General features: G+C 34.7%; 2 protein-coding genes across 8 annotated transcripts in view; both read left to right on the forward strand.

Annotated features, from left to right (window-relative positions):
* Positions 1 to 882, forward strand: part of LOC123554420 (uncharacterized) — a 5044-nt gene extending 4162 nt beyond the window's left edge. The window contains exon 5 of the mRNA XM_045344553.2: positions 1 to 882. This exon is cut by the window's left edge and continues 367 nt beyond it. The gene's annotated coding sequence lies outside the window, so the exon portion shown is untranslated.
* A 14462-nt stretch (positions 883 to 15344) lies between these two features.
* On the forward strand, positions 15345 to 39610 carry LOC123554421 (uncharacterized). 7 transcript variants are annotated; one of them, XR_008371687.1, is made up of 12 exons: positions 15673 to 15687; positions 15994 to 16084; positions 17358 to 17426; positions 18478 to 18669; positions 19483 to 19691; positions 20234 to 24327; positions 25503 to 25593; positions 32165 to 32264; positions 34795 to 34863; positions 35165 to 35356; positions 37687 to 37895; positions 38351 to 39610. XR_008371687.1 is itself a non-coding variant. In XM_045344557.2 (6 exons), exons 2-5 carry the CDS (start codon positions 32210 to 32212, stop codon positions 37893 to 37895), a joined length of 525 nt encoding a protein of 174 aa, XP_045200492.1. In that variant the 5' UTR covers positions 24308 to 24327; positions 32165 to 32209; the 3' UTR covers positions 38351 to 39610. The 7 variants fall into 7 exon arrangements, 5 of the variants coding, with proteins under 5 accessions (XP_045200492.1, XP_045200490.1, XP_045200489.1 ...); XR_008371686.1 differs by having other exon boundaries at positions 15345 to 16084; XM_045344557.2 differs by lacking the exons at positions 15673 to 15687; positions 15994 to 16084; positions 17358 to 17426; ... (1 more) ...; positions 19483 to 19691; positions 25503 to 25593 and having other exon boundaries at positions 24308 to 24327.
* The last annotated feature ends 12001 nt before the right edge of the window (positions 39611 to 51611 follow it).

The following is a 51611-nucleotide window of genomic DNA, read 5'->3' on the forward strand; positions in this document are numbered from 1 at the left end:
AATGTTTTAAATGCTGGAGGGTATAACTGTAATTAGTAATACGTATTTTGATGTATCTAAACCGGAACAAAATGTTATTTTACGGGGTTCTCAAACTTTGATATCGGAAACGACATTAGTGATCGTAACTGAACTAGATTATTGTAATCTGCTGCTGTATTTACATTTTACATGCCTTTTGATATCGGGACCGCTTTAATTACATGAGATTATAGCTGTAGATAGCCATTGTATACCGAAACTGCCATATATTGTTGATATTGTCATAGAATATAGCTACAGGTATGCATTTTGATAATAATATCAAAAACGCATTGAAATCTCGTTGTGCATGAGGTTGTAGTTGTAGATACGCATTTTGAAGACATAACCGTCACAAGTTGTCGAAAATTGCAGTTTATTTCAACGTCAATGATGAATTATAAAAATAAGGAAACAATAAATGATATATTTCTGACACAAGTACAATCTTGACAAATTTGAGCATATTTTGACACTTTGAGAGACTGTGTCTATCCAGAAAGTTGAAACGTAGAAGGTGAAATTATTTTACAATTTTTGAAATTGTACTTTATGATTAACATTATTTGTTATGAAATGCGCAATAAAGTATTGTCACTTATATATAAAACAAATATATTGTTACAGTTAAAATATGGAGTTACCGGTTATTTTTATATTTATATTCTGACCAGTTAAACATTTGCCAAGAGACAAAAGCCCTTGTTTCTGGTCCAAAAATAATTTGCCAGTGTATAATGAATAAAATTCAAATCGCATGAAAAGTATTTACTTTATCGGCATACATTAATGCTTCTAGAACTGATAGCATCCGCTGAGGCTGTTAGGTGTGTCCCTTTTTGACTTGGCAATGCATTATAAGCCATATTATATATTATAGTAAATATATGCCAAAACAAAAAGTATTTTAGGTTTTAGGGTGGCCAACCCACGTGAATACCATATACACGTAGAAAATTACATTTTGCCTATATTTTCTTATTACTGGATGGATTTTTCGGATGATAAAAGTCCCCCCATCCTCATCTAAAGCTGGTAAGTCGCCATATGACATACATTAATGTCGTAATGATATTAAACCTAACTAAAACGTAAAGATTTAGATTCTAGTTGAAAATATCAATAGAAATATAGACAAAAATTATTTAATGTTTATGAAATAATATTTGTTTTTCTTTTTCAAATTCATTACTTTCATATAAAGTAACAAGAGCAGCGAAAATCTTATTTATTTTAAGCTAAAGTCACACATTCGGATATGTCCGTGCGTTGAGGTACGGTGCGGATGGGATTGGTCGGTGGTAGGGCGGACACGGATAAGTGCGGAGCAGTACGTCTTAGTATGGAAAAAATGGTGAGAAACGGGGAACAAAAAAATACAGGGTGCGAATAAGTACGAACAGGTACGGCGTACTACGTTGAGCTACGTTTTACTGCGCCATGGCAACTTGCTCAGCGCGTGGACAGGTCTGCGGTGAACTACGTTGAACTACGCTTAAGTACGGGCAGCTTCGGATAACTACGTTCAGCTACGAATCAATAGGTACGTTTCAATACGGATAACCACGTTTTAGTACGTTTAACTACGGATAAATAAGTTTCAACAAAGTTGGACTAAAGTCACGCTCAAATGGCTACGGATCGCTCAAATTTTTTTGCATGTTCAAAAGTTGGAGATGAAACTTGCAAGTTTGGGATAAGTCTTGAATTCGTTTTCCAAGCGTTGGTATGGATTGATACGGATTACTACTTTGAGGTACGGCTCAGGAACGGATCGATACGGATTACTACGTAGCTATCCGTGCCGTATGTGTGATTGGGATATTACCGAAATAAACTAAATTGACCTTTGACCTTTTGTTGTGGTCTTACATGACTTTTTCAAGGCAAGAGCCTCCTCTCCTCTACGTCATTTTTGCAATTTGTCATAAGGTAAGCATTGGAAATGGATGTGAATCATTAACAAAGAATGGCATCATATGTCACTTCTAGTGGCGGACTATTTGGAGTCAAGACTGATTTGCACTATCTCAAAAAATGGTTATGTCAAACTTTGAATTGTAGATACTATACAAAAGTGATATAAATGATATGACAGTTTTGTAGAAAACATAATTTAACATAAAATTTGCAAGAAACGAAACATACTTTCTAATAACTTTCGCGTCCTTGTTGTACATACAATGTTGTTAAGATGCTAACACTTTTGACACATATTGAAATAATAAATGCTAACTCAACATAATCAGTTCTTCAAGAAGGGTTTGGATTATCCTAACTACATAAAAGTAACAGCTGATGATTTCAAACAATGCAGTTGAAACCAGACAGCACACAAGACAACTGTGGCAAAGCCACATCTCATCCGCATTCGTAATTGCGACAATTGACTTTATTTTGATGTCCTCATTTTATGTATATTATTATGCAAATGGCGGGTGGGTTGAGTTGTTATTTTGATGAATGAATGGAAAACACAATACCGTTTGACTCAAAGAGTATACAATATATATATATATATATATATATATATATATATATATATATATATATATATATATATATATATATATATATATATATATATATATATATATATATATATGAAGCAACCTAAAAGAAATTAAAGTAAATTCAAGATCATTTCAAGTTTTGAGTTTACTGTTTTTCCTTCTAACATGCCGTTGTATATCATAAACTTAAGATTTAGAAGTATTTCATCAAAATACAGAAATATACGATAAACAAATTACATCTGTACAAGCAATCTATCTGTACATTACATGTTCTACAGTACTGCCCCGTACGATGGATACCTAAAATATTCTCAAAAAGTTGCCCGCCTTTGAAAATGAATGCCATTTGTAAAGAAATAAAAATAACCAATTGCTGAAAAGTATATTCCATCTAGGTATATGGAGTTTCAGCTCTTGGACAATATTGCTGTCAGAATAATTTGTATATTTAATATATTGATAACGTAACACATAAGCACAGATAGTGCTTGACTCCCTTTTCATGTTGTCATTGCTATAATTATTGTTGAATTGCTGTAGTTAATAGAATTTGGGTCATTTGTCGCTGATTTGGGTTCATTATATAGATAGCTGGATCCCAGCATCACACAATATGTCATATACAAAAATTAAAGGGAACCAGATATTTGATAGAGCAGGTACTCGTTGTAAGACACAATGTATAAATTTGGACCAATCAGAAACAAGTTCTAAAAATAGCACGTCTGCTGGGGTATAAATAGGTAGATGAATGATAGAGAGCTCATTCGGTATCCAGCGGTTGAAGAAGACACATCGAGGATCAACAAAAATTTTATCCCATACCTTGATAAGGAGACTATTGCAGTAACCCTGTCAGGGCGGATAAATTATTAAAAAGAGATTTTGAATTTATAGACTAACGAAGAGTTGCAGAATTCAATAAGGTTTCGAGCTATAGGGCCTGCGCATAGGAGTTTTACCTTAAGGGAAGTTGAATGCTATAGACGATAGCATATATGGCTGAGCAATGGGGAAGCTGAAAACAGAGACCAGATTTGTAATCTACTGAATAGTAGGAGAGTTCCAGCTTATAGACGTTTCGGCATTATTGGCGAAGTACAGCCCAAGGCATCGGGATAATACCATATGAGTTGAATGCTATATATGATAGCATATAGGCGCTGAGCATCCGGGAGTCGGGGCAATCTATAGATTTTTGAGGGGACAGAGGCCGGCATCTATGCGATAGGACTCCGTATGTTGTTGATTAAAAGACATTGTCTGACGGGAACCTTTTCCAACAAAAAGACCAGTCAAGTATAGAGTCTCCACCCAATAGGATTTGAGCTAATCATTTTTAATTGAAGATTGTTTTTGAAACATTTAGTGATTTGCCTGATCCCTGAAATATTCTAGCTCAAATAAAGAAATTTCATTTACGAACTATGGGGATCACGAATAAAACCAATTTAAGGCAAGGTAGCCAGAGGAAAATTCTTATTTATTAATATTTGGCTCACCACTCTACGTTTTAAAAAAAGGCATTCTACATTTTGTTCACTAGTCTAAGACAATCCCCTTAGCGATTGGACCCAAACCATTGTTAAAGGGATACTAAAGGCGTAGGCACTTCCCTGGGTCAATAACCAGTATCCCTGACAATTTTGGGCTCGTCCGGATCTTATCCAAGGGGGTACAGAGACTAGTGGTTTTTACGTTCTGTTGGTGTCCCAAAAGGCGCTGTGACTGAAGGTAGCCTAGCTACATAAATTTTAGTTGGGTTTTAAATTAGTTCCAAATCCTAAAGCTTAAAGATGAACTACGAAAAATGGGTTGAGATGGTGAACGTAGGGGGTCTCTCAGGTTCAGAGCTCATAGGGTTTGTAATAGGAAAGAAAAAGAGCAACTGAACGTGAGGAAGGATCTGGGGGCTGAGACGAGATAAGAAAGGCGGCATCATGATGATGAACAACGAGTTTGAGGCTCAAGAAGCCGAGAAGAAACGATTGTTCGAGCTTGAACAGGCTGGAAGAAAAGGTTATTTGAGATCGAACGCTTGAAAGAAGAACGAGCTTTGAAAGAGGAAGAAAGATTTTAAAAGGGAGGAAGAACGTGTTTTGAAGCACAGGAGTTGGAGATGCTTAAAATAAAGGCTGATGCTGGAGCTCTGGGAGATGAGAAAGGTGCTGAGCACCATAATAGTAAGACACTGGGGCCCGGGAACTCCGAAGTTCGAGAAAGTAAAGATGATATGGATGCATACCTCGAGCGATTTGAACGGTTTGCAAAAAGCCAGGAGGGAAGGAAGAGACAGGGGCTGTAAGCCTCAGCTCATTATTTACAGGAAAAAGGGCCCTGGACGTATATACAAGCATGCCCCAACCAAGCCAATGACTATCCTGCATTGAAGAAAGCCGTACTGAAGCGTTATCAGTTAAACAGAGGAAGTTTTAGATTGAAGTTCGGGGAAGCAAGCCAGAGCGTGGTGAAACTGTTTTTCAGTTTATGGCAGGCTGGACAGGTATTTTAGTCGGGCCAGAGAGGCAGAAGTTGACAATACATTGAAATGCTGAAAGACCTTATGATCAGAGAACAGTTCATCCAAACTTGTTCCACAACCTTGCTTTGTTCTTAAAGGAAAGAGTTGCAAAATCGAGAGCTGAGATCACACAGTTGGCAGAACAAACATTGAAGCACATGGTGGTACTAAAACCTCAAAACCGGGTTATGAAAAATAATTCCTCATCCGATAGGCCACCACAACGTCAAAGTATGACACCTTCACTCAGCCCCAACAAAGAGAAAGGCCAGCTTTAAAAAGCCTGTATGTTTGTATGCCACAAGGAAGGTCATATAGCTAGAGAATGCAGAGACCTATCCAAAGAAAAATAAGCGGTGCTGTTTAGCTATAGGGGATCCTATGAGGAAAGACAGAGAAATAGGCCCAGGGAACGCAAGATTCTAAAACCTATAGATTGGAGAAAGGAAAGGGCCAAGCGCAGAAAACAGACAGTATGAAGACAGAAAGTGTCAGCTTTAAAGCATAGCTGTGTCATTAGATGACCAAAAGGTAAAAGACAACATAGAAATGGATTGCTTAAGTAGGAAAATGGACACTCTGTTTCGGTCATAGCAAGCACCTGTACCATTGTTCAAAAACCCGGGTGAAAGAAACTTGTGTTGAAGACAGGATATATAGGGAAAAGAAGTTCAAATTTTGAGAGATCCCAGGTTGTGAGTTGGCAGCTGTTAGAAAGATTTTGTATCAGAGAATCAAATGTTAGATAAGAAGTATCTATGGTTGCAATTGATGGACGAACAAGGATAGTTCCTTCAGCAAAGATACAATTTGACACACCATAATTATACAGGAGAAGTGAAGTCAGGGTTTTTGACAATTTTGATCGCGATTAGTATTGGAATATCAAAGGGCTTCTGATAGACCAGACATTAACTGGAGTAGTAGGGATGGAAAACATCTTCATCAAAAAAATATTGTTGCCAGCTGTGGTAACGAGAGCACAGGCTGAGAAAGAAAAACAGTCAAAAAAACCCTTTTGAAAGGTCATAGAACCTAAACAGGATAACTTGATGTCGAGCAATTAAAAAAACCTCAGAAGGAAGACAATACCCTAGGAAAACTGTGGACATATGCCTCGCAAAAAAAAAAATAAAGACAAAGAGGGGGTTTACATTTATGTACGAAGTCAAGAAGGATGTATTGTATAAACCTTCGAAGAAAAGAGAGGCTGTATTATCAAAGAGATAAAAGCAATTGTAGTTCCAACTCAATTCAGAAAAGGGTTATGTCTTTAGCTCATGAATCAACAGTTGGAGGACACCTATCAATAAGAAAGACAGTTGATAGGATACAAACAATTTTTTACTGCCTGGTTAACTAGTGATGTCACAAGGTTTTGTGGGTCGTGTGATATATGTCAGAAAATGATCCCAAAAGGGAAAAAGTTAGAAAGGTTTTCCATTGGGAGATATGCCAATAATGGAGACACCATTTCATCGGGTGCCCTGTGGATTTAATAGACCTATTGCTCCTATTTCAGAAAAGGAAATCGTTAAATTCTTACAGTGGTCGACTATGCCACAAGATATCCTGAGGCAGTTGCATTACCTAGGATTGAACAGAACGGGTGGCTGAAGCTTTGTTAGATATAATTTTCCCGAGTAGATTTCCATCCGAAATCTTAATTTACAGAGGAAGTCAGTTTTACCTCACAGCGATGGAAGAAGTTTGTAGGCTGATCAGCCTGAAACAATTGTTCACAACTCCGTATAACCCAAAGCGCAATGGTTTTTGGCGTAGAATGTAATTTTTAAAAATATTGTTAAAAAGATGTGTCAAGAAAAACCAAAAACTGGGAAGATATTTGTCAGCTGTACTGTTGCATATCGAGAGGTTCCACCAGCAAGTACAGGATTCTCACCATTTGAACTTCTCCTTTTGGCAGGACAGTTTAGAGGACCTATCAAGTACTTAAGAACTTTGGACTGAAGCTGAAACCCAAAACACGAAACACATATGGAAAGTATTAACTTAAAGAATAGGCTGGAGGGAAAATGTAAGATAGCTAGAGAAAGTCTTCATTCAGCACAAGAAAAGTACAAACACCATACGACAGAGTGCCAGAAACAAAAATTATAAAGGTCGGGGTAAAGTGTTGTTGCTTTTACCAACTACCACAATAAGTTGATGCTTTAGTGGAAAGGACCTTATGAAGTATTGATGTGGTCAACAAAAAGGATTTTAAAGTAAAAGTCGGTGACAAGATAGGGGTTTACCCCTATCAATTTTACCCCAAAAAGTACGAAGAAGACAAGATATTTTGCAGGAAGTGTCGCCGTGACGAGGCCGATGTTAGCACAGAGACTGGGGTAGTTGATTGACGAAAACTTGCTTTACCTTGTCAAATAGGAGGGTCAAAACATATGAAAATGTACAATTAATCCTCATTTGTCTGAAATCAAATTACTGAAATTAAGTCGCTTATAAAACAAATCAAGACATTTTTACAGAAAGTCCTGGAACGACGAATCTTGCAAACAAAGTCGAACCAAAAACCCCAGAACCGTTAAAGTCAAACAATAACCCATAACCATACGCGAAACGTAAATGAGGTTAACCAAGAGGTTCAACACAAAGTTAAACGCTGGAATTATTGAACCTGCCACCTCTGCATACAACTCCCCTATCGTTATGGTGAAAAAGAAAGATAATACAAACAGATTTTGTATTGATTTTAGCGTTGAATTCTATAACTAAATTTGACGGAGCCTAGGGAAAATGAAATGAAGATATCGGTCAAACTCATGGGAATAAAAATTCTTCACAAATTAACCTCAGCAAAGGTTACTGGCAGATTCCGTCGAAAGCAATCTAGGCACTTGACAGCCTTCACAAATCTTTAGGGAAGTTTCCAGTTTCCGAAAAATGCCATTTTGGTATAAATTCGGTGCTACATTTAATAAAATGATGCGAAAATTATTGACAGGATCAAACATGCTGACAATTATGTGGACGGTATTTTAGTTTACACCAAAACGCGGGACACAGCTGTCTCAATTTAAAAAAATATTTTAAGAAGGGTTAGAGATGCAAAGCTTCATTTAAAACCATCAAAGTGTCTCATAGATATGATAATGTTTCATTCACTGGGCATAACGTCGGAAATGATCAGCTGGAGATGGAAGATGATAAATTAGAGCGTATAAAGAATGCAAGAACCTAAGACTAAGAGACAAGTGCGGAGTTTCCTTGGCCTAACTGGTTATTATAGAAAAATTTTTAGCATCATACTCCGAAGTTGCAGCACCACGGGCCGACTTAATCAAAAAGGGAAACCTAATACTGAGTATGGAAGAACAACATGCCAAAGCTTTTTCATACTTTGAAAACCTTGCTTACACAAGCACCTATTTAACGGTTACCCAACTTTTCATGACCTTTTATATTCAGTGGATGCTTCAGATACTGGGGTTGAGCAGCACTTTTTTCAGAGGTATAAGATGGACAATTTCCCATAGCATATCCAGTAAAAAATTGCTCCAAAAGAGAGAGGAATATTCGGTAATTGAAAGGGAATGTTTGTCAATTTTTGTGTTTAAAAATTTCAGAAGTATTTGAAAGGGAGGAGTTCATCCTACAGACTGATCATGCCCCATTGAGTTACATACAAAATGTAAAGTAGAAAGCTCAAGAATTATGAGATGGGCATGTTTTTGCAGTGTTTTCAGATTCAAGATAGAATCTATCAAAGGAACAGAAAATGTATGGCTGAATTATTTAAGCAAACAATAAAGGGTTATATACGTTAGGTGTAACAATCTTTAAAAAAAATCAATCAAGAAATAGTAAAAAGAAAAAGAGATTTGGTTTACAAATTATTCTTCATGTTTATGAAAAACTGAAAATATTTTCTTGAAAAGGGGGCTATTTGTCAGAATAATTTGTATATTAATATTTGAAAAACGTAACACATAAACACCGATAGTGCTTGACTCCCTTTCATTTGTCATTGCTATAATTAAATTGTTTGAATGTGTGTTAATAAATTTGGGTCATTGTCCGCTGATTTGGGTTCATTATAAGTAGCTGGATCCCAGCATCCACAATATGTCATATACAAAAATTAAAGGGAACGCGATATTTGATAGAGCAGGTACTCGTGTAAGACACAAAGTATAATTTTTGGGCCAATCAGAAACAAGTTCTAAAAGTAGCACTCTGCTGGGGATAAAAGTAGATGAATGATAGAGCTCATCGGGATCCAGCGGTTGAAGAAGACACATCGAGGATTCAACTAATAATTTATCCCAGTACCTTGATAAGGAGACTTATTGCAGTAACCCTGTCAGGGCGATAAATTATTAAAAAAAAGACTTTGGAAGTTTATAAGACTAACGAAGAGTTGCAGAATTTTTAATAAGTTTTGAGCTATAGGGCCAGCGCATAGGGGTTTAAACCCTTAAGGGTAGTTGAATGCTATAACGATAGCATATATAGGCTGGCATCGGGAAGCTGAACAGGAACCCAGAGTTTGGTAATCTACTGAATAGTAGGAGAGTTCCAGCTTATAGACGGTTCGGCATTATTGGCGAAGTACAGCCAAGGGATCGGGGATAATACCTATATGGTAAGTTGAATGCTATATATGATAGCATATAGCGCTGAGCATCCAGGATCAGGGCAATCTATAAGTTTGAGAGGACAGGCCGAGCATCTATGCGATAGGGCCCCGTATGTTGTTGATTCAAAGACATGTCTGACGGAACTCCAACCCAAAAACCATAAGTAAGAGTCTCCAGCCTATAGGATTTGAAAGCTAAAATTTTTAATTGAAGATTGTTAGTTTGAAACATTTAGTGATTTGCCTGATCCCCCGAAATTGTCTAGCTCATAATAAGAAATCATTTACGATCATTGGTGCACGAATCATTTAGGCAAGGTAAGCCAAGGAAAAATTCTATTCTGAGATATTTGGTCTCACCAGCCTACGTTTTTAACAAAGGACATTCACATTCGTTTGTCACTAGTCCCAAGACATAGTCACCTTAGCGATTGGACCCAAACCATTGTTCAAGATACTAAAGGCGTAGGCACTTCCCTGGGTCATATAACCAGTATCCTGACAATTGCAAATATAACAAAACAAAGATACATAGCAGTTCTTTGAAATTGGTGAGATTTTAAAGGCGCTGTGGCCACTTTATGCAGTGCTTTACTGGAATTCAAGGTATATATCAATAAACTAACGATTGTTTTGCAGAGTTATATACATGCTTTAAATGCTGTTCAATTTTCATGAGAAAAAAAACCTTTCTTTCTATGATTTGGTGTTGTTTTGATTTTTTCTCACAAATGTAAGTGATTCGAGGTGCTGTAAGTAACAGATTTTTTGTTTTATGGAGGCTTCATGTTTTCGTAGAAGAAAACTATGATATGCCATTACAACAGTGATAAATGTAATCGCACTTTATTGTTTCATACCCGTTTTCTTTACCCTTTAGCCTGCTTGGGGCAAGTGATTTTGCCTTTGCGACCAGTGTAGACCAAGATCAGCCTGCACCGCCGTGCAGGCTAATCGTGGTGTGCACTGTTCGCCATTCAGTCAATAACGTTTTGGTGTGCGCAGTTAATGGTACTGTCCAAATTGAAAGATGGACAAGTTCATTATAGAAATTTAGTAGGGTAAGGGTTAATACGTTATATGGGTGCATGAATTATGTGCTATACACACAGTTGATGTTGATTCGCCATGAACTGGTGTTATTGCATGGGGTTAAAGGTGAAGATATTTTGTTATCAAACCGCCCTGAACTATCGCTTTGGCATTACATCATAGCTGTAGATATACATATTTTGATGTCATATTGCCATAAAATATCGTTACTGCTGAATATATTTAACCCAATTAAACTCAAAGAAAATGCGTTAATACAGTAAATCAAAATTATATGTGGTGATAAATGAATATATTCACAATTTTTAGAATTGCTCTTTTGAAAATTAAAAGGTTACGAACTAAGTATAATTTTGAAATGTGTATTGATTTATACACTGAGCAAACACAAGACGTAATATTTCACAACTGGCGTAGCAGAAAGAAAACATGTTATTTATGTCATATCTTTTACTTTTAACCAAATTTTACTCATTTGGGCCTGTAACAATGAATAATGCATATAAAACTGATACTTTAACTGCGAAATTACTTAAGTGTATCACTGTAATATTTCAATAATCCAGTGCAGAACTTTTGACACTTCAGGATATATGAACGTTTTAACCTATCCGTTATAATTTGGTGGGGCTTTTTCGCATTATAAGTGATAATATTTATTATGTAAACATAGTGTTTGTTTTTGCTTTTGTTACTCTTTCTTCTTTTTTTGTTGTTGTTGTTTTTGTTTGGTTAGGTTAGGTTTAAAGCCACTGCGATGAAACATATAGCGACTTTTCTAGCCTTTGTAAGAGAGAGAAGACTCAATGTAGCCATCCGGACATTATTCCATCACAGACGGACACTTGCTGGGTAGAACCACTGACCGTCCGTAAACTATGTGCATGGCTTCTATACATGTGTTCATCTACACCAAAGACATGGTTTCGACGAGGAGCATGTGATTTGATGCTGGCGACATTAACCACCCGGTCACAGAGACCCCTAATACAGTGTTGACACGTTTACACTTCGCAGATATATTAGCGTGTTTTAAAGACAAAATTTTGACGACTTGTCATTTTTTAATAAAATATGTTATACAAATAAAGTTTATATCAGTAATTTTTTTATAATCAGAACAGAACAGAAATTTATGTTTACTCTAAGGCCACCGGCCCATGCAAACATATTTACAAAACAACAAAATACAAAGCATATGCACATTCATATAAAAAGTAACAGAAACTGACATATATCATATAGAAAAAATATATTAAAGTTTTAGCAACTACACATAAGACTTTTGTTATCAGAAGTCTAATATATTGCATATGTATAAGAAAGTAGCAATGGACCTAAACAAAGTTTCATTTTTTGTTGACATCAGGATATTAAATTTGTTTTGTGATAGACTACAGTAACTGTAGTACTTTTTATGTAAATACATCATTATTAATTCCGAGTAAAATTCTTAACAAGTAAAAAGTGGAACTCGACTTGTATAATATTCTTATTACATTTTCTACACAATATATTTTCTCTTCCTATTTTCCTATGTCGACCAGTTTCAATCTCAAGATCGTGAGAACCTATTCTGAAATTTGTGTACACAAACCTAAATTTTCTGATGTCTAATATATCTAAATACTCTTCATATGAAAACTTTCCGCTTAGCTTAGCTCAGTAAGTAAGAGTGTTGGTCTACGGATCGCAGGGTCGTGAGTTCGATCCTCGGGCGCGGCGTATGTTCTCCGTGACTATTTGATAAACGACAGTGTGTCTAAAATTATTAATCCCCCACCTCTGATTCGTGTGGGGAAGTTGGCAGTTACTTGCGGAGAACAGGTTTGTACTGGTACAGAATCCAGGGACTCTGGTTACTAATAGGTTAATTGCCCGCCGTTACATGGCTGAAATACTGTTGAAAACGGCGTTAAAGCCAAAACAAACAAAACAAAAAAAAAAACATTCTTTAAACATCACATAAAACAACAGTTTTGTATTTGAACTAACTGTTACACGCCATTCTTGAAGGTTATTATCTTTTAATCTATTTACAAATGTTAATAAAACGTGTGTTTTTTTAATCAATTGATTGGTTTCCCCAAACATATTCAAAACCGTGTCTTTGCAGATTTATCTCTTTCAGAACATACCCAGTTATTGTAGCTACTTATATCATCATTATACATCATTAGATAACACATCTTAACTAATCTTTAAGATTTTTAATCAATATTTTATACATCGTTCACATTATTCTATATACAAAGGATATCTGCCACAATCACCAGGTACAGCAGCATTAGATGAATGTCGTCTAGAGCACATAAAACGTTTGCAGGCATAATACTGTACACGCTCATATTCTTCAAATTTATTGATACCCCAACTTTATAGCTCGACTATTCGAAGAATAATCTAGCTATTCTACTCACCCTGGCGTCGGCGTCGGCGTCACACTTTGGTTAAGTTTTTGCATGCAAGTATATACAGCCATCAATTAAAGGCATATAGCTTTGAAACTTATTTTTTCTTTTTCTAGGTCAATTACCAACCTCTCTGTGTCAAGTCCCATAACTCTGACATGTATTTTCAGCAAATTATGCCCCCTTTTGGACTTAGAATATTTTGGTTAAAGTTTTACATGCAAGTTACTATCTCCAAAACTAATGCAGATATTGATTTGAAACTTCACGTGTGTCTTCGGGGTGATAAAACTAGTTGATTGGAGCAAGTCCCATAACTGTGACCTTCATTTTGGCCAAATTATGCCCCCTTTTGGATTTAGAAAATTCTGGTTAAAGTTTTGCGTGCAAGTACATACAGCTATTTCTAAAAGGCATATAGATTTGAAACTTATTTTTTCTTTTTCTAGATCAATTATCAACCTCACTGGGTCAAGTCCCATAACTTTGACATGTATTTTGAGCAAATTATGCCCGCTTTAGAACTTAGAAAATTCTGGTTAAAGTTTTACATGCAAGTTACTAGCTCCAAAACTAATGCAGATATTGAATTGAAACTTCACATGTGTCTTCGGGGTTATAAAACTTGTTGATAGCAGCAAGTCCCATGGTTTTGACCTTCATTTTGGCCAAATTATGCCCCCTTTTGGACTTAGCAAATTCTGGTTAAAGTTTTGCGTGCAAGTACATACAGCTATAACTAAAAGGCATATAGATTTGAAACTTATTTTTTCTTTTTCTAGATCAATTACTAACCTCACTGGATCAAGTCCCATAACTCTGACATGTATTTTTAGCAAATTATTCCCCTTTTTGGACATAGAAAATCCTGGTTAAAGTTTTGCGTGCAAGTACATACAGCTATTACTAAAAGGCATATAGATTTGAAACTTTTTTTTTCTTTTTCTAGATCAATTACCAACCTCACTGGGTCAAGTCCCATAACTCTGGCATGTATTTTGGGCAAATTATGCCCCCTTTTGGACTTTGAAAATTCTGGTTAAAGTTTTACATGCGAGTTTCTATCTCCAAAACTAATGCAGATATTGAATTGAAACTTCACATGTGCCTTCGGGGTTATAAAACTAGTTGATAGCAGCAAGTCCCATAACTGATATACATTTTGGTCAAATTATGTCCCCTTTTGAACTTAAAACTCTTTTGATATTTAAACTTTTTGGGTAATATTTTCCTGCTTCTGGGACAATATTTCGAATAGTCGAGCTTGGCTGTCTTACGGACAGCTCTTGTTTTACATAAAGTAATTGAGGGCATATCTTAGTGTCAAACAGTTTATAGAATATTGTTTTCTTTAACTGTCCACAATCATATAAAGACTTTAATATTGATATAAGAACTCTATTTCATTTAATACATAATTCATGTACCATACTGCTCATAGAAAGTTGTCTTGTAAATGTTAAGCCAACATAACTAAAAGCAATTACAACCTCAAGAATTTGTTTTTATACATACATTTTCATTTTTAACAAGTGCACCACCATTTTTAAAAACAACATTTTTTTTGTTTTCATTGACTTTAGTTTATATGTGTCACAGAAATTAGATAAAATATTCAATTGCTTTTGCAAACCAGTAACAGTATCAGATAGTAGGGCAATATCATGTGGAAACTTCAATGATAAAAGCTGTAACTCAGATGGATGTAACTGAACTCCTCGTACATCACTTGCATTTAAGACGTGCTGTAATTCATCTATATAAAAAGTATAAAAAGAAAAGAGAATCGGACTAGCCAAACATCCTGAGTTAATAAGTTAATTGTGTCTGTAGAGCTACATTCATAATTCAACGTCATACAGTAACAGTAGATTGTTTAAAAACATTCCGTTTTTTTTTTTTCAGTGGCTGCACACATTCATATTTTAGATTTAATGCATAGTATCTTAATACACACAAACCTGTTAATTATATATGTATTGACATAAACTACACGTAATAAGTGTTCATGTTTGCAGATATAAAATTTGGGTCTCATTTACCTTAAATCTAATCATATCTTAAAGATAAATTCAAGAAAAAAACGCATTCCTGTGTGGACGAAGCAAACGTTTAAATAGAAAAACATTCTTAAATTGGACAGCTGATAAGATTAAGAAATGTTTCAAAGTGTTTGTAATTGATACTCATATCGGAATAGGTGCACAATTCCATTCAGTGCAGGTCTTTTTGCCGAAAACAGAACAAATGTCTACCGTCAGTAACCAACTGTGTGGCGGAAAGTCAAGTATTAAAGATGACAATGCACAGGGGTACAATTATACGATAATAATTATTAACAGTCAATCCGGTTACAAGACTATCTTATCGAGATGTTGAAATTGTCCTTCTTCATCTCAACTTAAGGATGATAAAATCCAAATTTCATGGTTTAGTGCTCCTATAGGTAAAGAAGACATTGATAACCATTTAACCACACATTTTAAACAATTTTGTAAATACGCAATATTTTGCAAAGTGTGCTGTGCTTTTATGTGATCTATGTGAATACATATTTAAAAGGTAAATGAAGTGTAATGTATAATAGGTAAGTTTATTGCAAAATGGTACAAAATAAATAAAAAACTGACGAACATTTCTGTCTAACAATCTACCAATTATACCAATATCAGCCAATATCAGATAAAGTATAGATACGTGCACATTGTTAACATATGACATTTCAAAACTTGCAAACTTATTTCAAAATGTGGAGGGAACATAATCACTAAAATATACCAGTTTCTTTATTGTTACTGGCGTCTTTCTAATATGAAGTAAATGGACATTGACAGGTAGTGACAAAATTCTGTACATACGTATTTACAGAAAATTCTCGTAAATCGGGGATAAATATACTTAACAATGGGAAAAGGAAAAGATGGTGGTCTTGAATGCTGTATCGCATGTGGCGCGGCAGGTAAGTCAGTACAGTCGGTTTTATAGTTTTAAATACACAAGTAAATTATACATTAAGGTAGTTCTGCATGTTTGGATCGAAAACTTTTCTACAATGTAGAATTTGATTAAACCCTGATTTTTCAAAACTTCAGAATATACAGAGAAATTTCAGTACTAGTAAATAAAAATGATAGTGTCGTGTGCTTGATTTTTTGCCAGACTGATTTGAAAAATTTGGACCTCACGCATTTTTTCATAATGGGAGTCTACGGGAAATTCACAACTTTCGTATCATTTTCGTGAATAGAAATTTTTCTACAATGTAGATTTTAATGAAACTTCTCACAGTCTTAAATCAATATATGGTCTATAATATGGTAAAATAAAATGTATAGGTTCTTGTGCTTATTTTTGAGCTATTTGACCAAACTTAAAGTGAACGACACATTTCAAGATAATTTAAGACATTATTTTAAATTATTTAACGTCATAGATGTTTTAATATCATATATTATCTTTAGAGAGATAGTAACAATGCCACTGAAATAAATTTACTCACGGGTTGCTATTAATTCATAAAATGATTTTCATTTCCGTACGCCGAATCCAGGCTTTATTCTACGTTTTCCGGAAAAATGACGTTACGCCATCACTCCCGGTTTATCAAACGTGCAGAACTACCTTAAGAAATTTCATTTAGTGGCAGTTAATGGAACTATGGGTGTGCTGTCATTGTCGACTTTAGCATATGATATGATTTAATACCTTAAATGCAAATGTGAAACAGTATTCGCTCAAACAATTTGAAGTAAGTAATTACTACATTTATCTATTTGAAACTAAACCAATGTGTTCAGTCTTGAAAATATAAGCAATAAATCGACGCCCCAGAATAAGAAGAGCGTAAGTGTTAGTTACGCCCTTTTATGAATTATACATTTTTTTGAAACTACATACCAAGGGGCATAATTCTATCAATTTTTTTTTGTTACAAACTGCTGTGTTGACCAAAATCACCAATAATAAAAGGGCGTAAGTAAAAGTTTTTCAGAATCATAGTAATAGAAGGGCGTATCTGCACTTAAATGTTGTACCAGAAGGGTCCACTTACGCTCTTAGAATTAGAAGGGCGTATCTGTCATATACATATTTTTTACATTTTGCCGAAAACTATGATTTTCCACATTCGCCCTTCCAATTCTGAGGCGTCGAAATAGCAGTGGAGAACACGCTCAAACAAAGCAGTGCAAAGAAAATGTAAAATGATGTTACTCTTTTGAATACATTTTCAGCATGTTTTTGTCTGGTGGTTATGATAGTCATTGCATTAGCGGGACTTGGTATTGCTAAAATTGTTATGGGTAGGTAGCGTCACATACGGTTGTGTAAACTGTTTCTCTAGTATCTTGATTAGGGTGATGGACCGGGATGACACTCAACAAGTTCTGTGCGATTATACACTCAACAAAATTCCTAATCGGTCAGTTTACTATTTTGTTAATATTCACATACTGACATTTGAATAGGTACTGCAGCTAATTATTAATTTATGTTTAGCAACTCACGGCCAAAGTAACCGCATTAGGCGTTTTGACAAATATCGCATATCTTGCACGTGCATATTGGTGCACATGCACTGCACGTGAAAAATATGCTAAATTGTAAAAACGCCTAATGCGGTTACTTTGGCCGTGAGTAGGCCAAAAATAAATCGTAATTAGCTGCAGTACCTATTCAAATGTCGGTTTGTGCAATTTCTTGTATATACATCCATTATTTACAAAATAGTAATAGATCACCGATTAGGAATTTTGTTGAGTGTATATTCTTCGCATGCTATTTCGGCTTCCTTCGAGCATTACGTTATTGAACGGAAAATGACGATTGTCATTACCGGTCCTATATCAGAATCAGAGTCAAACCGACGGACTTTAGTAAATTATACTGTAGTGGTCTTACATTTACAAGACATGAGAAACCATAGCTTTTAAAAGTCCGGTTATTTAAGTAACAATTTAATGATCTGGTATATAGATACATGCTCAAGTAGGAGTCCATCGTCATGTGAGTAGGGGACCAGGAAATGGTACCAACCGACTTGGAAACTTTGTACCTGCCCCCACAACAAATCTTTCAATCCATATTCCTTTACAGACAGAACAGTAAATGAAAGTGGTTTGTACAAAAAATTACTGGCAAAAAAATAGGTTTGGGAGCCCGCACACCATACACATATATATACCGAGAAACAACCATTAATTTTGTGAGTAGATGATTAGTTTCAGATGCTTCATAATCACTAATTCGATCATCAATTAGTAAAACGCGTAATAATAAAACAAAAATGTTTACAAAATTTTTGTTTTTGAAAACGCTTACAATATAATTTCTATTTTGTTTATTCTGTGTCAGGGGCTATTTATTTACATGACTGTAGCATCGAGGACCTCATCCCGATCTGGTTGATTGTGAGTGGATGCGCTCCAATTCTGCTCGGTGGATTTGGTAGACAAAATGACGAGGACAGTGGCGACGGTAACAATTTATGCGGAACCATTTGTGGTGTCATCGGCTTCTTTTTCAACCTTGCTTGGCTCATCTGTGGTATGTTTCCCATTTCTGCACAAAATAAAACTTCAAAGCTAGAAAAATCCAATTTGTCCTTATACCCGTGGAAGTCAATATCCTTGTGGCAAATATATGGGCAACAGTAGTTATTACAGATGAAAAGGACATGCCGTTTCTCTGACATGAAACGAATATAAATATGTGCTTGACTAAGTACCTGTCGTATCACAGCTGGGCAAAACAAATTTAAATCATCTCAAAAATGTTACTTGGATCACCATTTAGAAAATACTTTATAAGAAAGATGTTGTAGCTGATTTGGTGACTGTGTGTAAAATCAAAACCATATCATACAAATAGTCATTCAAGAAAATCTTCCAAAAGTTATATAGTCAAGATGCAAACATTTTGTTCAACATCATCTGTTCTTTAAACGCTGCATATATTAAAATGAAATATTTACATACAGTAATACTATTTTGTGCGTGTGTGTGTGTGTGTGTGTGTGTGTGTGTGTGTGTGTGTTTTGGGTAAACGCCGTTTTTTAACAGTATTTCAATCATGCAACGACGGGTAGTTAACCTAACCAGTGTTCCTGGATTCTGTACCAGTACAAACCTGTTCTCCGCAAGTAAGTGCCAACTTCCCCACATAAATCAGAGATGGAGGACGCATGATTTCAGACACAGTGATTTTTATCAAATCGTCATGGAGAACATACAACTATAGTGACATTTTCGATTTAGAAATTGTGTGGGTTTATCCTAACTACAGTAATGTAACAGCTGAGAATTTTACAACATGTAAAGATATATATCAAAGATAAATATTTATACATTGTCAATTTAGGAAGTCTATGGGTTTATCCTAACTACAGTATAGTAACAGCTGGGAATTTTACAACATGTACGGGAAACATCACTACCGATTGTACTCAAGGGAATTGTGACAAAAGTCTCATCACCTTTGCATTTGCGATGGCGACACTTGACTGGATATTCATGGGCTTTTGGATCGTTCTAATCGGATGTCTAATTCTGAGAGCGTGTAAAGGTTAGGTAAGTTGAATTTGTGTTACTTACATGTTTTTATCTACAGAAAATTTGCCTAATTCAGGTTAGAAAAGAGGAACAAAATCCTAATATAATTTCTAACTTTATAGCTCATTTACGAAATTATAACTTTTTCAAACAAATTAATTCCTTTATAATGTTCAGTTATATATGTTAATACTGTTATTAAGGAACGTAGCATTCCCTTTGTATTTTCATCCTTGTTCTTCTTTCAAATTCCCCCCCCCCCCCCCACACACACACACCCTCCTCCCCCACCCTACCATTTTACCACTTCATCACCCTCTATCTGTATTTCACATAAAATAATATGCACTTGTTAGATTACAGCTTCTTTTTGTTGTGGGCCTACTTTGCTCATGCGTGGCTCTGAGGCTGTGTTTTAGGTGCTTTGTGCTTCCGAGAAATCTACCCTTACCTGTTATCTTTTGTTAGATTCTATCTTATTTTTAATCCAAACCTTAGATTGTTGAAGATACTGAAGTATTGAAGTATTTCTTAATGTTGAATGTCTATTTTACTTAAAGGGAGAAGATATTGCTAAAGGTGTCCCGTGTATGCTTGGAGATACTGTGACAAGAACCTTCAACAGCAAGATTTCTAATCTACCTTATCTTGAACTTGTTATACTTCTGCATAGATTATGTGATATATATTGTAGTCAGTGTATATGTTTCCCTTCACAAAATTGCTTTGTATATACTTTTCGTGTCAAATATTATATTTTTGTTTTATTATGCGTTAAAGTTTCTTTACTAACTTTCCTCAGGAAAAAACAAATGAAAGCAATCTAATATAAAAAAGCATGCATTCGTCCTTGTTGTTTATAGTGCATGTAGATGATCGTAAGAATATTCTCGGCAAAACAGTTTCATATCAAACTCCCCAGGAAATGTTGTTATGGCTCGACATTAAAGACAATACACATTGCGAATCGTAAAAAAAACAACCTTGAAATATATTCATTCCAAGAATTTGTAGCTATAGATACGCAGTTTGTTTTACATAAATCTCCATACATTTTCGTTGCAAAAAATTAACTTTGATGGCATCAGAGATTTGTGGTCATGAACTCAGGTGAGGTCGAATCCAGGACGTCTTCGGACAAGCAGCTGATCCACCGGACAGCTACTTCCCTCAGTCTTTTGAATGTCCACAATTCATGAGAAAATTGATAGATGCACGCCTAACATTTAATAGTACGTATCAAACAATATGTTTGAAATCATCGACAGCTTATTGCACTTTGTAACATACTAATGATAAAACGTTATTGTATAATGCGTGATATTAAGAGATTTACAGTTCAGAAGCGAATCAACCACAAAACAAAAAAGTATCATTTTAACTGAGCAAATCTAAACTAACATTTTTGATATTTGAGTATAACAGAAGCCTGTATCCAAGTAAAAAGCAAATGTAGACATTAGGACTACTTCAAATTTGAAGGCATATAGCCGGATAATTAGATGCTTAATGAGCCTTTTTCAGTAGTTGTAAGTCGGCAAATATGTTTGACCATACTAAGTACTGGCTGATTGAGTATAAAAGTCCTCCTTTACATTTCATAAAATTAGTTAAAGTCTTCATTTCCGTTTGATAAGAGGATATGTAAAATTCTTTATTAGCTCCATAGTTCAACAAAAACCGTCAAAAAGACATTCCTCTTTGACATTTTATAACATTCATTGTGAATCATAATCATGCATGTTATCACTAAATTAGTTTCTTTATCATGGTTGCTGTTTGACAGATACCACGACGTATCATTCAACCGACTAGGGATACGCCGGTCTTGGTAAGAAACCCAGTTTCGTAGGTTTTAGATAAAAGAACGCGCTCCGACGTGCCGGCCAAGTGAGCTGAAAAAAGTTTCTAATTCAAAAATTTCTAATTTGTTATGATTTTCTTTTATAAAATCTTCTAGAAAAGTCAGCGATTCTTTTCTTGTAGTATGTTTCCACCTTTACGACCACACATATTTCCAAATAATTATCGGAATTTATATCGGGAAACTATATGATGTCGGCGCTTATCGGCGTGCGGGATAAGACCCAGACAATGCCTGTAGGTCAAACAAATGCCTAGTCGGACGGCGTACGCCGTATAATGTGAATGCATTGGTCCACTCGATCTATAAAATACTATAGCTGCGAGCATGTTGTGGACAATTGTAAACCTAACACCTTTTAACAGTAACCTGGAATAAGCACGAGGAGAACTTATATCAACTTGCTCATTTTATGTAGCATGATTGTCTAGCATTAGCAAACCTGCCATTAGAACTCACATTTTTAGAACTGTGCTGTCCGGTAAAAGTTAATGAAAATGCTGTCATTTTTTTAAATATCTGTGATAATCTAGAACATTATTCAGCCAGTCACAAAAAAAAAATGAAAACACAGTATCAAAATTAATATGAAATGAAATAGCTATCCATCGCGCAATGGGGCCATTTTAATTGTAGTTGTGACCTGTTTGCTTTTTTTTTTTTTATTTTCTTTTTAACATTTATTTTCAAAGACGTATAATATATGACAGAAACAGTTTGCGCAAATAATAATCAAAATAAGGTTAAAACATAAATAGGGGTTTTCCTGATTCTGCACTGTTTGCCTTTTTGGTAAGCGCCCCTTTTAACAGTTAATGGTACTGTCCCATTTATAAGATACACAGTCAAGTTCATTTTAGAAATTTAGCAGGGTAAGGGTTAAAGTAACATGTTGTAAAAATATTTAGCCCCGTACAAGTGATCATTAATAAATATGATCTTCAAGAAAAACTTTAAGCCCCGATCTCACATTCCCGGTGACGGCCCCGGTTCCTCCCGGTAAACATTAGCCGGTATACCTGGATGAACCGTGACATTTTTTTGCAAAAATGTAAGTTAGAACTCATATTCCCGGCCTTGTCCCGGTAAACCCCCGATAATGAAGCAGAATCTACACTTTGATCCCTGTTTAGTCCCGGTCTGAAACCAGATATCCACGGTGATTGTCCGGCGTGAACCCGATTTATCCCGGTGTAACCCCGAGTGACCCGGGTCGTAGCCGGTAGTGCCCCGATGACCGCCGGTAGCATTCCATCAAAGTCCGGCTGTGATCCGGTGATACACCGTCGCCTACCGGTACTCACTCGGCAGCATCTAAAACAGGACGCACGTCGGATCTCAATCAGTTATCTTGTAGTCACTAGAAGCGAAACATCATGCCGAAGACCAAGAAACCTGCCAGAAAATCGCCACCAGGGGGAAGCCAATTTGAAGACGACTCTACTGAGAGGCAAACATAGAGCCAAACGGACGAATACTCTGCTGGAAGGCAAAAACCTCCCTCCCCAAATCAAGTTCATGGTAAATCGCCTTTGAATCACTCCCCACAATCTCCGAGGCAAAACCAAAAGAAAAAGAAGCCAAGAACAGCACCCTTACGTCTTACAGATGAACAAGATGTAACTGATAATACATCCGTTTGAGCCTGTATCTGTTCTAGTTATTGATATACTATAGTAATTCATTTTCGGGTGTTCTTAACAAACATTCTAACTACTGATTCAAACAAGGATTGTTTATGTTTTTATATCCTATATCACCATAATTATTACTTCATGTCACCGCAGCTTCATTGTCTGTTACCGATGTAGATCCTTCTACCATCGTGGTGTGACCGGAATCACCCGGCACACACCTGGTTAAACCCGGACAGTCCGTTGTGAAACAGGGTTCTACCGGACTTAACCGGAGGTTTGCCGGCATTTTCCGGATATAACCGGGAGTTAATCGGCGAATAAACCTAGGCTTACCGTAACTTTCTCTGACCCCACCGGTACAAGACGGAGCCATACCGTGTTTCGCCTGCGATATGCCGTCCCAGGACCGTAGTTCGCCGCAGCTCTACCGTGTATAAAGTGATTGCCAGTGACCCCGGATTACTACGGAATATCACGGTAGACACACGGTGGATATCCGGTGTTACCCCGGAAATTGCCGGCATTGCGCCGATATTGCACGGAATATGCCGGTTTTAGCCGTCGTTCCCGGTGATTCCTGGTTGTATTAAACATTTTAAAACAACCGGGGCCGTTTGCCGGTTTGACAAGGTTCATCAAGGATCTTCCCGGACGTTCACGGAATCGTCAAGGTTGTACGCAGGTTCAACAAGGTTGAACACGGTTTAACCCGGATCACTGAACCGGGATAACTGTGACAGTGAGATCGGGGCTTTAAATACGTTGTTTTGTTCCGTTCCACAATAAGTTTGGTTGTAGATTATTTTTTACCAAAATAATATCTGGAATGTATTTGGAACAAATATCTAGTGTTATTATTCGCTCTTTGTAAGGATCAGTTATATGAATTTAGAATAAAGCTCTACCATACAAGTATACATGTAATATCATCTTTGACCACAACTATAAAAGAGGTTTAAGTACTCGCAATTTAAATTTATTCTAGGTTTGAAAATAGACGCCAAGTCATTTTTCAGAAAACCAGGTATTGCAACTTTCGCAGTAACATAAGCCGAGCGAAAGCGAAACTGGAAATTCCATGCGATTAAGTAGTATAAATCATGCGTGTCTTAGACTTTCGGAAGATTTTAAACTATAAGACATTATATGAATGGTGTGTATTATTTTACAATAATTGTCATGTTAAAATGAAGCAAGGAAATACTTACTTAATTATTATAGTTCTAACTATCACGTTAATACAAATTTTTGTCGTACATTTCTTGTGTCACAGTTCAATTTGAATATTAATTAACATGTTGTTTTCAATTATTGGAGGTTAACATAGTGTGTATGTATCATACTCCAATAAGTATTAATAGTAGTAGTGTAAGTGGTAGTGGTACGGCGAAGGCAGAAGCACAGCGTGTAGCACAGTTAGAATCAGTTGTGTAGTAGAGTGTAAATATGTTATGTAACGGATGATTATTGCTAAGATAATGTTAGTATTAATATAATAGATGAACAGTAGTAACATCATGAGTTGTTAAAGTAAGTAGTATGTAAACGCAGCATAGTAGCATATGAGTAGTTGTACACATAGTATATAGGCGTACATTATAGAGGTATGTAATAGTGGTATTGCGAATTATATTTGCATAAGCAGCAGCAACATCAGTAATAGTACTGGCAGTAGCAGAGGCAGCAAGAGCAGCAAAAGCAGCAGTCAGTAGCAGTAGCGGTAATAGTTGTTCTGGAAATAGAAGTAAAATGTTATTAGTAACAGAAGTTGAGATAGTGTTAGCAGTTATAGCAATAATAGTAGTAGTAGCAGTAGTAGTTGTATCACCAGTAGTTGAGGTAGTAGTATGACGTAGTGGTAGTTGTAGTAGTTTAGTATTAGGGAAACCAGTAACAGTGGTGGAAGTGGTAGAAGTGATATTGTTAGTAGAAACGGTATTAGTAGTAGTAGTGTGGTGGTGCAGGATGTAGTAGTGTTTGTAGTAGTGGTAGTATTAAAAGGAGTAGTAGTAGTAGTGGTGGTGGTGGCAGTAGTGATCATGATCTACACTGATCGACATTCTGTCAGTATCTTTTTTTGTAAGCCTCCATTTTAATAGTTAATGGCACTGTCTAAATTGTAAGAAATACAAGTTCATTATATAGAAGGGTTAATGGAAACAAAATAGCCAGTTTCACTTTCCATTGTGCAATATAGCTAATGACCTGAATTTTTACATTTATGTTCAAGGACGTGCTATAAAGATACATTAGTAATATTTAAAACTAGGTTAAAGCATAAATAAGGTTTTCCAACTAACACTTGTCACAAAAACTATATTTAAACAGGAACACGTTATAGAACTATTGATTTGTGTCAGCTTCGATTGCTCGTTTGGGATTAAAAGCTAGAGAAAGGAATCTGAGTGAGATATAGAAGGTAAATGTTCAAAATTTATTCACTTGGGTGATAATCTACAGAAAAACATTTCTTTCTTAAATTATTGGCTTTTAAAGTATAATGATATAAAAAGATATAAAAACATGTAAGGACTTGCCTGATGACCTATGTATCATTTGAAATTACAGTTATAAGAGATTTATCTCGTCACGCTAAGGCAATCTTTATGAATGTTACAAATACTAATTTCGGAAGAAACCGACATTTGTTTACATGTATATTCACAATGAATTTCATGAAAATAAAAGTAATTGCTGTAAAGTTTAAAACCGTTATGGAGAGCTTGTTACTTAACCACGCGCACGTGTACGCGTGCTTTGAATAAATGTATGTATATCACGTTTGACGTTAAAGCCAATATATATATATTGGACATTATTAGTATAATACGTTGACATCGTTTTAAATATAGAAGACATTGGTCGGATCGACATTGTCTATAATAGGTAAGGAGAGAAGGAATTTCGATATGTCAGTAAAAGAAGCTAACATGTGTTAATAAGAATATTACATCATTGAATTTATTAAACTTGTCAAACTATATAGATAATAATAATCGTCTGCTAAAATTTGTCAGTTTATTCGAGTAGTTTCTATACGTTAAGACTTCATATTGATACAGTAATGGATTGACTTGTTGCACCTCAGAAAGAATGAAATCCGTGCGTTGATACCGATGACAAATTCTGGTTGTGTTGTTGAATTATCTTGTCCTATGGAATCATGGAGAACATTCAGTTTTACCATAATACGATTCCGCTCAAGCAGCCGATGTTAAGGGGATGTTACGGATGTTTCACATTTCATTACCTCTCATGAACAGATTCAGTCAAACCGAATCTGCTGTAATTAATTGTTTTGCTTCGTTGCGTTCGATGATTTCAAAGGATCTCACAGATTTTATTATTGACTGTTATTTGGAAACAGTTTATTTTCATTTTCATCCAGTGTTTTGCATTATTGTTATTAGTAGTGGACGTTATTTGGTTTCTGATGTAGAGAAGTATCAGAAGTCGGTGTGTCACTCGTGAAAATTCAAAATCTCTATATATATGTCTTCTTTGTGGTACAAATTGGGAAAATAAATATACTTTTTAGTAAAATAAAGTGGTCATATAGCTTCAATTTGTATAGATGTGCCCAATTTTAATTTTAATCATGATTCTACAATGATGTTTAACTTACATGACTAGCATGGTGTATTCAGGAGCATTGTTTGTTGGTGAAGCAGGACATAGAAAATCAGAATATTTTTTATATAGGACACAAATTGCGAAAGAGATAATGCTTTGATCGATCGGGTATTTTTGAATTGGTATTTCCAGTCATAAGAAATTACCATCTAAAACTGAATTATTCATTGATCAAATTCTTTAAATCTTTTTAGTAGTAGGTAAAGGTCATTAATCATTGAGCAAGATTGCAGCTAATACCGAATTATCACTTGAAGAAAACATATTCGTGTACATCTAAGTCTTTAAACAGTATCTTGTTATAATTTCTAATCAACTGATTCAGTAGGGCATCATTTGATATATACAATACTATAATTGAGCGCATGTAGCGTACAATTGTAAACATATTGCTTTTTTAATGTTTAAAATAATAGTAACATGGAATGAACCATAGGAAGGCCTGCTCATTATGTTTACCATGGCTGCTTACAGTGTTAAAAAGCTGCCATTATAACTGATCATACTGTAGACATTGATCAAAATACAGTGAAATATTTTGATAAAAAGATAGTCTCGGTCATTATTCAGCCAGAAGAGATTTAATGATTATGTATCATGATTTGTAGTACAAAATACCAGTGTGCAATACAGATTTCTTAATTTGATCCTTCCTCCAAAGTAAAAGCTGGAAAGTCGCCAAATGACCTATAATTGTGTCAGTGCAACGTTAAACCTAGCAAAATAAATAAATTCGACTCATTAATTGTTTTCTTTCTTACACTTATGTTCAAGGACTTCCTTGATATAAATAGTTTGCGCAAATAATAATCAAGAATAGGCCATCGCATAAATAAAGTTTTTCCCATAACATATTAAGTTACAATAAGACCTATAGAGCGGAATAGGTTCAGGACATGTAATAGACCTATTGATCGGTGTCAGCTTAGATTGCCCATTTTTGGTGGTAAGAAACAGACGTATGTAATCTTTCTGCGGTCTAGAAGACAAATATAAGACAGTTTTGTGGCTGACTTCTGTCGCAACAAAATGTGTGATAAAGTATAGAGAAATATCTTTCTTTAATACTTTGCTTTTGAAGAATAGCGAAATCAATAAATAATGATGATAAAATCCTGTTAAAACTTGCCTAAATAACATATGAATCTACAACTTAAATTAATTGATCTCGTCACGCTAAGGCATTCAGTACGAACGCATATAGTATTTTCTTACTACATAATAATTACCGCCTGCCAAACTTTGTCCAGTCAATTTATTCAAGATAGATCTAGAACGTTTCGGAAACTACCGAAATGAATTTTGACACCTTAGAAAAGAACGAAGTCCGTACGGTGATACCGATGACAAATTCTGTTGATTCTGGCCTTCTGAATCATGGAGAACATTCAATTTTTCTATAACACAGTTCTGCATGATCGGTGTTGGTTGGAGTGGAGGATGTTCCACGTTTCATTGCCCTCTGTTGAACAGACCCAGTCAAACCGAGTCTGCTGTCATTTTGCTTGACTGCGTTCTATACGTCCTACGGATTTTCTCACAAGATTTAGTATTGATTGAAATTTTGAAAAAAAAGAATATTTTCACTTTTATCCAGTTCTTCTATTTTTATTATAAGGTTTGGATGTTATTTTTTAATAGAGTAAAGGATTTTCATAAAAAAAGGTGTGCAAGTCGTGAAAATTCAAAATCTAGAGTTTGTTTATTAATAATTGTCTGTTGACACATATTTGGTACATAAATAAAGCATTTAGTTGAATATGATTGTCTCAGATTCTGAGTGATAGCAATATATTTTGTGTAAACATATTTTTTCAATTCTTCTTTACATTGCTGTTAGATTACTGGCATGGAAGGTGTTGTTTTTGTATGTTTATCCACAATGTATTTTGACAGAGCAGGTTAAAAACCTATACTTGCAAGACACGCTGTCATTGGTTGTGCCAAAGACTAAAACCGTGATGTATTGTGATCAGAGCTTTTCGTTTACTGCTCCAAAGGTTACGTCAAGATTAGAAAAGCTGATAAGCTGGCTGCTTTGAGAAGCCTGCTAAATCACACTTTTATGTACAACATTTCGAAAACTGGATGATACATAATTTATAATATCGAAGGGTAGAACAGCATTAATCTTAAAAACATTTCAGTTTTTCTTAATGTGTCTTGTTTGGTAATATCTGTATTTTTGTTCATGTTTTATGAATGTGAGAAGACAATTTTTATTTCTATTTTCTTAATGTATTGTGTAAAGCACTTTTGAACGTCTACATGTGCAAGAAAAGAGTGCTATATAAATGTATAATAATAATAATAATAATAATAATAATGACTAATAATAATGTTAATGAGGATGATGATGATGATGATGATGATAATAGTAATATGAAAAAATTTATTACTTTTTCCGTTACAGACTGTGTTTTGATTTGTCGGATATTTCTTCATTTTTACTTTCAGTCATAAATTCCCATTTTGCATAGAAATATTTTATGTTTTAGATTGTTTAAATCTTTTTGATGAGTAAAAACTTTCTGTTTTGTAAAAGATAACGTTAGCGACGATTAAGCAAGATAACAGTTTAATCTCATTTGAAATCATGTCACCTGTGTTTTTATTAAAGAATCATGTTATATGAATTTCTGTCTAATTTTCATTCAAATTATTTCGACTCTAGCCCCGTACAGTGAGTGAATATGTTATATTTTGCTTTGGGTAAATTACGCTTTCGTTATCAGTTCCACAATTAGTTTGGTTGTAGGTAATATTATACCTTCATTATACACCTATTTTTTGGACTTAGTATTTAGTGTTACATTGTTTTCGGTTTATTTGTATTTTCCTACGTGTGAAATATCAAATTTTGTTATGTCCAGCAACCGGTTCAGTTATATGGATTTGAAATGTACTTATACGATCATATATGAATTGATTTACGAGAGCCACACGTATCAATGAAAGTTTAGGTACTTGTAATTTTTATCGATTCTCGTATTTATAGTAAAATATACGTTTGATGGTTAAGTTTAAAAATAAAAGCCAAGTAATTTTTCCAGGAAACCAGATACTGCTTATGTTACTAAAATTTCGCAATAATATAATGCGAAGCAAAAACGAAACTAGAAAATCAGTGCGCTGGCCTATCGTTAATCAAACGCGTCTTATTCTTAAGAAGGCTTACATTGTAGGATTATGTGAGTGTCATATATTTATAATACAATCATTGTCATATGAAAGTGAAATGAGGAAATTTTTATAGTATTTACATACTTATTAAGTTATTATTGTTACAAAAAACACTCTAATACAAGTTTGTTTTTGTCGTACATGTCTTTTGTCACATATTCAAACAGCGTCTTTAAAATTGTTTTTACTTGTTGGATGTTAACAAAGTTAGTATGTATAATGTTTTGTTCTCTTCGTAGTAGTGGTAGTATTAGAAGCAGCAGAATAACAACAACAGTAATAGCAGTAGTAGTAGAAAAAGAAGTAATACTGGTAGAAGTAGTAAAAGAACAGCCCTGTATCAGTGGTAGCAGTGGTATTAGTCGTAAATTCGTACGACTCGTAATAGGAATGTTTTGGGTTTAACGCCGTTTTTCAACAGTATTTCAGTCATGTAAAGGCGGGCAATTAACCTAACTAGTGTTCCTGGATTCTGTACCAGTTCAAACCTGTTCTCCGCAAGTAACTTCCAACTTCCCCACATGAATCAGAAGTGGAGGACTAATGATTTTAGACACAATGTCGTTTATTAAATAGTCACGGAGAACATACGCACCGCCCGAGGATCGAACTCGCGACTCCGAGATCTGTAGACCAACGCTCTACCTACTGAGCTAACTGGCCAGGCTAGAGTAGTAGTAGTAGTAGTAGTTATAGTAGTAGAAGTACTTGCGGTGATGGTAGTAGTAGTAGTATTAGTAGTAGTAATAGATCTAGTAGTAGTAGTAGTAGTAAAAGTAGTAGAAGTCCTTGCGGTGATGGTAGTAGTAGTATTAGTAGTAGTAATAGATCTAGTAGTAGTAGTAGTAGAAGTAGTTGCGTAGTGGTAGTAGTAGATAGTAGTAGTAGATCTAGTAGTAGTAGTAGTAGAAGTAGAAGTACTCGCGGTGATGGTTAAAGTAGTAGTAGTAGTAGTAGTAGTAGTTTTGGTGTTGGTTGTAGTAGTAATTGTAGTAGTAGTAGCAGCGGTGGTGGTAGTGGTAGTAGCAGAAGTAGTAGTAACAATAACAGTGGAAGTGGTAGAAGTAATAGAAGTAGTACTGGTGATAGACGTAGTAGTGATGGTGGTATGGGTAGTGGTAGTAGTTGCATTCGCGTAGCAGTAACAACAACAGTAGTTGTAGTAGTGGCAATAATAATAGCGATAGTAGGTGTAGTAGTAGACGCAGTGGTGGAGGTTGTAGAGATCGTGGCGATGTAAGCACAATTCTATCATTCTATCGTTTTTTGAAGTTTTATCTTTATATTAATATCATGTATTTTACTTGTTCTTTTGCTTTGACATTTATAAATTTTAACAGTACCCTTACTGTTTACTCTCTATTCATTTTCATTCATCCAAAACTGTGCTTCACTAGCTGACCGACATTTTTTTCTTTTTCGTATATTCAATAACAGCTGTCAGTACATTGTGTACTCTGAAATTTTGTAGTGGTTTTTATATGATAACGTAACGAACTTTAACATTTTTGTCTGTTATCGGTTTGAAAAGTGGTTTCTTTCGTTGTTTTATCAAGTTATTTTTATTGATTTAACCTTATATCATTTTTTCTTACCTTCCTCTCTGTTTTACTTTTTTTCTTTTATATTGATATTGATTTTTATGTGTTAAACTTTCTTCATAACATAGACTATGTATGTGATTATACCATAAAGCAGTCACGTAAACAATGCATACACGATATACAGGAATTTTAATGTTGCGGAAGTTCATATGATGAGGCGGTTCTTTTTTCATGTTTGAAGAAACATTAAACAAAACTACCAGCCTTTGGATCTTCTGCTGTGATATAACTACCTTACAAACTGTCAGCACTTATAGCCCGACTACGACAAATCTTGTTTAATATCAACAATCTGTATTTTATAGATGTATTCTTACATTTAATTGTCAACATAATAAAATATTTGAGTAGTCAAAATAACCCTCATTATACCGATCATTGACGGACCATCACCTTTTGACAGCGGATACATTGTTTGTTTCCTAATGATACTACAGTGTTTTAAGTATCATGGTTGATTACCATTTTTACGGTTTATCCAAATAAAGGTGTGTAGATATTTCACAATACTCATACGCGCTGTTATTAAGGGAAGTATTATTAGAAAATACATTTCGTATTCATTTACAGATCTGATATCAGTATTCGCTGAAGAAATTTACAAATTAAAAAAATATGGGCAAAGGAAAAGATGGGGGAGCAGAATGCTGCGTGGCATGTGGAGCCGCAGGTAAGTTAAATAACACTATATGCTTAACTTTCTTTAAGTAAGATATTCTATATATTTTCATTATCATGATGAAGTTTTGTTGGAGCAGCAGTAACATTTGATAAATCTGTTGCTTTTTTAAGTTTGTCGAGATCTGCTTTGATACCCTTAAATCATGCACATAGGAAACATATTGATGCGTATACAAGTTGAGAAATTGTGTTTATCATAGGTTCTTAATATCAGACAGACAAAATTTACTTTAGATTTTTAATCTTTTAACAGCTAAATAAAAATATTTTTATATATTTATGTACTCCAAGGGAGCTTTTATTGTAATGAATAAAATCATATAATTATGTAGGTCAAAATGAACTATTTGAGATGAGAAAAGAAATCTTTAATAGTTCAGTAAAGCCTAATGGCATACAATTGTATGAATATGTCAAAGTCAATAAGAAGTGATGTAAAATAGTATTAGATTAATGTGACATATAAAATTTTATGAACTTATCCGATAAAATCTAGCTATTTCTTGTCTCTTTTATTATTATAAAGTTTATACACCTACTCTTTTAATAATAGTATACAGACAAACTGTGTTGAATTCAAATAAATGTCCTTATGTATGTGTGCAGTGACCGAGGTATATACCTGAAAATAAAAAACAAAATTATAATACAACTAAAATCATATGTAAAACAAGAAATATCTTTAAAAATGATGGTCGGCGAATTGTAATAAGGAAAGAAGTTTATGAATTTTTCATCTAACATTCATCTTTCATCTAACATTTTGCAAATCTAAACACCGCACTTTAACAATTTAAATGGTTCTCTTTTAATTTTTCGCAAAGGTTTCGTAGGGTTACAATTTTGTTTCGTTTATCCTTAGAAGAATAATTACAGCAGTAGTTTGATGAAGATTTATGAAGCGGTTCATGAGAATAGGTCATTAAACGTGTTTATATTTTTAGCTAAATTGGTCCCTATTCCCATTTGTAACAAGATAACAAGAGACCTTACGATATTGTTACACATCGTGTTTGATAAAAATCCATTACCTTTTAGTGGTTAATGCGAAGAAAGGCATATCTACTTTTAGCTATAGTGGTCCCTAATAGGGCCCAAGTTCCTATATAAATAACTTTGGAAGAGGACCTTATAATGATGCTCCAGACCAAGTATGACAAGGATCAACCAAGCTGTTCATGAGACGCTGTATAAAGGCATTTCTAGTTTTAGCTCTAGCAGCCCCTAAAAGGGTTAAATGTCCCAGCTGAACAAAGTTGGCTGCGGGCCTAATAAAGATGCTACAAATCAAGTTTGATTAGAATACAATCAGTTCAAGGATTTTTTTATTTATTATTTTTATTTATTTCTATAATAGGCCAACTGATCCCGCTTTAACAAATGCATATTCGCTATTCATGAATCTTTGGACAATGACGTCACACCTATAAAAAAGTGAAGGTCAAGCAAAACATACAATTGTAATTATTTCAATATTTTTGTTTCATAAGCAAAGTTTGCGTACCTTCATTTCAGTGTAATGAGATTCAGTCATTATATAGCATATATACAATAAAACAGATTTCAACTGAGTTCAATATTTGCATACCATACTAAAGAAAGATATTCATATATAATAAATCAGTTAAATAATTTATAACAAATATATCAAAGCAAACAAGTACTCATTTTAATATGCAAATTGAATAAGTCACAAAAGCAAGAAACTTTTTCGTATACAGACGACACTTGTAACAAGGAAAATCTTGTAAAAAGCACTTATCTACATAAAAGACTCTTATCACACCCTTATTCATGTGATACGCAGACCGTATTCAGCTCTTTCTTTAATTTGATATATGTTGGTATTTGAACAGGTTTTATCATATTTATTAAACTTACTTATCATTTTGAGATATATCAATATTCTTGCTAAATATACTGAGCCAAAGTTAGCTTTAAAACTGTGAACAGCGTCGTTTAGGATAAACGCTTTGTCTACATTTCACTCAGCGTAGCACAATCAACAGAGTGAAAGAAATTGACACTCTCGTCCAATCAGGCAGAGTGTTGCATAAATCTTCCATTTTGATAAATTATCTATAATGCGTTTGATTTGCTAACTGAAGTCAAGTGGCATAGGTAACGAAAACGAATTTAGACGGCGTCGCCGAAAAATGGAAGTTCATATACTAGTATAATACGCCGCGTTAAAGCAAATACATCTGCAAACGTTTGGGCTACTCTACTGTTTAGTTACAATATGTTCACGATTGCTGTAGTCATCAACATTATTGGTTGTATATCATCATCCAATTTCACACTGGGTTGATTAAAGTAAAGGACATAATACACTACAGCATCTACAGTAACTCCAAGATGCAAATTGATATGTACAGCCATTAAAAAAAAATCAGAATATTCGAATAATGTTCATTTTAGATTATGCTTATTCCCATTGTACATGCAAGGCCAATGGAATAAACTTTTAATTTGCTTATTCTCTTGTTGTAAAACTGTATCTATGTTTTATATTTTAGCATGTTGCTGCCTGGTAATTATTATAGTCATCGGATTAGCGGGGCTTGGAATTGCAAAAATTGTCATGGGTAAGTAGTTATTAACATGTGAAGAACAGTTTTGCAATAGTTAGCTACATTATTTTTATTCTAACTTGATACCTTTTATTATTTTTATGATTGTGGTGAATCTAAAACTGAAATATAATGTTTTATTTGAAACCGATGTGTTTCAATTAAGCGCAGAATGTCTTCCAGAGATTCCATTTGAGAAAACAAAAATATGCTTATGATAAATACGGTCAAAGGTAGATCAATTGCAATAGAATAATAATAGATCATGCCATATTAGGGTGTAAACAATTTCATGGAATAGTGTTTTCTTCTTTAGGAGCGGTATATTTACACGACTGTAGTATTGAAGACCTCATTCCAGTCTGGCTGATTGTGAGCGGTTGTGCTCCAATTCTGTTTGGTGGATTTGGTAAACAAAATAACGAGGACAGCGGGGATGGTAACAATTTATGCGGAACCATTTGTGGTGTCATCGGCTTCCTTTTCAACCTTGCCTGGCTCATCTGTGGTATGTTCATCCGTTTACGTCAATTCACTTCCAGTTGCTTTCAGAAATCGATGTTCTGCCTGGGGTTTATTTCAGAGTAATTCCGAAAACTACATTTCTCCCTTACTTTCTTATATATGTATATACTTTATCAAAGAGCGGATGCCATTAACTCAACAACCAGCTGTAACAGGAAAATTTGTTTTCGTCACATGTACATGTACTTAAAGAACCGCTGGCAAAGCATTGTACAGGGTCTTTAATCATATAAGTTACTATGTTGTGTTTCTGCGTAGTCTATCAACATATTTTTTCTTGTAATTAAACGGGTTATTATGAAATAAAACCCACTTTCTTTATAAAATTGTTTATATGGAAAATTACAAGTGTTTACATAAAATATGGTTAAACAGAATTTGTTCCAAATGAAATCCATTTTCATCAGTTCAACGTCAAGTCGTATGACCGTTGTTCCCTAAACCATATTTCTCTGTAACAACATTTTGTTCAACCCCATTTAGATTTTGAAATGCCCTTAGTATAGTAGTCGCAACTTGGCCGCGATGGTTGACCTTAGGCTGATTATTTATACCGATTATTTCATTGTAGATGTAAGGGGTGCAGTAAATCTATTTCACGATAAATCTACGTCAGTTTTAAATTTATGAATGCAAAGAGATGAAGCGTTTTACGTACACTCCTTTTCAATAATAGGCTGTACTTCATTGTGTATTATGATACAAAGGTCAACCATCGGGGTCAAGTTGCGTTAACACTAGTCAACAAGTCGTTTGTGGTTAATCCTTGCTATACAATAAAAACAACACCCGTATATGTTATATAGGTATATTCCCCATTTTATCTACCTGATTACTACGGTATGACTGCAAGACGGAAGTAAAACTTTTGTAATAATTATAGGGGTATGTGTAAATATTTCGTTAGCCGTGCATGAAATATATGTCTATTTTATGGATCATTTGCGAAGTTAGATAATTGATAAATGGCTTCAAATTTCAAATTGGCATCCTTAAAACTTATTCCACTCTTAGAAATATTGTCAAACAATATTCGACCTTTTCAAGTTATTGTTTTCAAGACTAGTTAGATAGTTCAATATTTCATTAGGAAAAATTCCCCGTGAGGACACACAATACATTATCTATGGCAAGACAGAGTACAGCATATACATATCATTTAAGCTGATATGAGAAGAAGGTTTAAATTCATTGCATGATAATATCTTTAATGCGTGATAAAGCTAGAATCACACTGACTCGGATGGGCTTGTGGATGAGTTCCGGATTCCAATCCCCGGATTGCTCTGGATGTGTAAGAAAAAAAAGGGTTTTGCGAATAATGCAATCGTAACATAACCTTAATAAACCTTATTAGGACCGGAATCAAACCGTATTAGCTTGGGGTTTTTTATTTTGGTTTTTTTCACAGTGATTGTCTTCCGGATTTTTACGATCTTTTAAGATCTGTTACGGTATTTCAGAACTGTTTATTGCGGAGTCCTTACGGATATATTACAGGATAATGTTTTAGCGTTGGCCAGTTGTTCATCCGTAAGTCTGTACGTCCGTGCGTCTGTCCGTTCGAATTTGAAAATGCTTATAATTTAAAAAGTGTTTAAGCCAGAATCACCAAACCTCACTTAGGCGCATGACCTTTGCTCATTATCTCCCTTCACCAAGTAAAAGCACTTTTCCCATTGATTTTTTGAAAAAAAAAAAAGTCAAAACATGTTTCAGCTAGAATCACTGACTTCAAATCACTTGCCCTTCATCAATGTGAGTTCGAGCCTCACTCGGGGCGTTGAATTCTTCATGTGAGGAAGCCATCCAGCCGGCTTACGAAAGGTCGTTGGTTCGACCTAGGTGCCCGCTCGTGATGAAATATTGCAAGGAGTGACACCTGAGGTCTCCCTCCACCATCAAAGCTGGAAAGTCGCCATATGACTTATATTCGTGTCGGTGCGACGTTAAACCCTACAAATAAAGCTGGAATCACTAAACCTCACATAATCATGAATTAGTTTAATATGAACCTTTCATTTACATTTAATATTATCTACCTTGACCGAATAAAAGCAGAGTTTTTCCCTTGATTTGTTTGGGGGTGGGAAAATTAAAATGCTTATACTCTCACATTTATATCTGTGTTTGACGATTCTTTTTATTTTCTTTACGCAAAACGTTTTACATCTTTTTCTTTCCAAAATGTCTATATTTCCCAACTCGTCCGAGCCCAGCTTGTGATTTGCGTCATTAAGATCTTCCCAAAAATAAATTTGAAGACATTGACCAGCAACGAAGCGAGTGATAGGTCAAATAACTACTTTTCAGGAAGTGTGTGGGTGTATCCGAACTACGGAAAAGTAACAGCTGATGATTTCACGCCATGCACGGGAAACGTCACTACTGGTTGTACTCAAGGAGACTGTAACAAAAGCCTGATCACATTCGCATTTGCGATGGCGACACTTGATTGGATATTTATGGGTCTTTGGATCGCTCTGATTGGCTGTCTCATTGTCAGGGCATGCAAGAATTAGGTACGTTGCCACTGGATGCAAAGCAAAGCTTATAAATATTGAACTCAAACAAAAATGGACATATGAACTGTTATTGAAGAATCATTGCTTATTTATTGTTTATAAATAGGTTAACATTTATATGACAGTCTTGAAATGAAATATGTTTAAGTTATATGTTTTGGCACAATTTATTACAAGAAAAACTTGACATACCTTTATATATCGTCTTACTAACAGATATAGAACGGTGTGCACAATGATATGTTTGCTACAAAACAAGAAGGAAATTCTTTTCACAGCAATGGATTATTTTTGTTAAGATGTGTTTCTGCATTTTAAAAGGATCGTATTTCCATAGAACATTTACGTATATATAGTAAGTATCGCTTTTTATGTACGCCTCCTGTACGTTTATGCACTGATTGTTTTCTCAAAGGCCACATTATATTTTAGCTTCCTATTTTTTCTTTCAGCTATTTTCCAGTATACGCTAGGATGGACGTGACAACATCGTTATAATGAGCTCATGGTTAAGTTCAATACTTCATAATTTCGTGTCTTTGATCACTTCACTACAAGCAGTCATCACGCGCACTTCTACTTTTACGTGTACGCAAACATTTGAAACACTGTCTAGTTTCCCGCATTGAATTTTGCAGCTCAAACAGACAGCATATAATAATTTGACCCCGGATAAAAAAATCAACAGTAATTTATATGTTATTGCACATAGATCATTATGAATAAAATATGTTAATGAAGATTTCTCGTCTAAATATAGAGCAATGTCATGGTACTTAAAATGATCTATTTTTCGAACATCATGCAGAACGTAGAAAAAGACAACATAGAAATAGTTTTTATTATTTATAGCTTATATCAGTTTGTAAATATTAAGTAAGAGTGATACGAGCATTGAATATGTGTCAGTATTACTTGTTCTAATGCGCTGTGTATACGTTCAATATCGTGGTTGTTTGACATATAGTGCGCACTATTTTTTAAGTGACATGTGGCGGCTGTAAAATGCTGTTCAACCTTCAACAGTGGCCTCCTGTATTAAGCAACCACTTTTTTTAAGCAGCCAGTAAATGAATTTCCCAAACTTATTTTGATCTTCATTCTATCTTGTCTTATATAGCCTCCTGACTTAAGCAGCGAGATTGTTTCTTTGGCTGGCTGCATGATATAAGTTTGAGTGTATATTTTTTAAAATTAGAGAAAAATATGGAGAATATATTGGTCTTATTTTAACTTGCAATTTTACAAATGTTATTTACTATTGCACAAAAAGGGTGGTGACGAGAAATGGATCTTTACTGCAGAATTAAAAACAAGAGTTTTTGTTTGAAACAAACAAGATAATCCATTTTGTTCTGTTGCTGTTTGAATTATTAAAAATATGGTCGTTATAGCAAGAAAAAAAGTGAAACATGACTTTTTACAATTGTCAAAGGTTCTGTAATATTTACCTCCGGTTTAAACTGTAGTGGACTCCGCTACTGTGTGAAGGTTTCGATACTCGCTTGTTTCCTATTTTAACATTTTTGGCAACATTTACATGACATTCTATGTTTTTATCCTGCTACATATATTACTAATATATATTTGATTTAGGAGATAAAATGAAATAAACGGATGTTATACATTTATTATGGAAACATGACTTTTTTATAGAATCTCAAAATTAAATTTTCTTGTCGTAAATTGAAGAGAATAAAGATAGAAAGGTTCTTAGCGGTCTTGAATTGAAGTGTGTTATTCAATTGAAAAGCGAAATATATCATACTTTTCTCAAGATTCTTATGAAGTGCCTGTGCCTATGTCGGAATTTTACGCCACGTTCAATTAGAACTTGTTTTGAACTATCATTCAAAATAGTTCTATAGTTTAATTATACGATGTCTGTTTATTGTATTGAACAATGGTATGGGTCCTTTTTTGAATAGCCTCTTCTAATCTGTTGTATAATGATATATAATGTGCATTCTTGAGACTATTGTACATGTAAAACCTATTGTACTATTTTTTTCAAAATCGGGAGACATTATGTCTGAATGACCTGATTGTATGTGTTAACTAATAGTGCGATCAATTCGTAACAGAAAATGCCAAAATACTTCAGAAAATGGGAAAAGCACCAAAATTGGCACAGCTATTTATTAAAGCATTAAAAACATTTTTTTTCATGGGACCCATTTGATATCTGTCAAGATGGCCGATATGGCGGCCATTTTCCAAAATGGCCGCCAAAACTCGATATTTACCTTAGAAGATTCTAATGAAAGGTCATTATATTTACATTCAGCCCCAAAATGCACTAAATATGAATGTATATAATAAAACAAATCCTAAATTTGCATCAAATGCAAAAAATAACAATTAAAATTTGATGTTAGTTTCTTTCCTGTTTCCATGGTAACGGCAAAAATCTAACCTTTAAACTTAGTTTAATATTATATTGTGTAGTTTTCATATTTTAAAGAATATTTTGTTTTAATATATGTAATTTATATTATTTCACTTGAATTCCCTCCACAGCAGCATATTGAAATAATGTTGTTATTCCCTTACCAGTATTAAGCCAGATGGAGCTTAAGGTTGCCCCTGTATCATGTCAATACGTCAGCCATGCAGAGTGGGATACTGCAATAACTTTGAAACTACAGCAGAATTTTTCATGATACGTGGTACATGGATAGGCAATGCAGAGAATGCCAATGTCATTTAAATTTGTTCCTATGGCAACAAATGTTGTTGCTATGGCAACAAATAGTGCGCGAATATGACACAAAGTGTCATCCTGCATTTCTTTAAAACAAGGAGAGATTGTTTCTTGAGAAATTTTACATAGACAGGGGGACAAATTGAGAACATGCTTGTTTTCTTATTTTCTCCTCTTATACATCATTTTGTCCGTCTGTATGTCGGTCCATCATTTGCAAATGGCAGATTCTTCAATAACTTCAAAATTGCAAATTCTAAAGATTTCTTTATCAAACCTTGTTTATAGATGGTAAGTAATATGGAGAAATGTGAAGGTCAATTAACTTAGTTGCTATATAAAATTGTAGTTTCCTTTGACAACAAGTACGACAACTCCCCCTTTCATTTTGGGGACTTCGAAATGCAAGAATAGTTTATAGCGACGGGCTAGTAGATCAAACGAAACAATGTTCCTTATTATGCACCCTCAGTCACAATGTCTGCGTAATAAATTGCTAACTGTGTAACAAAGAAGAGTAAGGCTGAAATATAAGAGTTGCTTTCATGGACAACACTTAGTAACTATCTAGTGAAATATATTACTCTGAACAGTGAGCTGAAATCTGAAATAAGGTACATGCCCAGATACTCTTGTCAGTACACACAAGCACAAGATTGTCGACAACTTTAGTTAACTTGCTTAAGGCAGTGCAGAGCATTTCAGCACGTTTGACAAATTACGTTTTACTCCACAGCCTTTATCGAGGTTGCAAATGCACTTGAGGTACGAGACTCTGGGTACTTGAGACAAAAACTATTGAAAAGGTTCCAATATATCAAAGATCTCCCTGGTCAGCCTTATTTATCTTGACTAGAATTTTAGGAAAGTGATGGAACACCCGACACCCATATGTGCCCGACCTAATGGGCAACCTTTTTTAGTATGTTCAAGAGGTGTAGCAAACGATGCAGGAATGCACATTATAGCCCTAATCTATGTGAACAGTGTTGATCAAGCTACTTGACATGTTTTGCTGTAAAGAAGAGTATCGAAAGCCTCCATTTATACCCCAGAAATACATACGAACAGTTTTGTTGTAGGAAGATGTGGAAAAATGCATTTAAAAGCTTGATTTACCGGTAAGCGCGAGCTGTACTGGTTTGTTTTGTTGACAAGACAGTGTTATTCTTACATTAGACAGCTTAACTGGAAGTACAACTGATAAATAGATAATATTTGTCGTCTTAAAACTAGTAAATTTTAAAATTTGGGATTAAAATTGAGTTTCGAATGTACCTGTGCTCATTAGAAAAAATCCTCAAGTACTCACATTTAATTTTATTTTAATTTCACAAAATGTCCAGAAATAGATATTAGAGCACATTTTTCTTTTTAGAAATGATAGATTCTGCTCGTAATTTATACCCCCGATTACACTCAGCCACGTTCCCCTTACGTCGTAAAAACTAGCAGGACGCAGTAAGAACTTGTACAATGTAGAAGAAATACAGTAGACTCCGATAAGAACATGATAATTATGGGCTCCATGAGTGTAGAGAACGCGGTCGAATTTTGGACATGTTCAGAACAAATGTAGTGAGAACGCGGTCTAATCTGGAAGCAGGAAGGACGTAGTAAAAGATGTAACTAAAACCTAGTATGACATAGTAACAAGCGTGGTGCGGACGGAAAGGCTGTATGGCGCGCTCACTGCGCTGTCATTGGGTTATCATTGCGTTCTTGCTACGTCAATGGAGTTCTTACTACAACTTATCTACGCTTGTGTGCTATGACCATGCTAAAGTTGCATGCCACATTATAGTATACCGCATCAGTTATTAATACGTTCTTTCGGTTCTTAACACATCTATGTCACGTTTGCAGCAGGTTCTCACCATGATTGGTTCAGATTCTGAAAACTGAGTATGAATACTGGATCAATTCCCAATCACTTCGTTTTCAATCAGCAATGGGTATCGAACATCATCAGGAATTGCCACATAATCATGGACTCGGCAGCACTGGCAGCTTGTAGTGGACTTTTGGACCTCCGTATATCCTTCACACTGCTTTTGCTTATTCCACCGCAGTCTCTCTATAAGACTGCTCTTTTTTTTTTTATTGGGGCATTGGGGTGGGGTGTGGGGTCGTCGTTTATTGTAAGTTATGATTGTTGAGTGTAGATGCGGACACAATTATGTCAATATAACTTGCAGAAGGAATGAAAAAAAAGAGGCGCATGGCGTAGTATTTATAAGTAGCCGACGAATGCAGTGAAAAGGTGATAAGCATATGGTTAAAGCATGGTAAGCGAGAGGTGCAATCTGACTGATCGTACTAAGAATGTAGTAAGAACACACTGGACATGAAGAAGCGCATGGTAAGAAAATTAGTGTGAACGTGTTAGACGCCTAAGAACCTGGCAAGGATATTAAAAGCGCGCAGTATGAACTTTAGAACTGCACATTTTTCGAGTTTGATCCCCGTCCCCACCGCGTCAAAATTTTCAGGAAGCAGTATAATCTTCATGGTCTTTGCCTGAGAGTGATCAGGGCATTAGTGACTGTACATTATATGCTTATGACATTAAACTAAATAAAACCATTGTTATGGCACAATGTGCTACAATTTGACAAAACAGAATATACAGGAACATGCAAATGTAAATTTGATTACGCTGATCAACCGGCAATGACTTTTCCCAAAGAATCATGATGATCTGACAGGCCAGGATGTTCACATGGTCTGTCACACTAACATAATTAATGATTATATAGTTTTTTATTAAGTGTCATTAGTTTCTCTTAGTGTAAATAAATTGAAATGAATACAGCAACACTTACAAATTCTGAGTCACGAAACTAATGACAAAGTGAAACACATGTCATTTATTCACTAATACACATTACAGACTAAACTTCGTTTGCTCAAACTCTGATGATTCGAACACCATTCTTCAATTAATCTATCGTCAGGTCCCAAAAAAATTCCTTTATAATATATTTTTTTGATCACTCTACTACCGATAATTCGAATAAATTTAGTCCCGGGCCTGATGGGGTTTCCCGTTACCGAAATTCGAATGTATTTATAATTAATTAATTTAAAATTGTTGTAAAGTTCTGCACAGGACTGTTGCCATTTTAAACATTCTTGATATGCCAGTTACCATTATATACTTAATTTTGATTCTATAAATGCATTATGACTTTTCTTCTGCTTAATAGCCATTTATCCAAGGGAGACAACTTTTTTCATTTTGTTGGAAGAGCGGTATTCTTGTTAATATAATATGTTTGGATTTATTCAGGCAGGTGGTTTTAGCTTAATCATATTGATGACTGTAAGTGTCAATAGAAATTTTATATATAATATTATGTATTTTTATAATAAAATACATATAGGCGGCCATCTGGATTTTTCGGCCATATTGGATTTTTTTGGAGTGGTCTCATGCTCATTTTTAGTATTTTGCCTAAAGTGGGTTTTGTACCAAGTTTCATGCTTTTCCCCATTTTCTGAAGTATTTTTACACCATTTTACTGTACTATAAGATGAATATATGAAATGTATACGATCTGAAATGAGCGTTCATGGCAGCATTGCGGATATTTTTGAAACAGCTCGATTCCTTTTCAAATGGAGAAAAAATTCCAACCGTTTGTTACTGAAACATAGTTATTCAATGTGCGTTTTGCTTGAACACTGCAAATCTAGAGAACTCACAGAAAAAAAAACTTTCTAATTAGTCATGTTATGAATTGATAGGCTATAAGACTTACAAATACATCGCCTTAGATCGTCATTTATATTTATGATTTTATAAACAGTCCTGTTTTGAAAGCAACTGAAAGTTTGACCTTAAAACCAACAATTATTTCGATATGATTCTCAAAATGAACAATAGATTATTATCCAGCTGTGTCTTTTATCACATATATGATAAATGCAATGTATATACATGTATATATTCTGTCTCTGTGATATTGTCTTAATCATGCTTTTACCTACATCAAACAAAATAAACTATTTTTGAAGAGTGTGTATTTAGTTCTTATTTAAACCCTTCATGATGTTATTATTCCTGTAACTTTTAAATTCTGAATTGTATTGTTGTGTTCAAAGGTCCAGAAGTAAAGGGACAACCATCAGAAAGTGAGAGATACCTAGGAAAAAAGTAAATGAATATTCTGGCCCCGTGTTGAAGATATGAAAACTCCGGTTGCTGATTATTTGTAAATAAATAATATGATCTCAGTTCGAGCTGGATAATTTCTGCTCGCTTCAATTGTTGAAATTACTCCTTTTAAATTCCTGTTAGATTCCAAAACTCACTTACAAAGAAAATATCATTTGCAACAATATAGCATGCCTCGCCACACGTATAATATATATAATGAACATTTGCTTTCACAACGTGATCAAGCTAGAGTGACCGAATACTTAGAAATAATAATGATGCCAGTACACCATAAGGCTCGAGGTCATGGTCAGCTGACTCATTTGTTGGTCAGCTCGATTATACATAAAACAGGATGGTCAGTGATGGTGTACAAGAATGACCCATCATTAATTAGGCTAAACGCAGTAACTTGGTCCATTTGTGGCCTTAGTTTTCAAGTATGCTACGTTTTGGTCGGGCCAGATCACCGGGAGGCCTTGGATATCTCCGCCTACCTGTCCATGTTGGTTACGAAACCAAGTTTCGGCCAATCGTTCCACACTAATTCCGTTTGTGGTCTTGTCAGATGATCAGTCCATATCACATCGATTGGTCAGGTGACTAGGGGGGATAATTAGAAGACCGCACGACAGTGTGGCAATTCGGTTTTGGAATGCAGTGAGTTTCTCGGCAGGTTAAGTCCGAGAATCGGTATGATGGACTCTAGTGGTTTTTCAACTTATAATTTATCCCAGTATTTCGACAAGTGCGCTATTGTAGCTACACTGTCAGGGCGGATAAATTATATAAAAGAAGACATCTTATGCTGTATGACTCGTATGTTGCTGATTCAAAGACATGTTTGACGGGAACTTCAACAAAAGAACCAGTCAAGTATAGTATCTCCAGCCTATAGGAGTTTGAGCTGAGTATCATATATCGAAGGTTGTTAGTTTGCAACCTGATCCCCTGAAATTATCTAACTCCTATTTGAAATCATTTACGAATCATCGGTACACGAATCGTTTAGGCGAGGTAGCCAGAGAAAAGTTTTATATATGAGATATATGGTTTCACCAGTTCTACGTTGTAACAAAGGACATTCTGCATAGTTGTCAGCTAGTTTTAGACATAGTCACCTTAGCGATTGGACCCATTCGTATGGGTCATATAACTCGTATATTGACTACCATCAGTTTTCATTTTCCTTTTTTTACGTACATTCATATAACAGAAATTTCATGAAATGTTCGTGTAGGAAACAAATATGTTCTATTAAGATACGTAAGTCAGAGCTGACGCGGGTATTTGTTATATGAAAGAAGGATTTGAATTGGTGACCTTTAAACAAGAAAATTCTTTACTGAATGGAAAGTTTCCTTTCTTCCTTTGTATGCACTATTATAGTTATTTATATATTCTATGGGAGCATAAAACTGTTTGGGACATTTCTACTACAATATTTACATCAGACCTTGTTTAATGTAATATAATGATTTAATTTTAAAACTTGATTATGTAGGGTTCATCTGCCAAATGATAGAAAACAGTTTTAACCCTAAAGACGTCATATTTCCTTTCCGACTGGCATGAAACCTTGTCGGAATTCTTACATTTTTTGTTAATTTAGAGCAAGTATGAAACATCTGGGTGTAGAAACTAGGTCAAATAATAGTAAACAATTACATTCTAGAAATCAGATTTTTATTCATAATGTAGCATAGCCAAAATGATTGTTTCTTGGAAACAAGGCCACGTTTGGAAACGGGTTGGCCATAAATGTACAGACAAGGTCATTGTGACAAAATGAAGAAAACCTAATTGACGGACAACTTTTTGTTGGTTTTAACGTCATAATGATACGTTTATAAGACATATGGCGACTTTCCATTAATTCTTGTTGGATGAAGACCCAATGTGTACCTTTGTGCATTATTTCATTATTTCACGGTGGACACCTGAGTAGTCCACTGAAGTTCAGTTAAGCTATATGTTGCTTTTTGTTAATGTCTTTGTGGTTTTACTGTGTTTACTGTTTTGAGGATGGCGGCTTATAGAATTTCTTATTATGCAATGGTTGTGACAGTTTAAAGTTAATTGGACTGATATTGATAAAGTTATCAGCAAAAACAAATAGTTCTCCGACTTGGATCTCAGTAGCTATAATGTGAAATTTGTATTTCTTACATGAGATTAATGTCCATGAAAAGACAAATGAAAGGTTTATGCGAACTTAAGATACTAGCAGTTATCTTTCCTCCTTCGATCAATAATAGATTTGTGTTTGAACATTTGTATGTACAAAATAGTTGTCAATCTTAATCCTTGAAGTATAGTACAGTATCAGTTAAGTCATTTCGTGTTTCGGAAATGAAATGTAATGATAATACTTCAGATACCAAGAAAGTCGGCGTCAATTATTTCGTAACTCGACCTGTCTTGCATTGCTCTGTTCACATTTAAAAGTATAAAATTGTCAAATTTACTCCATATCATATAATCACTTTTCATTTACTGGTATCTTATGAAATGATTACATAAAAAGTACCTTAGTATTGGATCTATAATTAATTAACAAAGGTGAGTGGTAGCCAGATTGAAAATACTTCCAGTTTATTCAAAGATAATAATATACTTAGTTTAAATGAATGCAAAGTACTCATTTGCCGAACTGCGCAATTGAAATTGGCTAGTATATTCTGCCGTTGGGTACTGCGGTCCTCATAGCATATTTACCGGTACACTTGCATTGTTTAGGTTTGGTGCTATAGTCTTTAACATGGTCCGCTAACAAGTTAAAAGAGAAGCATGGTGAATTCATTTGGATGTTTGTGTATTGTTTTGAAGAGGGTGTTGACTGCCATTTAAGTTTTTAAGACATCCCGACCTCTTCTAATGTAAAACTTTGACGAAAGGACACATATTTTACAAATAAATACTTTTGTATAAGGAAACCATATTAAAGGTTGTTACTTCTCGGTATTGCATACATTGAAAAGTTTCGAAATTTTTATACTACTATGATGCATTTCATATAATTATAAGTTAAGGTATAGGTCCATGCTTCGGAGAAAAAAAAAGTTCAAACGTCATCAAATCATAGAAAGAAAGCATTGTTTTACATGAAAATATAACAGCATACAAAACATTTATATTATTGTACAAAACCATTGTCAATTTATTCATATATGTATTGAATTCCGGAAAGGGACTACTTGAAGGGGCCACACTTCTGGACAGTCCATCGCCTTTAAAAACTCACCATTTTTAAAAAGCTGTTACATGTCTTCGTTCTGATGCATTTGCAACATCGTGCGAGTGTTTAAACGTTACATAACTAGGTAAAACATCGTTTGTTTTGACAATTGTTTACATTTATTTCTTTACAAATGGCATTCTTATTTAAAGGGGGACAACTCATATAGAATATTTTAAATATCCAACTCCGTGGGACAGAACAGTAAAACATGTATTGGACAGATAAGTTGTGTGTCAAGATGCTGTTCATTCGCTAAAAAAAATCTGTTGTTTTGTGATATACTACTAAACCTTAAGGCAACTGTTCATTTTTTAATGGCTTATAATTGGAGATTAATAGTTTAACCTTTCAATATAGTGATAATTTTTATCACTTATAATATCTTATACATAACTAGTTTTAAAATTCACAATGTATAGACATAAGATGATAATCTGACCGATAAAATATATAGTGAATACAAATACTTTATAGCTCAATTAGTTCTCTTTAAGACCCCATTGAAACAACAAGATATATTAGGCTTATATGGAAAAGTGACATAATTCAATGAATCTTTAGGACATTTCTATTTAAATGAATGTTAATCTATATATGAGCTAAATTTTGACCTAATCAATATATCTAAAATGCGAAAAATTCAATGTTTGATTTTGACTTAAGAAGTAGCTTAATGCTTATACAAACAATTGATTATTCACTTTTCATTCTATGTAATTCTTTCTGTTTTAAGGTAAAACGTTGTCATGTTAACATCGCCGAATTATACATCACTTGTTAATATATTGTAGGTCATTCTGCATATCAGAAATAGTATGTAATACTATTGACTTTGACTGATACAACTTTTGTACAAAATTAAGATACTAGTATACATGTATTTTATGTACTTTCCTCATCATATTTTGTTTCACCTTAAATCTTCATCTTTGTGCATGAAAAATATATAATGATTATAATAATCTAATAATGAATAACTTATAACTTAGTAATTTAAAAAATGCTTAAAAGTTGGATTTTACAGGTGAGTGGTCATTATCAGCCTATATAATAATTGATGTATACATTATACTTCGGTTTATGCAGCATTTTTACTATGATATCACATTATTATCAACGTTTGCTTTTTAAATGTCCATTCGATATAAATATCTTTGAAAATAAGGAAACTTTTAAGTTAAATCCTGTTAAAAATGTCAGTACGAAATACATCTTTTACTATTTGTCAGTGGAAAATATGCAAAATGTACACCTATACATGTAGGCAAAACTTTCAGTCTAGGTAAAAAGGTTCGATGCTCTTAAGGTGTATATTATCATTAATTATTCAAAACGGATCTTTAGCTTCAGAAGTGTAATTGTTGTTAAACCTTAATTCTTCTCATCATGAAAATCATGCGTAATTACTTTTGAAGGATTTCAAAAATGATATACTGATAGCTTAATCAAAGTAACCCACTGAATATCCTAACCGTAGTCATTACAGCCACCAGTTTTGTTGTTGTTGTTGTTGCTGCTGCTACTGCTGCTGCTGCTGCTGCTCATTCCTCTTCCACATCTAATACACTTAGAAAAGCTGGCACATACTTGTGGAGAATATGTTTGTACCGGTACAGTATCCAGGAACACTGGTTATGTTAATTGCTCGCCGTTACAAAACTGAATATCGCTGAAAACGACGTTAAGCTCAAAATAAACGAAACACTCATTGCGGGTTTTTTATTTTTTACAGGGCTAAGTTACAGAATACAGACTGAAGAACAAGATGGAGAAGGGAGATGAAAAAGGCAATGTTGTCGATACACGTACTTTTCTAGGATCTAAAGGTTAGTGCAGCTACAGAGAGGAGAGCGGTGGTCTGATTAAGGAACGTAGCGTTCCCTTTTGAATATTCATCCTTGTTCTTCTTTCCCCTTCCCCCCCCCCCCCCCCCCCCCCCCCTTACACACACGCACACTTTTCTACCCACTTCCCCTTCTTCCCCCTTTTTCTATATTTTGAATAAAATTAAAATGTACTTGTTGGATTTTTGAAGCAACCCGTCTAAAATACTTTACTTGTGGGCCAACTTTGCAAATGCGTGGTTCTGAGGCTGTGTCTGTGGTGTTCTGTGCTTCCGAGAAATCTACCCTTATCTATTATCTTTTTCTGGTGATTAAGGTGTCGGCCGATCAAAGCGGGGATCGTGAGTTCAAATTGGACTTGGTCATGGCTTCACCTTTTCTTATGGCGCTAGTTCTGTCTTTTTTCCAAGGAAGGAAATTCGAGCGGATAAAATAAGATTGAAACTTAGCTTAACAAATTGGTATAATCTAAATCAAAGGTTTGTACAATTGCAAAACAATCCACTAGTAATCATAATAAGAAACATCAAATTTAAAAACATCTTCTCATTAACCCTGTTCCTGGACTCACTCTCTTATATTTTCTGGGCATTTCGGGGAGTCCTTCAGTAGAGGTGTATGACAGAATATTTGCGCTTGGTTCTATAAGGGCGTGAGAGGTGTTGCACATTTTATTACCTATCATGAAAAGATTCCATACAACCGTATCCGTTATAATTTTTCTTAGTTGCGTATTTTGTAATATGTATCAACTTTAATTTGATATTGTATTGACATTTCTTGTCTTATATTCAAAACCTGAGGTTTGAAAAAGATTTACTGTCTGACGCAAGCAATTATAGGACCATGCGTCGACATTTGAATTAAATTCAGAAAGTACTTGGATTTGTCAGTAATGTAATTATAAATAAAAAGAGAGTTAGTTATTTCGATACACAATATTTATAGAATGCACTTGAATGTGTAATTTGTAATTTTAACACACCTCTTTAGCGTTAGTAACGCAATAAAAAAAATCACAATGTTTGGCTCTACTGTTTAGCATAATAATATATATAATATGATAATAAAATATATCGGCATAAATAAAACTGATTTATGATAAAGTTTTATGATTTTCTATAGCCTTATCTCTTTTATTTAAGAACTTAAGATGTACATGCATGCGCCTTAAACAACATTTATATAACTTTAGATTCTGGCATATGATGTAAATTGTATATTTTTGTATATTTTCAGCTCTATTTTACTTGTTGGCGAGTCTCGTAGTAGTGTGGGTCGTGTTAGGTATAATAAAAGTTATTATTGGTAAGATTAATTTTTGTTGTCTCTAATTGTAATATAAAGTTTATACGGTGTTCCGTTAGAGGCAGCGCCTGATCCATAGGAACACGAAGTGCGAAGGTACTACGGTACGATGACAAAGCGCGACAGTACGATGGTGACAAGTCCATCTTACTGTTGCGCTTCACCATCGTACTGTCGCCGTCGCCATCGTACTGTCGTGCCTCACCATCGTACTGTCGCGCTTCACCATCGGACTGTCGCGCATCACCATGATAGTGTTACCATCGCACTGTCGCGCTTCACCATCGCACTGTCGCGCTTCACCATCGTACTGTCGCGCATCACCATAATAGTGTTACCATCGTACTGTCGCGCTTCACCATCGCACTGTCGCGCTTCACCATCGTACAGTCGCGCTTCACCATCGGACTGTCGCGCATCACCATGATAGTGTTACCATGGTACTGTCGCGCTT

The sequence above is a fragment of the Mercenaria mercenaria genome, chromosome 7, assembly GCF_021730395.1.
Source record: "Mercenaria mercenaria strain notata chromosome 7, MADL_Memer_1, whole genome shotgun sequence".
Classification (NCBI taxonomy): Eukaryota; Metazoa; Mollusca; class Bivalvia; order Venerida; family Veneridae; genus Mercenaria; species Mercenaria mercenaria.

Bases quoted from the DNA above. Each gene is read 5' to 3' on its own strand.
- LOC123554421 (XM_045344557.2), top strand. From the start codon at position 32,210: ATGGGCAAAGGAAAAGATGGGGGAGCAGAATGCTGCGTGGCATGTGGA. The intron at 32,265-34,794 runs GTAAGTTAAATA...TTTATATTTTAG, and splicing joins CGTGGCATGTGGAGCCGCAG to CATGTTGCTGCCTGGTAATT. The intron at 35,357-37,686 runs GTATGTTCATCC...ACTACTTTTCAG, and splicing joins CCTTGCCTGGCTCATCTGTG to GAAGTGTGTGGGTGTATCCG.